The sequence below is a fragment of the Salvelinus fontinalis genome, unplaced genomic scaffold, assembly GCF_029448725.1.
Source record: "Salvelinus fontinalis isolate EN_2023a unplaced genomic scaffold, ASM2944872v1 scaffold_0927, whole genome shotgun sequence".
In the NCBI taxonomy this organism is placed as follows: domain Eukaryota; kingdom Metazoa; phylum Chordata; class Actinopteri; order Salmoniformes; family Salmonidae; genus Salvelinus; species Salvelinus fontinalis.
Genome location: NW_026601136.1, coordinates 9,769 through 74,091, shown reverse-complemented (window position 1 = coordinate 74,091; position 64,323 = coordinate 9,769). Strand labels below are relative to the sequence as shown.

Genomic DNA, 64,323 nt, shown 5'->3' with positions numbered 1-64,323 from the left:
GTTGGAAAAGTAGGAGCCAATAGAGAAAAGTCTGAGCCAATAGAGCCGTCAGTCAGTCAGGAGCCGCTAGAGCCGTCCGTCAGTCAGGAGCTACCAGAGCCGCCAGCCAGCCAGGAGATGCCAGAGCCGCCAGCCAGCCAGGACCTGCCAGAGCCGCCAGTAAGCCAGGACCTGCCAGAGCCGCCAGCCAGCCAGGAGCTGCCGGAGCCAGTCAGCCAGGACCTGCCAGAGCCGTCAGTCAGCCAGGACCTGCCAGAGCCGTCAGTCAGCCAGGACCTGCCAGAGCCGTCAGTCAGCCAGGACCTGCCAGAGCCGCCAGCCAGCCAGGAGCTGCCAGAGCCAGTCAGCCAGGACCTGCCAGAGCCGTCAGCCAGCCAGGACCTGCCAGAGCCGTCAGTCAGCCAGGACCTGCCAGAGCCGTCAGTCAGCCAGGACCTGCCAGAGCCAGTCAGTCAGGAGCTGCCAGAGCCGCCAGCCAGCCAGGAGCTGCCAGAGCCGCCAGCCAGCCAGGACCTGCCAGAGCCAGTCAGCCAGGGCCTGCCAGAGCCACTTAGTCAGTCACTTACCACTCTGCATATTGGTCCTCCGATCCTTCTCGCCTCTCCTCGTCCGAAGAGGAGGAAGAGATAGACTGCCGTTACAGTCGGAAAACCTGCAAAATCGGCAGTGTTTCAAATACTTGTTCTCCCCACTGTAGGTGTTTTAATGTTGGTAATACTAATACAGAGATAACCATTGGACATGCATTTTCCATTACGTCATTGTGTTTACCACTTCAGAACCTTACATCTGTTTGAAGCATATACAGGGCATTATATAAGAGCCCTTGACTTTTTCCACATTTTGGTACGTTACAGCCTTTTTCAAAAATTGATTAAATGCATTTTTTCCCTCGTCAATATAAACACAATAGCCCATAATGATAAACCGAAAACAGGTTTTTAGAAATTTTAGCAAATTTATACCTTATTTGGTAAGTATTCAGACCCTTTGCTATGAGACTCCAAATTGAGCTCAAGTGCATCCTGTTTCCATTGATCATCCTTGAGATGTTTCTACTTGACTGGAGTCCACATGTGGTAAATTCAAATGATTGGACATGTTTGGAAAAGGAACACACCTGTATATATAAGGTCCCACAGTTGACAGTGCATGTCAGAGCAAAATCCAAGCAATGAGGTTGAAGAAATTGTTCGTCGAGCTTCGAGACAGGTTTGTGGCGAGGCACAGATCTGGAGAAGAGAACCAACACATTTCTCAAATCTCTGTTTGCTGTGCTCCCCGCTTGTGTCGTCAAACTCCTACCTACTCCTCCTACTCCTAACTCCTTGGGCGCAAACCTTTTTAGGGCTCCGAGTGGCACAGGGGTCTAAGGCACTGCATCTCAGTGCAAGAGGCATCACTACAGTCCCTGGTTCGGATCCAGGCTAAATCACATCCGACCGTGATTGGGAGTGCCATAGGGAAGCGCACAATTGGCCAAGCATCGTCCGGGTTTGGCCGTCATTGTAAATAATAATTGTTTTTTTAACTGACTTGCCTAATTAAATGATAAAATTAAAAAGTGGGATGCATGCCAGCAAAGCCACTACACAACACATTCCTAAACAATACATTAATTGCACTATAACAGTGAGAAAGGGTGCCGACAAACTGTTACATAAAGCTGACCGAAAAGCATAGTCCAAACAACTTACCACTGCTACACCTGGCTATCAGCGGAGCCTTGTCTGGCAACGAAACAGTTCATTCAGCCTTATTTACTGTCTTCTAAAAAAACATGGCTGACTTGATTAAACAAATGTGGTTTCTACTGACAATTGAGATGTGCAAACTATGGCATAAGGGGACGACAAGCGGATAAGAGGCAAAACATAATTTCGATTAAGACATTAATGAGCGAAATAGGACGGACGTAGTCAATATAACTATTTGTTCAGCCCTTTTGAAATGCACAGCGACAAAATTCAGAACATTGGCCGTTCTTACAGTGTTCTCCCTGTACGCCAAGTCAGAACCGTAGGATAAATAAAGGGGCATATAAGCAGACACTTAAAACCCTTACAATATTCAATGATTACATTTCTCTAAAACAGGTTATAGGCTACATGTGAACCACCAAGTCAGAACAAGAGACAAAATGAAGAGGTGAAAATAGACCAAATGATTAGGGTGAGGCACATGGGCTACTAACATCTTACTACACAACATACACTTAGTATTACTTTCTTAGCTACAGTATACACATCTCCCTGGCATGTTACATCATTTATGCAGCAGCAGACAAGACATTTCTGGACTCACCTTGCTATGCTGTGCTCACTTGAACAGGAAGGTGGCACGGCAGTCCTTCATGGGCATATTTTGTCATCAAACTTTGTCATCAAAGTCTGGCATTCTCTGGATTTATAGTGCTTTCCAAACTGGGAACTCGAAGGGAAAAAAATGGAATCATGATGACGTCAGTGATCTTCAGGTCGTAGCTGTAGAAAGAGGCCCGAGTTCCCAATTTACAATTCCGAGTTGGATGAAAGTTTAAAACGTATTTTCCCAGTCGTGGATTGTTTTCCCCCCCGAGTTCCCAGTTGTCTTGAACTCACTCAAGTCAGATTTTGCAGTACCGAGTTAAGTTGTTTTGAGGGCGGCACAAATCAAGCTTCATTGCCAGCACGGCCAATGTTAAATGTTTACAATTTTAAACTCGGAAAAGAGCCCCTTAATCTTAGACTTGAGACCACAGAGCCACTCCAATGAATAGCAGGCTAATGATTGCTTTGCAAAGCTTGCAGTTAGCCACTGATTCCTTCCAAACCACTCATTGTTGAATTTGCCATTTCCAACTTGATGTGTAATGTTTGTCCAATGGCCGATGAGCACCGATACGTTTTATCTATAATTTCTCATTATTTCTCTTCATATGACAAAGATTAAAAAGGATTTGCCAGTACATTGTCAACTTGATTCATGATGATGACTGCTAGCTCAGATTTTGAAAGTATGATGTTGACATGATCAGTCCAATCAAAGCGACTGTAGATATCACATGATTTGACGTTATTTTATCTGTGGACAATGACCTTGAGCCTTCTTGGATGGGCACTTCTAATGTAACTCTATGGCAGCACCCAAGGGGCTTGAATTTTCAAGTTCTACCCTTAGACTTGGCAGTGATGTATTGTCCCCATGAATGACAGAACACTGAGCAAATCACGGCACAATTCTGTCGAGTATTTTCTGCTAGCTTGCCCCACTTCCACAGAAAGCAATGAGCTCGGCTAAAAGACCTGCATTTTGGAGCTGCCTTACTCAAGAAAACAAAAAAGAGACAATGTTTGTATGTGGCTTTATTAACAACTCAATTACATGTTTTTTACATTGTTTGCAAACAGATCATTTTTTTCTCACTTTTTTATTGCTAAAACTGTGGGGCTCAAAACAGGTGGCCCACCTGCCCTGAATGATGGGTCGCCACTGAACTTATTTTTTATTTATTTCACCTTTACTTAACCAGGTAGGCTAGTTGAGAACAAGTTCTCATTTGCAACTGCGACCTTATCTAGAACACTGCAGTCCATCTGGGTGTTTAACCTTCCCAAGTTCCCCCATGTCACCCTGCTCCTCCGTACATTCCACTGGCTTCCAGCCGAAGCTCACATCCACTACAAGACAATGGTGTTTACTTACGGTGCAGCAAGAGGAACAGCCCCATCTCTACCTTCAGGCTATGCTCAAACCCGGTATCCCAACCCGAGCACTCAGTTCTGCCACCTCTGGTCTCATGGCCGTCCCACTGCTACAGGAGGTCAAGCTCCCTCTCAGCCCAGTCAAAGCACTTCTCTGTCCTGGCACCCCAATGGTGGCACCAGCTTCCCTCTGATGCTAGGACAGCAGAATCCGTGCCCATCTGCCCGAAAAGGTCTGAAACCCTACATCTTTAAAGAGTACCCCCCCAAAATACAAATAATAATGTGACACTGACTAATTGAGGAGAAATGTATTCACTGTGATATGTGGTTGTCTCACCTGGCTATCTTCAGATGAATGTACTTAATGTGCTGGTGACATCACAGGGTCAGAGAGAACTCCTGACTGTAGTCATACAAAAACACTCCAGGCACTCAGCCCATAAGAACCATTCATACTGTCAGATCTAATATGAAGAACTGAATACAACCATAAGAACCATTCATACTGTCAGATCTAATATGAAGAACTGAATACTAAAGAGAAGAAGAGGTTCATGTAACTTTATTTTTCATTGGCAGATCAATAACGTTTTCTTCAATGCAGTTATCCAAACACATTCATGATCAGTAACTAAAATAACTCATCTAGCTTTAAAGACAATTCATAAACACATGTATTAATTTCATAAACTGTGTATCATTAAATAAAGTTGTAAAACAATCCCCCCCAAACTTATGGTGAAAAGTGATCATCACACCATCTCCATCTGATACATGTTAGGGGTGGAAGGTAGCCTAGTGGTTAGAGCGTTGGGCCAGTAACCAAAAGGTTTCTAGATTGAATCCCCGAGCTGACAAGGTACAAATCTGAACCCACTGTTCCTTGGCCACCATTGTTAATAAGAATTTGTTCTTAACTGACTTAACTAGTTAAACAAAGGTTCAATAAAAACAATTAAAAAGTGTATACTAGCTCCTTCCCACAGAATACTGCAGAGGGACAACCTGGTCTCAGAGCAAAACGTTTTATATTATACAAAAAACATCAGTGCCACTCCATTTAGTATGTTTGGACAATCACAGTAAATAAACTAAACATGTAAAGTGTTGGTTTCATGAGCTGAAATAAAAAAATCCAGCAATGTTCCATATGCACAAAAAGCTAATGTCTCTCAAATGTTGTGCACAACTTTGTTTATATCCCTGTTAATGAGCATTTCAGCCTTTGTCAAGATAATCCATCCACCTGAAAGGTGTGGCATATCAAGATGCTGATAAAACAGCATTATCATTACACAGGTGCACCTTGTGCTGGGGGACAATAAAAGGCCACACAACACAATGTCACATTTGTCTCAAGTTTAGAGAATGTGCAATTGTCATGATGAATCCAGGAATGTCCACCAGAGCTGTTGCCAGAGAACTCAATATTTATATCTCTAACATAAGACACCTCTAAAGTCCTTTTAGAGAATTTGGCAGTACATCCAACAGGCCTCACAACTGCAGATCACATGTAACCACGGCAGCCCAGGAACTCTTCACCTGCAGGATTGTCTGGGAGGGGGCTGAGTAGTATTTATGTCTATAATAAAGACCTTTTGTGGGGAAAAACTCATTCTGAATGGCTGGGCCTGGCTCCCAAGTGGGCATATGCCCTCCCAAATCCCACCCAAGCCTGAGCCCCTGCCCAGTCATGTGAAATCCATAGATTAGGGCCTCATTTATTTCAATTGACTGATATCCTTATACGAACTGTAAATCTTTGAAATTGTTGCGTTTAGATTGTTGTTCAGTATAATACGACTTGTAGGACATATCAGACGTTAAGAATTACAATTCATATGTTATGTTACGCATTGCTATTCATACAATATGTTACGAACTTGTAATATGTATGATATGTTACGAATTCCAATTTGTTGTTGCTAACGTTAGCTAGGTTAGGGGTGAGGGGTTTAAGGTAGAGTTTTGGTTTAGGGGAAAGGTTAGCTAACATGCTAAGTAGTTGCATGCTAAGCTAACATGCTAACATAGCTAAAAATGTGTAGGAAGTTGCAAAGTTGCTAATTAGCTAAATTGCTAAAGTCCTCCTTGATGAGATTCAAACACGCAGCCTATGGCTAGACGTCTATAGTCTATACATTGGTGTGTTAAGTTGCTATGGTGAGAGAAACTCACCCAAAAGTCAGAGCAGACGTAAGCAGGCTTCTCTCATGCCTGCGTTCTCTGATTAACCTTTTTTCTCCCCTGTGTGTGTTCTCTTATGACCTTTTAGCTGAGTTGATGTTTTGAAGCATTTTACACAGTCAGAGCAGAAGTAAGGCTTCTCTCCTGTGTGTATACGTTCATGTCTTTTTAAGTGGGAAAGTTGAGAGAAACTAGTTCCACAGTCAGAGCAGAAGTAAGGCTTCTCTCCTGTGTGTGTTCTCTGGTGAAGTTTTAGCTCAGTTGCTGTTTTAAAACATTTTCCACAGTCAGAGCAGGAGTATGCCTTCTCCCCTGTATGTATACGTTCATGTGATTTTAAGTTGGAGAGTTGAGAGAAACTAGTTCCACAGTCAGGGCAGAAGAAAGGCTTCTCTCCTGTGTGTGTTCTCTGATGAACTTTTAGCTCATTTGCTGTTTTGAAGCATTTTCCACAGTCAGAGCAGGAGTAAGGCCTCTCTCCTGTGTGTGTTCTCTGATGAACTTTTAGCTCATTTGCTGTTTTGTAACATTTTCCACAGTCAGAGCAGGAGTAAGGCTTCTCTCCTGTGTGTATACGTTGGTGTGTTTTTAAGCTGCCCAGATGATAGAAACTCGCCCCACAGTCAGAGCAGACGTAAGGCTTCTCTCCTGTATGTATACGTTCATGTGATTTTAAGTAGGAAAGTCGAGAGAAACTAGTCCCACAGTCAGGGCAGAAGAAAGGCTTCTCTCCTGTGTGTGTTCTCTGATGAACTTTTAGCTGAGTTGATGTTTTGAAGCATTTTACACAGTCAGAGCAGAAGTAAGGCTTCTCTCCTGTGTGTATACGTTCATGTATTTTTAAGTGGGAAAGTTGAGAGAAACTAGTTCCACAGTCAGAGCAGAAGTAAGGCTTCTCTCCTGTGTGTGTTCTCTGGTGAAGTTTTAGCTCAATTGCTGTTTTAAAACATTTTCCACAGTCAGAGCAGGAGTATGCCTTCTCCCCTGTATGTATACGTTCATGTGATTTTAAGTAGGAAAGTTGAGAGAAACTAGTTCCACAGTCAGGGCAGAAGAAAGGCTTCTCTCCTGTGTGTGTTCTCTGGTGAACTTTTAGCTCATTTGATGTTTTAAAACATTTTCCACATTCAGAGCAGAAGTAAGGCTTCTCTCCTGTGTGTATACGTTCATGTGATTTTAAGTTGGAAAGTTTAGAGAACCTAGTTCCACAGTAAGGGCAGGAATAAGGCTTCTCTCCTGTGTGTGTTCTCTGATGAACTTTTAGATCAGTTGACGTTGTGAAGCATTTTCCACAGTCAGAGCAGGAGTAAGGCTTCTCTCCTGTGTGTGTTCTCTGATGAACTTTTAGCTGAGTTGATGTTTTGAAGCATTTTACACAGTCAGAGCAAAAGTAAGGCTTCTCTCCTGTGTGTATACGTTCATGTGATTTTAAGGTGGAAAGTTTAGAGAACCTAGTTCCACAGTCAGGGCAAGAATAAGGCTTCTCTCCTGTGTGTGTTCTCTGATGAACTTTTAGTTGAGTTGATGTTTTGAAATATTTTACACAGTCAGAGCAGGAGTATGGCATCTCCCCTGTATGTATACGTTCATGTGATTTTAAGTGGGCAAGTTGAGAAAAACCAGTTCCACAGTCAGAGCAGGAGTAAGGCTTCTCTCCTGTGTGTATTTTTAGGTGTATTTTTAGCTTTGATAGAAATGGGAAAATCTCTTCACAATGTGGGCAGTGATGAGACCTCTTAGCTCTCTGATCTTCCTGCTGTTGCACTCTGGATGTAGAGAATGTCTCAACATGGTATCCTGTGTAAACATCAGAAGAACCAGTCAGTTGGTGCCATATACATGTCAATCAAATGTATTTTATATAGCCCTTTTAATGAAGCCCTTTTTACATCAGTAGTTTTCACAAAGTGCTGAACAGAAACCCAGCCTAAAATCCCCAAAGAGCAAGCAATGCAGATGTAGAAGCACAGTGGCCACAAAAAACTCGCTAGAAAGCAGGAACCTAGGAAGAAACCTAGAGAGGAACCAGGCTCAGAGCGGTGACCATTCCTCTTCTGGCCATCCCGGGTGACAGGTAGCCTAGTGGTTAGAGCAACCGAAAGGTTGCAAGATCGAATACCCAAGCTGACAATGTAAAAATCTGTCGTTCTGCCCCTGAACAAGGCAGTTAACCCACTGTTCCAAGGCCGTCATTGAAAATAAGAATTTGTTCTTAAACTGACTTGCCTAGTTAACCAGTTTGGGCGCATGTCCAAACGCTAGTGGGACACCTACGACAACATCCGGTGAAATTGCAGAGCGTGAAATTCAAATTATAAAAATCGTAATATTAAACATTCATGAAAATACAAGTGTCTTACATCATTTAAAAGCTTCTTGTTAATCCAACTGCGTTGTCAGATTTCAAAAAGGCTTTACGGAGAAAGCATACCATGCCATCTGAGGACAGCGCCCCACGTCAAAATAGTTTTTCAACCAGCACAGGCATCACAAAATCACAGACAGCAATTAAATAAATCACTTACCTTTGAAGATCTTCCTCTGTTTGCAATCCCAAGGGTCCAAGCTACACAATGAATGGTACTTTGTTCGATAAAGTCCTTCATTATATCCCAAAAATGTCAGTTTAGATGGCACGTTTGATTCAGTAATTCACTCATTCAACATGCACACAAACGAATCCAAAAAGTTACAGGTAAAGTTCCTCCAAACAAGTCAAACAATGTTTCTAATTAATCCTCAGGTATTCTAATATCTAAATAAACAATAATATTTAGATGGAGAATAGTGTGTTTAATAGCGAAGATAAATAACGAAAAGTGCACTCTCGTTGATGCACGCAACATGACTACTTTTCTAAATGGGGGACACCTTGGAAAAACTACAAATACCTGAAACCCATTCTAAAGACTGTTGACATCTAGTGGAAGCAATAGGAACTGCAATATGGGTCCTATCTATTGTATATCCCATTGGCAAGCATTGAATAACCTGTGACCTCAAAAAATTTACATTTTCTCCGATGTTTTCGCCTGACATATCAGTTCTGTTATACCCACAGACATTATTCTAACAGTTTTAGAAACTTCCGAGTGTTTTCTATCCAATGCTATCAAGTATATGCCTCTCCTAGCTTCTGGGCATTTTACAGGCAGTTTACTTTGGGCACGTCAGTCATCCGAAATTCAGGACAATAACCAGTACGCTAAGGAAGTTAAATAAAGGTTAAAAAATAAAAAATAAAATAAATACACTACCATTAGTGGTGAAATAAATGAATGAATTCAAAAGATTGGGGTCACTTACAAATGTCCTTGTTCTTGAAAGAAAAGCACATATTTTTGTCCATTCAAATAATGTCAAATTGATCATAAATACAGTGTAGACATTGTTAATGTTGTAAATGACTATTGTAGCTGGAAACAGCTGAAGATCTCGTACAACGCTGTGTACTACTCCCTTCACAGAACAGCGAAAACAGTCTCTAACCAGAATAGTGTCTAGAAGGCCAGCATCCCGGAGTCGCCTCTTCACGGTTGACGTTGAGACTGTTGTATTGCGTGTACTATTTAATGAAGCTGCCAGTTGAGGACTTGTGAGACGTCTGTTTCTCAAACTAGACACTAATGTACTTGTCCTCTTGCCCAGTTGTGCACCGGGGCCTCCCACTCCACTTTCTATTCTGGTTAAAGCCAGGTTGCGATGTTCTGTGAAGGGAGTAGTACACAGCGTTGTACGAGATCTTCAGTTTCGTGGCAATTTCTCACATGGAATAGCCTTCATTTCTCAGAACAAGAATAGACTGACGAGTTTCAGAAGAAAGGTCTTTGTTTCTGGCCATTTTGAGCCTGTAATCGAACCGACAAATGACCCAGATACTCAACTAGTCTAAAGAAGGCCAGTTTTATTGCTTCTTTAATCAGAACCACAGTTTTCAGCTGTGCAAACATAATTGCAAAAGGGTTTTCTAATGATCAATTAGCCTTTTAAAATGATAAACTTGGATTAGCTAACACAACATGCCATTGGATCACAGGAGTGATGGTTGCTGATAATGGGCCTCTGTACACCTATGTAGATATTCCAATAAAAAAAATCACTCGTTTCCAGCTACAATAGTAATTTACAACATTAACAATGTCTACACTGTATTAATGATCAATTTGATGTTATTTTAATGGAGAAAAAAAAGTAATTTTCTTTCAAAAACAAGGACATTTCTAAGTGACCCTAAATATTATATGGCATCACAATACCCCATAATGACATCGCAATACCCCATAATGACATCGCAATACCCCATAATGACAAGGACAAAAACAGGTTTCTAGAAATAACTGAAATATTACATTAATGTAAGTATTCAGACCCTTTACACAATAGTTAGTTGAAGCACCTTTGAGTCTTGTTGGGTATGAAGCTACAAGCTTGAAACACTTGTATTTGGGAAGTTTCTCCCATTCTTCTCCACGGATCCTCTCAAGCTCTGTCAGGTTGGATGGGGAGCGTCTCTGAAAAGCTATTTTCAGGTCTCTCCAGAGATGTTTGATCGGGTTCAAGTCCGGGCTCGGGCTGGGCCACTCAATGACATTCAGAGACTTGTACCGAAGCCACTCCCACGTTGTCTTGGCTGTGTGCTTACGGTCATTGTCCTTTTGGAAGGTGAACCTTCACCCCAGTCTGAGGTCCGGAGCTCTTTCAAGTAGGTTTTCATCAAGGATCTTTCTATACTTTGCTACGTTCATCTGTCCCTTGATCCTGACTAGTCACCCAGTCCCTGCTGCTGAAAAACATCCCCACAGCATGACGCTGTCACCACCATGCTTCACCGTAGGGATGGTGCCAGGTTTGCTCCAGACATGACGCTTGGCATTCAGGCCAAAGAGTTCAATCTTGGTTTCATCAGACCAGAGAATCTTGTTTCTCATGGTCAGAGTCCTTTAGGTGCCTTTTGGCAAACTCCAAGCGGACTGTCATGTGCCTTTTACTGAGGAGTGGCTTCCGTCTGGGCACTCTACAATAAAGGCATGATGAGTGGAGTGCTGCAGAGATAGTTGTCCTGGAAGATTCTTTCATCTCCATAAAGGAACTCTGGACCTCTGTCAGAGTGACCATCGGGTTCTTGGCCACCTCCCTGACCAAGGCCCTTCTCCCCCGATTGCTCAGTTTGGATGGGCGGCCAGCTCTTCCATTGAAGAATTATGGAGGCCTCTGTGTTCTTGGAGACCTTTAATGCTGCAGAAATGTTTTGGTACCGGTCCCCAGATCTGTGCCGACACAATCCTGTCACGGAGCTCGACGGAGAAATCCTTTGACCTCATGACTTGGTTTTTTACTCTGACATGCACTGTCAACTGTGGGACCTTACATAGACAGGTGTGTTCCTGTCCAAATCATGTCGAATCAATTGATTTTACCACAGGTGGACTCCAATCAAGTTGTAGAAACATCTCAAGGATTATCTCACAGCAAAGGGTCTGAAAACGTACCTAAATAAGCAAGAATTATATATATTTTTTTACATTTGCAAGAATTTCTAAAAACCTGTTTTGGCTTTGTCATTATGGGGTATTGTGTGTAGATTGACGAGGAAAAACGTGTAATCAATTTTAGAATAAGGCTGTAACGTACCAAAATGGGAAAAATGGGAAGGGGTCTGACAGTGCCCTCGGAAAGTATTCAAACCCCTTGACTTTTTCCACATTGTTATGTTACAGCCTTATTCTAAAATTAGATAAAATATCCTCCGCAATCTACACACAATACCCCATAATGACAAAGCGAAAACAGGTTTAGACATTTTTGCAAATTTATAAAAATTAAAAAAACAGAAAAACAAGACAGACTCAAAATTGAGTTCAGATGCATCCTGTTTCCATTGATCATCCTTGAGATGTTTCTACAACTTGAAGTATAAAATATTAAATATACACTACCGTTCAAAAGTTTGGGGTCACTTAGAAATATCCTTGTTTTGAAAGAAAATCACATTGATTGTCTATTAAAATAACATCAAATTGATCTGAAATACAGTGTGGACATTGTTATTGTTGTAAATGACTATTGTAGCTGGAAACTGCAGATATTTTATGGAATATCTACATAGGCGTACAGAGGCCCATTATCAGCAACCATCACTCCTGTGATCCAATGGCATGTTGTGTTAGCTAATCCAAGTTTATCATTTGAATTGAGCTCAGGTGCATCCTGTTTCCAGTGATCATCCTTGAGATGTTTCTACAACTTGATATATAAAATATTAAATATATATGTATCAGATATAAATCATCAGGATGTGGTAGTCTACTGGCTATGTTCATCACTTCTCCAATCGTTGTTGAGATCTGATATTCTGTGCAGGCCAAAACGAGACGTAGGCCTCTGTCATATTTCTCAAATCCTTTTCAGGCTAAATTCCAGTCGATCACGGAGAGAACAGTAATGCATAACTACACTGGAAAAAATATATAAACGCAATATGTAAAGCGTTGGTCCCATGTTTCATGAGCTGAAATAAACAAAATCTCAGAAATGTTCCTACACACAAAAAGCTTATTTCTCTCAAATTGTGTGCACAAATATGTTTACATCCCTGTCAGTGAGCATTTCTCCTTTGCCAAGATAATCCATCCACCTGACAGGTGTGGCATATCAAGAAGCCGATTAAACGGCATAATCAATACACAGTCGCACCTTGTGCTGGGTACAATAACAGGACACTTTAAAATGTACAGTTTTGTGACACAACACAACGCCACAGATATCTCAAGTTTTGAGGGAGCGTGCAATTGGCATGCTGACTGCAGGAATGTCGACCAGAGCTGTTTCCAGGGAATTGAATGTTAACTTATATAGGATACGGGGCAGCATTCGGAATTTTGGATGAAAAGCGTGCCCAAATTAAACTGCCTGCTACTCAGGCCCAGAAGCTAAGATATGCATATCATTAGTAGATTTGGACAGGAAACACTCTGAAGTTTCTAAAACTGTTTGAATCATGTCTGTGAGTATAACAGAACTGATTTGGCAAACAAAACTCCAAAGACAAACCATTCAGAATTTTCATTTTTGAGGTCACTCTCTTTTTAATGATTTTCATTGGGAATCCAGATTTCTAAGCAACTTTCTTGCAGTTCCTATCGCTTCCACTGGATGTCAACAGTCTTTAGAAATTGGTTGAGGTTTTTCCTTTGAGAAATGAAGAAGTAGCACTGTTCAGAATGAGGCTAGAGGGAAGTGTAATCTTTGTTAGAGGAGCTTAACCTGAAAGCTCGCTACACATTGTTTTCCTCCGGTATTGAACACAGTATATCCCGTCTTAAATTGTATCGATTATTTACGTAAAAAAATACCTAAAGTTGTATTAGGAAAATAGTTTGAAATGTTTGGACAAAGCTTACAGGTAACTTTTGTAGTCATGTTGCGCGAGTTGGAACCGGTGTTTTTCTGGATCAAACGCGCCAAATAAATGGACATTTTGGATATATATCGACGCAATTAATCGAACAAAAGGACCATTTGTGATGTTTATGGGACATATTGGAGTGCCAACAGAAGACGCTCATCAAAGGTAAGGCATGAATTATATCTTTATTTCTGTGTTTTGTGTCGCGCCTGGAGGGCTGAAATATGATGGTCTGTGTTTGTTTGCTGGGGTGCTATCCTCATATAATAGCATTGTTTGCTTTCGCCGTAAAGCCTTTTTGAAATCTGACACGTTGGCTGGATTCACAACAAGTGTAGCTTTAATTTGGTGTATTGCATGTGTGATTTCATGAAAGTTTAATTTTTATTGTAATTTATTTGAATTTGGCGCTCTGCATTTTCACTAGATGTTGGCCAGTTGGGACGCTAGCGTCCCACATATCCTAGAGAGGTTAATTCCTCGACCATGAGCTGCCTCCAACGTCGTATTAGAGTATTTGGCAGTACGTCCAACCGGCCTCACAATTGTAGACCACGTGTAATAACGTCAGCCCAGGACCTGAGGTGGGTCTGGCTGCCAAGTGGGTGGGCCTATGCCTTCCAAGGCCCACCCATGGCTGCACCCCTGCCCAGTCATGTGAAACCTACAGGTTAGGGCCTAATTCATTTCAATATATATATATTTTTTTATTACATTTAACCTTTATTTAACTAGGCAAGTCAGTTAAGAACAATTCTTACTAACAATGATGGCCTTCCGGGGAACAGTGGGTTAACTGCATTGTTCAGGGGCAGAACGACAGATTTTTACCTTGTCAGCTCAGGGATTCGATCCAGCAACATTTCGGTTACTGGCCCAACGCTCTAACCACCAGGCTACCTGCCGTCCCTTATATGAACTGTAACTCAGAAAAATCTTTGAAATTGTTGCATGTTGTGTTTATATTTATGTACAATAAACATACAAGAAGCTGGTGAATAGCTACAAAAGGAAGTAAATAGCCCTATTAGACTGAAAGTTAATGGAATTTCATCAAACTTATGAGCTCCCGAGTGGCGCAGCGGTCTAAGGCACTGCATCTCAGTGCTAGAGGCGTCACTACAGACACCCTGGTTAGATTCCAGGCTGTATCACAACTGGCCGTGATTGGGAGTCCCATAGGGCGGCGCACAATTGGCCAAGTGTCGTCCGGGTTTGGCCGGTGTAGGCCGTCATTGTAAATAATCATTTGTTCTTAACTGACTTGCCTAGTTAAATAAAGGTTAATAATAATAATTGTGAGGCTCTCCATGAGCATTAGCTGCTACTTCACTCAATCCTGTTTTAAAAAGTCTCCCTGTGTGACATTCCTTGAGACCAACCAGAAATGTTTCCTTGGCCAAATATTCCCAGATTTCCATAAAATCAGCCAAACATGTTCTCTCGTTTCTGCATCACCAAATGTTGCCCGAGACAAAAGAGTAGGCTAGGTGAGTATCAATCACTAGTTCGGTGCAGCAGACTGCAGGGGTGTAGTGCTGCAAGAGCGATGAGCCGCCACAATGGTGTTTGTTGAGTAAAGGTAGATCAATGTCTTGGACGATCACCTACTGATCACCTACTGATTAATTAGTAGTCCACATAACCAAATATTATAGCATAACATTACTGTTAAAACAAAAACAACACCTAATTTCTTACGAGATTTTAGAATGGTTTGCTGAATCGTCTCAAACTCAACAGCGCGCCATTAGACAGAATGTGCTTTGATTAAAACAAAATACAGGAAGTCTATATAATTTAACACCATCTGCTCTAATTTGCTAACCAAACAGTAATTCGAGAAGATTTAAATGCATATTCCCATGAAATTGATTGAGATCAAACGATTGGCATGCAGACACAGCTTGGTCATTTCACTGGTCATTTCACTGGTAAAACGCAAAGAATTATAATTCAATATTGACAGTGATGATGTCATGGCCTATTTTGAAATGAGGTATGCCTAACTTGGTGATTGAGGGTATTAAACATTTTCAACGTTCTTGAGACAATGTGTGGGCAAAGGCAGGCGTACAAGTTTTACAAAGTTTTGCCTCGCAGTGAAGTCTTGAGGTTTTCGGGGATGTGTGATGTCAGAATTATAGAATTCAACCTAGCAATAGACTGGGTCATAACTTATGGAGGTCTAATTTATGAAGATAACTTATAGAGAGAACCTGCTCTTACCATGACTAACAGTTGTTCTAATCTTCTCCTCCTCTTCTTCTTCATCTTTAATGTTGACATTCAGCTCCAGTGTTTGACTGCAGTCTTCCAGCTTCACTGATGCCATCTCTGAATCCTGCAGTGCAAAATGAGCTCCACTGTCACAATCAGGACCCAGTGACTGTAGGTTTCTACTCAGTGTGGAAGGAGAGAGGCAGGCTGGGTTTGTCCTCACTGTTGATGTTACCGGCCTCAGACTTAATCTGAGTCGGCCTGTAGTAATAAAGACAAACGGACACAAAAGTTATTTTCTTGACAGTTCTGGCACTTTATTCTGTAAAAATAGTTTCTATTTTTTCTTGTTCAATTATCTAATTTCAGTAGATCACGTAGCTAATCCTTGACAAAACGTTCATTCACATTAGACACAAAGTACACATTTTAAATTGCACAACATAAATGCACTTAATCTATAGTAGATTTCCTAAATTCACATAAATGACTCAAAAGCCATTTAGTACAAGATTTCAGTATGTTGTAGGCAGACCTACGTAAACATTCTCCTGAATAACCTTGTCTTCACTGTATTATTTCACTCACAAAAACCAATTGTATTTCCCGTTCACACCATAGTAACAATTATCAGGGATCGTACAGTGGCAAGTCAAATTCAAGGACTTAAGTACTTTTTCAAGCACTAATATTTATTTACTTGAAGCCCCGTGTGAAAACCCTGAAATATAGATAAATATAGAAACAACTGAATGTGTCTGAATATTAGTACACATGTAAAGGACTGATAATCATTACATTCAGCTTCAAAACTGTAGAGCAACTGAAATGTTCTCTCTCTGATGAGGCACTACCTGCACTGAAGTCCGTTGATGAAGACCTCCTATGGTATCATGGCGGTCCGCAAACAAATGTTTAAGGTCCATGTCTGTCTAATTCTGTACTAAGAAAATAAACCAAGAAATCCTTATTAACTTCTACCACACCCTCCCCTTCCCCAAAAACCCTCCCACACCCCCAATAAACTTGATCAATAGATCAATTTCTGTGTTTGCAAACATTGGGGTCTATATCATGCTGAAACAATCCACCCCCATGTTATCCAGCTTATCAAAAACCATACCGACAGTAACATCTGTTACCCCCAACAACTCTGCTGCAGTTTACAAGATAACTTTCAACCTGGTATTTCTGCTTTACACAATCCAAGTTGTTGATAACCTTACCAATGAAAGCTATGAAGTATATTTTATTCAATATTAAAGTATCCTTCGTCACAGCGCATTTATGGGCGCAAGATTTCTGAACAGCCCTCGAAACCATGTCAGGACTAGTAGAAAGACCAGTTCTGACAGTAGGTCCTCTTACTACGGGACCAGCCATGGAAGCTCCATCAGTCTGACAGTAGGTCCTCTTACTACAGGACCAGCCATGGAAGCACCATCAGTCTGACAGTAGGTCCTCTTACTACAGGACCAGCCATGGAAGCTCTATCAGTCTGACAGTAGGTCCTCTTACTACGGGACCAGCCATGGAAGCTCCATCAGTCTGACAGTAGGTCCTCTTACTACGGGACCAGCCATGGAAGCTCAATCAGTCTGACAGTAGGTCCTCTTACTACAGGACCAGCCACTTGGCACATATTTTCACTCAACAGCTACATGTTCCATTCTTTGGCATTTAAAAACACTGTGATGATTCTCCGTTGCTGCTCCAGTTTCAACTGTTCTGCCTGCGACTATGGAAGCCTGACCTGTTCACCAGACGTGCTGTTTTCAACTCTCTAGAGACAGCAGGAGCGGTAGAGATACTCTCAATGATCGGCTATGAAAAGCCAACTGACATTTACTTCTGAGGTGCTGACCTGTTGCACCCTCGACAACCACTGTGATTATTATTATTTGACACTGCTTGTCATCTATGAACATTTGAACATCTTGGCCATTTTCTGTTATAATCTCCAGCCAGAAGAGGTCTGGCCACCCCTCATAGCCTGGTTCCTCTCAAGGTTTCTTCCTAGGTTCTGGCCTTTTTAGGGAGGTTTCCCTAGCCACTGTGCTTCTACACTTTGCTGTTTGGGGTTTTAGGCTGGGTTTCTGTAAAGCACTTTGTGACATCCGCTGATGTAAGAAGGGCTTTATAAATACATTTGATTGGTTGATTGATGAGGCTGGGTCAAATTCTCTGACATGGAAGCTAAGGAATCCTATTCTGTACTTTTCCAGACAAAACCTTCTCAAACCTCAACAGCACTGATAAGCTTTCACTTCTTTAACCCTCTTTCCTACTGATCAACCTTTAGGCTTCAACCATTGTCTCCTTCACATGTTCTTTAACAATATCATCCATGGACATAGATATTGGGACCTCAGAGATTACTCCCTTCAATTTAGCATAAGCTCCAGGGTCATGGCTTCTCAGCTTCGTCCCATTATGATTTTCCAATTGAATAATCTTCCCTTGCTGAACCTGACTAGCACATGATATTAACAATCTGCCATTTTAAATGTTTTATTTCACCTTTATTTAATCAGGTAGGCTAGTTCAGAACAAGTTCTCATTTACACAGATGCAGCCCAGTTTAACTTCACCTCTCTTTTTATGGCCTTGGTTAATCAGATAGGGTGTAAATGAGGCCCTGTGGTCTCCTCAAACACCATCCCAACTTTCCACTGTGACACATTATTACTCTAGCTCCCTACCTTGGGCCTCTTTAGAGTTTCTATACTACATGCACCACTGCTTCCAGTATCATTATCTCTGTTCTTCCACTACTACATATACTCGTGTCGCCATTTCACCACGAGCAAACTCCTAGAGACGACCGAAACCGTTAAAGCCGCCATTTGACTTCCGAACCATCCTGATTTCGCGAGCTTACACTAACGAAACAGTGTATGTAAACTCGCGAGATCAGGATAGTTCGGACGAGGCTATTTACCAGCTCATAAACAACATGTTACACAAAACCAATAACGTGTTAAAACGAACTCAAATAAGTGGAATCTTTATGAAATTACGTTGACGAAATTATGTACATACACTCAGGCGAACCCAGTCTACCTAAGTGACTTGTAAAATCGTTTTTAATCACGTTCTTCACTCACACTTGACCCCAAAATAACACACACAATTAAAACCTTTCCCAAACGTGATAATACCTTGACGAATTTGTTACATATCATATATTCTTTTGACATTAGAAACTTTAAACGTGCTATTACATACCTACAATAATACAGTTGAAACGGACACAACCACTATCGACATAACAACACAGTTCTGTCGTTTTCCACCCGGAACTTCCTGTTCCCCTCTACGACGGTTCAACAGCGTCATCTTCTTCTCTGGTATACTGACATTTACACAAATATAACGTGTCTACCGCCACCTACTGTACGGTTAGTAAACTGTAGAAAGAAATACATGTCCATTGCGGAAGCAACGACATCAAAACAAAATACAAAAATAAAAACATCCCACTCCTTCAGTTACAGTTCTCTTCAAATCACATCCCTACACAGTCTCATGGGCCTCGTAGGGAGGAACATCTTCGGTCAGTATTCCCTGCAATCAGTGATGTAAAGTACTTAAGTACAAATATTTTAAGTACTACGTAAGTAGTTTTGGGGGGTATCTGTACTTTCCTTTTGATATTTTTGACAACTTCTACTCCACTACATTCCTAAAGAAAATAATGTACTTTCTACTCCATACATTTTCCCTGACACCCAAAAGCACTCGTTAGATTTTGAATGATTAGCAGGACAGGAAAATTGTTCAATTCGCGCATCCCTACTGCATCTGATCTGGCGGACTCACTAAACACAAATGCTTTGTTTGTAAATTATGGGTGTGATCTTAAATTTAATCTGGAGTGCCAGAGTGCGCTTGGGCGTTCGTAAATTCAGAGCGTTGTCAGATTGTCAGTTCGTATCGCTCTCGGAGCGTTCAGAGCCACACTGGACGCTCTGGCGGAGGAGTAGGGTTGATTCAAGCGTTCTGACCTCACAACAGCAGTCAAGCATCCAAGATAACTGGTTAACATTGGCTAGCTTGCTAGCTACTTCCACTACAAATGAGAGAACTTTGACCATTTTACTTGCCTTAGCAGAGCTGGTTAGGCTGTGTTCATGTTATCCAAAGCATTGGTGACTTTAACTGTGCTACAGGCAACAATTTCATTACGCTTTTTTTGCCGAAGTTTACTGACACCGGCCGTAGTCAAGGGGTGTTGAGCGTTCGTTTGTCATCAATTATTCTTCCCTCTGGCAGCCTCAGACCAGTGCTCTGAAATCGGAGAAAATGGCCAGAGCGAATTTAGAAACGCACCCTGAGTGTTGGAGTGTGCCCCTTACATTTAAACTACAATAAAATCGTGCTGTCTGGTTGCTTAATATAATGAATTTGAAATGATATGTACTTTTACTTTTATACTTAAGTATATTTAAGCAATTACATTTACTTTTGATAATTATGTATATGTTTGACTAAATATTTTTAGACTTTTACTCAAGTAGTATTTTACTGGGTGGCTTTTACTTTTACCTTGATAGGAAAGGACTCAAGTATCTTTACTTTTACTCAAATAATACAATTGGGTATTTTTTCCACCACTGCCTGCAATGCTTCCAATGTTAATTCCTGAACTCCCAAAAACCTTTCAGCCGCATGTACAATTCATCTACAATCGGTATCCTTCAACCGGTAAACGACATTATGAATCTCAACAGGTTGCTGGCCATCCACTGCCATAGCTTCCTCAGCACCAATCGCTCTTTCAACTATTTCCCGGGCCTCCAAGTAGGAGAACTACTGTACAGTTTTTTGATGTGGATGTTCCCTGATATAAGAAAAATTGATAAATGCCATTAGTCAGATCCGGTGTTATGAAACTGATGGAGTTTATTTTGTATTGAAGTAGGCACATAGCATACATAACAGGTTAGGATAATTAAAGTGGCAGTTAGGTGAATTAGCTTGGCAGGTTGGAGTTTGAGGTTAAGCTTAGGAAAAGGGTGAGGGTTAGGGATTTGTTTACCATGCAGGTTTGGATAACTAACATGGCGGTTAGGAGACTGAGATTAAGGTTAGGAAAAGGGTTAGGCTTAGCTACAATGCTACATCTGTCAACAAGTGTTGTTCCAACGCAAACGAAACGGCCACGGACCAATGGGGAGCATCAATTGGTATAAACTAGATATCATGAAACACCCGATATCAGAGAACGCCCCTAATTGCGGTCTGCAATTACACCCTTCTCGGATCAAGGGGGCAGGCTTCCAGTCTATAAGCATGCTTTCCACTGTGCTCAGAGGGCATTTTCCGTACTGCAGTTCAGCTGAAGCACGGCCAAATTCCCATTGAAGGCCCCATAGCGAAGTCAATTAAAAAAAAGACAATTTAGTCATCAAGTTTGTAAATAAAACATCCTTTGAATTATTCAAGTAATTGCCTTAGAGTCTGATTTTTTCCCATCACTCACAGCCAAAGTTATTAACTATTTTAGATTCATGCTGTGAGGTGGGTGAGCTTATGCCACATGCAGATGCTGAAGGGAAAACACACCTCTTGATCTGCGTGTTTATAATGTAGGTTAAGGTGCAGCCTCGTCTCATAGACTAGATGTAACATAGTAAATATAAATCAGGGACTCTCAAAATAGTGTGATATGTAACCAGAAAAAACTTACCTAAGACAGATGTTTACTTAAGAAATTTAATTTTATTAAGCATGGAGGTGGAAATGCAAATTAATTACTTAAAAAACATACAATGTGATTTTCTGGATTTTTGTCTCTCACAGTTGAAGTGTACCTATAATAAAAATGACAGACCTCTACATGCTTTGTAAGTAGGTGTCACGTTCCTGACCTTATCTCCCTTGTTTTGTATTTATTTAGTATGGTCAGGGCGTGAGTTGGGGTGGGTTGTCTATGTGTGTTTTTCTATGTTGGGGTTTTGTGTTCGGCCTGGTATGATTCTCAATCAGAGGCAGCTGTCAATCGTTGTCCCTGATTGAGAATCATACTTAGGCAGCCTGGGTTTCACGTTTGGTTTGTGGGTGTTTGTTTCCTGTGTCAGTGTTTGTGCCACACGGGACTGTTACTTTTAGTTCTTTTGTTATTTTGTATTGTATCTTGTTTTCGTGGATATTAAAATCATGGAAACTTACCACTCTGCATATTGGTCCTCCGATCCTTCTCGCCTCTCCTCGTCCGAAGAGGAGGAAGAGATAGACTGCCGTTACAGAAACACCCACCACCCAAGGATCAAGCAGAGTGGTAAAGGACAGCAGCAGCAGCGGCAGAAGACACAGGACTCATGGACTTGGGAGGAGATTCTGGACGGCAAGGGACCCTGGGCTCAGCCAGGGGAATATCGCCGTCCCAAAGCAGAGTTGGAGGCATCGAAGGCAGAGAGGCGCTGGTATGAGGAGGCAGCGCGGCGACGCGGTTGGAAGCCCGAGAGTCAGACCCAAACATTTCTTGGAGGGGGGCACACGCGGAGTGTGGCTAAGCCAGGTAGGAGACCTGAGCCAACTCTCCGTGCTTACCGTGGAGTGAGAGGGCGTCGTACTGGTAAGACACCGTGTTATGCGGTGGAGCGCACAGTGTTCCTAGTACGCGTGCTTAGCCCAGTGCGGGCTATTCCACCTCGCCGCACTGGCCGGGCTAGGTTGGGCATCGAGCCGGGTGCCATGAAGCCGGCTCAACGCATCTGGTCTCCAGTGCGTCTCCTCGGGCTGGCGTACATGGCACCAGCCTTACGTATGGTGTCCCCGGTTCGCCAGCATAGCCCAGTGCGGGCTATTCCACCTCGCCGCACTGGCAGGGCAACGGGGAACATTCAAACAGGTAAGGTTGGGCAGGCTTGGTGCTCAAGAGCTCTTGTACTCCTTCACGGTCCGGTTAATTCGGTGCCACCTCTATGTACCAGTCCTCCGGTGGCAGCCCCCCGCACCAGGCTGTCTCTCCGGTTTATCTCTACAGTTGCTCCCGCCTGTCCAGCGCTGCCAGAGCCTTCCTCTTCTCCAGCGCAGCCAGCGTCTCTCATCTTCCCAGCGCCGTCTGAGCTGCCTGCCTGCCCAGCGCCATCTGAGCTGCCTGCCTGTCCAGCGCCGTCTGAGCTGCCTCCCGTCTGTCCCGAGCCATTAGAGCCGCCCGTCTGTCCTGAGCCAATAGAGCCATCCGTCAGTCAGGAGCCGCTAGAGCCGTCCGTCAGTCAGGAGCTACCAGAGCCGCCAGCCAGCCAGGAGATGCCAGAGCCGCCAGCCAGCCAGGACCTGCCAGAGCCGCCAGTCAGCCAGGACCTGCCAGAGCCGCCAGCCAGCCAGGAGCTGCCAGAGCCAGTCAGCCAGGGCCTGCCAGAGCCGTCAGTCAGCCAGGACCTGCCAGAGCCGTCAGTCAGCCAGGACCTGCCAGAGCCGTCAGTCAGCCAGGACCTGCCAGAGCCAGTCAGTCAGGAGCTGCCAGAGCCGCCAGCCAGCCAGGAGCTGCCAGAGCCGCCAGCCAGCCAGGAGCTGCCAGAGCCGCCAGCCAGCCAGGAGCTGCCAGAGCCGCCAGCCAGCCAGGAGCTGCCAGAGCCGCCAGCCAGCCAGGACCTGCCAGAGCCAGTCAGCCAGGACCTGCCAGAGCCGCCAGCCAGCCAGGAGCTGCCAGAGCCAGTCAGCCAGGACCTGCCAGAGCCGTCAGTCAGCCAGGACCTGCCAGAGCCGTCAGTCAGCCAGGACCTGCCAGAGCCAGTCAGTCAGGAGCTGCCAGAGCCGCCAGCCAGCCAGGAGCTGCCAGAGCCGCCAGCCAGCCAGGACCTGCCAGAGCCAGCCAGCCAGGACCTGCCAGAGCCAGTCAGCCAGGACCTGCCAGAGCCGCCAGCCAGCCAGGAGCTGCCAGAGCCGTCAGTCAGCCAGTACCTGCCAGAGCCGCCAGCCAGCCAGGACCTGCCAGAGCCGTCAGTCAGCCAGTACCTGCCAGAGCCGTCAGTCAGCCAGTACCTGCCAGAGCCGTCAGTCAGCCAGGACCTGCCAGAGCCGTCAGTCAGCCAGGACCTGCCAGAGCCGTCAGTCAGCCAGGACCTGCCAGAGCCGTCAGTCAGCCAGGACCTACCAGAGCCGTCAGTCAGCCAGGACCTGCCAGAGCCGTCAGTCAGCCAGGACCTGCCAGAGCCGTCAGTCAGCCAGGACCTGCCAGAGCCAGTCAGTCAGCCAGGAGCTGCCAGAGCCGCCAGCCAGCCAAGAGATGCCAGAGCCAGTCAGCCAGGACCTGCCAGAGCCAGTCAGTCAGCCAGGACCTGCCAGAGCCAGTCAGTCAGGAGCTGCCAGAGCCGCCAGCCAGCCAGGAGCTGCCAGAGCCGCCAGCCAGCAAGGACCTGCCAGAGCCAGCCAGCCAGGACCTGCCAGAGCCAGTCAGCCAGGACCTGCCAGAGCCGCCAGCCAGCCAGGAGCTGCCAGAGCCGTCAGTCAGCCAGTACCTGCCAGAGCCGTCAGTCAGCCAGTACCTGCCAGAGCCGTCAGTCAGCCAGTACCTGCCAGAGCCGTCAGTCAGCCAGTACCTGCCAGAGCCGTCAGTCAGCCAGTACCTGCCAGAGCCGTCAGTCAGCCAGGACCTGCCAGAGCCGTCAGTCAGCCAGGACCTGCCAGAGCCGTCAGTCAGCCAGGACCTGCCAGAGCCGTCAGTCAGCCAGGACCTACCAGAGCCGTCAGTCAGCCAGGACCTGCCAGAGCCGTCAGTCAGCCAGGACCTGCCAGAGCCGTCAGTCAGCCAGGACCTGCCAGAGCCAGTCAGTCAGCCAGGAGCTGCCAGAGCCGCCAGCCAGCCAAGAGATGCCAGAGCCAGTCAGCCAGGACCTGCCAGAGCCAGTCAGTCAGCCAGGACCTGCCAGAGCCAGTCAGTCAGGAGCTGCCAGAGCCGCCAGCCAGCCAGGACCTGCCAGAGCCAGCCAGCCAGGAGCTGCCAGAGCCGCCAGCCAGCCAGGAGCTGCCAGAGCCAGTCAGCCAGGAGCTGCCAGAGCCAGTCAGCCAGGACCTGCCAGAGCCGTCAGTCAGCCAGGACCTGCCAGAGCCGTCAGTCAGCCAGGACCTGCCAGAGCCAGTCAGTCAGCCAGGAGCTGCCAGAGCCGCCAGCCAGCCAAGAGATGCCAGAGCCAGTCAGCCAGGACCTGCCAGAGCCAGTCAGTCAGCCAGGACCTGCCAGAGCCAGTCAGTCAGGAGCTGCCAGAGCCGCCAGCCAGCCAGGAGCTGCCAGAGCCGCCAGCCAGCCAGGAGCTGCCAGAGCCGCCAGCCAGCCAGGAGCTGCCAGAGCCAGTCAGCCAGGAGCTGCCAGAGCCAGTCAGCCAGGACCTGCCAGAGCCGTCAGTCAGCCAGGACCTGCCAGAGCCGTCAGTCAGCCAGGACCTGCCAGAGCCGTCAGTCAGCCAGTACCCGCCAGAGCCGTCAGTCAGCCAGTACCCGCCAGAGCCGTCAGTCAGCCAGGACCCGCCAGAGCCGTCAGTCAGCCAGGACCTGCCAGAGACAGTCAGTCAGGAGCTGCCAGAGCCGCCAGCCAGCCAGGAGCTGCCAGAGCCGCCAGCTAGCCAGGACCTGCCAGAGCCAGTCAGCCAGGACCTGCCAGAGCCAGTCAGCCAGGACCTGCCAGAGCCGTCAGTCAGCAAGGACCTGCCAGAGCCAGTCAGCCAGGACCTGCCAGAGCCGTCAGTCAGCAAGGACCTGCCAGAGCCAGTCAGCCAGGACCTGCCAGAGCCGTCAGTCAGCCACGACCTGCCAGAGCCAGCCAGCCAGGACCTGCCAGAGCCGTCAGTCAGCCAGTACCTGCCAGAGCCGTCAGTCAGCCAGTACCTGCCAGAGCCGTCAGTCAGCCAGGACCTGCCAGAGCCGTCAGTCAGCCAGGACCTGCCAGAGCCGTCAGTCAGCCAGGACCTGCCAGAGCCGTCAGTCAGCCAGGACCTACCAGAGCCGTCAGTCAGCCAGGACCTGCCAGAGCCGTCAGTCAGCCAGGACCTGCCAGAGCCGTCAGTCAGCCAGGACCTGCCAGAGCCAGTCAGTCAGCCAGGAGCTGCCAGAGCCGCCAGCCAGCCAAGAGATGCCAGAGCCAGTCAGCCAGGACCTGCCAGAGCCAGTCAGTCAGCCAGGACCTGCCAGAGCCAGTCAGTCAGGAGCTGCCAGAGCCGCCAGCCAGCCAGGAGCTGCCAGAGCCGCCAGCCAGCAAGGACCTGCCAGAGCCAGCCAGCCAGGACCTGCCAGAGCCAGTCAGCCAGGACCTGCCAGAGCCGCCAGCCAGCCAGGAGCTGCCAGAGCCGTCAGTCAGCCAGTACCTGCCAGAGCCGTCAGTCAGCCAGTACCTGCCAGAGCCGTCAGTCAGCCAGTACCTGCCAGAGCCGTCAGTCAGCCAGTACCTGCCAGAGCCGTCAGTCAGCCAGGACCTGCCAGAGCCGTCAGTCAGCCAGGACCTGCCAGAGCCGTCAGTCAGCCAGGACCTGCCAGAGCCGTCAGTCAGCCAGGACCTACCAGAGCCGTCAGTCAGCCAGGACCTGCCAGAGCCGTCAGTCAGCCAGGACCTGCCAGAGCCGTCAGTCAGCCAGGACCTGCCAGAGCCAGTCAGTCAGCCAGGAGCTGCCAGAGCCGCCAGCCAGCCAAGAGATGCCAGAGCCAGTCAGCCAGGACCTGCCAGAGCCAGTCAGTCAGCCAGGACCTGCCAGAGCCAGTCAGTCAGGAGCTGCCAGAGCCGCCAGCCAGCCAGGACCTGCCAGAGCCAGCCAGCCAGGAGCTGCCAGAGCCGCCAGCCAGCCAGGAGCTGCCAGAGCCAGTCAGCCAGGAGCTGCCAGAGCCAGTCAGCCAGGACCTGCCAGAGCCGTCAGTCAGCCAGGACCTGCCAGAGCCGTCAGTCAGCCAGGACCTGCCAGAGCCAGTCAGTCAGCCAGGAGCTGCCAGAGCCGCCAGCCAGCCAAGAGATGCCAGAGCCAGTCAGCCAGGACCTGCCAGAGCCAGTCAGTCAGCCAGGACCTGCCAGAGCCAGTCAGTCAGGAGCTGCCAGAGCCGCCAGCCAGCCAGGAGCTGCCAGAGCCGCCAGCCAGCCAGGAGCTGCCAGAGCCGCCAGCCAGCCAGGAGCTGCCAGAGCCAGTCAGCCAGGAGCTGCCAGAGCCAGTCAGCCAGGACCTGCCAGAGCCGTCAGTCAGCCAGGACCTGCCAGAGCCGTCAGTCAGCCAGGACCTGCCAGAGCCGTCAGTCAGCCAGTACCCGCCAGAGCCGTCAGTCAGCCAGTACCCGCCAGAGCCGTCAGTCAGCCAGGACCCGCCAGAGCCGTCAGTCAGCCAGGACCTGCCAGAGACAGTCAGTCAGGAGCTGCCAGAGCCGCCAGCCAGCCAGGAGCTGCCAGAGCCGCCAGCTAGCCAGGACCTGCCAGAGCCAGTCAGCCAGGACCTGCCAGAGCCAGTCAGCCAGGACCTGCCAGAGCCGTCAGTCAGCAAGGACCTGCCAGAGCCAGTCAGCCAGGACCTGCCAGAGCCGTCAGTCAGCAAGGACCTGCCAGAGCCAGTCAGCCAGGACCTGCCAGAGCCGTCAGTCAGCCACGACCTGCCAGAGCCAGTCAGCCAGGACCTGCCAGAGCCGTCAGTCAGCCAGGACCTGCCAGAGCCGTCAGTCAGCCAGGACCTGCCAGAGCCAGTCAGTCAGGAGCTGCCAGAGCCGCCAGCCAGCCAGGAGCTGCCAGAGCCGCCAGCCAGCAAGGACCTGCCAGAGCCAGCCAGCCAGGACCTGCCAGAGCCAGTCAGCCAGGACCTGCCAGAGCCGCCAGCCAGCCAGGACCTGCCAGAGCCAGTCAGCCAGGACCTGCCAGAGCCGCCAGCCAGCCAGGACCTGCCAGAGCCAGTCAGCCAGGACCTGCCAGAGCCGCCAGCCAGCCAGGAGCTGCCAGAGCCGTCAGTCAGCCAGTACCTGCCAGAGCCGTCAGTCAGCCAGTACCTGCCAGAGCCGTCAGTCAGCCAGTACCTGCCAGAGCCGTCAGTCAGCCAGTACCTGCCAGAGCCGTCAGTCAGCCAGTACCTGCCAGAGCCGTCAGTCAGCCAGGACCTGCCAGAGCCGTCAGTCAGCCAGGACCTGCCAGAGCCGTCAGTCAGCCAGGACCTACCAGAGCCGTCAGTCAGCCAGGACCTGCCAGAGCCGTCAGTCAGCCAGGACCTGCCAGAGCCGTCAGTCAGCCAGGACCTGCCAGAGCCGTCAGTCAGCCAGGACCTGCCAGAGCCAGTCAGTCAGCCAGGAGCTGCCAGAGCCGCCAGCCAGCCAAGAGATGCCAGAGCCAGTCAGCCAGGACCTGCCAGAGCCAGTCAGTCAGCCAGGACCTGCCAGAGCCAGTCAGTCAGGAGCTGCCAGAGCCGCCAGCCAGCCAGGACCTGCCAGAGCCAGCCAGCCAGGAGCTGCCAGAGCCGCCAGCCAGCCAGGAGCTGCCAGAGCCAGTCAGCCAGGAGCTGCCAGAGCCAGTCAGCCAGGACCTGCCAGAGCCGTCAGTCAGCCAGGACCTGCCAGAGCCGTCAGTCAGCCAGGACCTGCCAGAGCCAGTCAGTCAGCCAGGAGCTGCCAGAGCCGCCAGCCAGCCAAGAGATGCCAGAGCCAGTCAGCCAGGACCTGCCAGAGCCAGTCAGTCAGCCAGGACCTGCCAGAGCCAGTCAGCCAGGACCTGCCAGAGCCGCCAGCCAGCCAGGACCTGCCAGAGCCAGTCAGCCAGGACCTGCCAGAGCCGCCAGCCAGCCAGGACCTGCCAGAGCCAGTCAGCCAGGACCTGCCAGAGCCGCCAGCCAGCCAGGAGCTGCCAGAGCCGTCAGTCAGCCAGTACCTGCCAGAGCCGTCAGTCAGCCAGTACCTGCCAGAGCCGTCAGTCAGCCAGTACCTGCCAGAGCCGTCAGTCAGCCAGTACCTGCCAGAGCCGTCAGTCAGCCAGTACCTGCCAGAGCCGTCAGTCAGCCAGGACCTGCCAGAGCCGTCAGTCAGCCAGGACCTGCCAGAGCCGTCAGTCAGCCAGGACCTACCAGAGCCGTCAGTCAGCCAGGACCTGCCGGAGCCGTCAGTCAGCCAGGACCTGCCAGAGCCGTCAGTCAGCCAGGACCTGCCAGAGCCGTCAGTCAGCCAGGACCTGCCAGAGCCAGTCAGTCAGCCAGGAGCTGCCAGAGCCGCCAGCCAGCCAAGAGATGCCAGAGCCAGTCAGCCAGGACCTGCCAGAGCCAGTCAGTCAGCCAGGACCTGCCAGAGCCAGTCAGTCAGGAGCTGCCAGAGCCGCCAGCCAGCCAGGACCTGCCAGAGCCAGCCAGCCAGGAGCTGCCAGAGCCGCCAGCCAGCCAGGAGCTGCCAGAGCCAGTCAGCCAGGAGCTGCCAGAGCCAGTCAGCCAGGACCTGCCAGAGCCGTCAGTCAGCCAGGACCTGCCAGAGCCGTCAGTCAGCCAGGACCTGCCAGAGCCAGTCAGTCAGCCAGGAGCTGCCAGAGCCGCCAGCCAGCCAAGAGATGCCAGAGCCAGTCAGCCAGGACCTGCCAGAGCCAGTCAGTCAGCCAGGACCTGCCAGAGCCAGTCAGCCAGGACCTGCCAGAGCCGCCAGCCAGCCAGGACCTGCCAGAGCCAGTCAGCCAGGACCTGCCAGAGCCGCCAGCCAGCCAGGACCTGCCAGAGCCAGTCAGCCAGGACCTGCCAGAGCCGCCAGCCAGCCAGGAGCTGCCAGAGCCGTCAGTCAGCCAGTACCTGCCAGAGCCGTCAGTCAGCCAGTACCTGCCAGAGCCGTCAGTCAGCCAGTACCTGCCAGAGCCGTCAGTCAGCCAGTACCTGCCAGAGCCGTCAGTCAGCCAGTACCTGCCAGAGCCGTCAGTCAGCCAGGACCTGCCAGAGCCGTCAGTCAGCCAGGACCTGCCAGAGCCGTCAGTCAGCCAGGACCTACCAGAGCCGTCAGTCAGCCAGGACCTGCCGGAGCCGTCAGTCAGCCAGGACCTGCCAGAGCCGTCAGTCAGCCAGGACCTGCCAGAGCCGTCAGTCAGCCAGGACCTGCCAGAGCCAGTCAGTCAGCCAGGAGCTGCCAGAGCCGCCAGCCAGCCAAGAGATGCCAGAGCCAGTCAGCCAGGACCTGCCAGAGCCAGTCAGTCAGCCAGGACCTGCCAGAGCCAGTCAGTCAGGAGCTGCCAGAGCCGCCAGCCAGCCAGGACCTGCCAGAGCCAGCCAGCCAGGAGCTGCCAGAGCCGCCAGCCAGCCAGGAGCTGCCAGAGCCAGTCAGCCAGGAGCTGCCAGAGCCAGTCAGCCAGGACCTGCCAGAGCCGTCAGTCAGCCAGGACCTGCCAGAGCCGTCAGTCAGCCAGGACCTGCCAGAGCCAGTCAGTCAGCCAGGAGCTGCCAGAGCCGCCAGCCAGCCAAGAGATGCCAGAGCCAGTCAGCCAGGACCTGCCAGAGCCAGTCAGTCAGCCAGGACCTGCCAGAGCCAGTCAGTCAGGAGCTGCCAGAGCCGCCAGCCAGCCAGGAGCTGCCAGAGCCGCCAGCCAGCCAGGAGCTGCCAGAGCCGCCAGCCAGCCAGGAGCTGCCAGAGCCAGTCAGCCAGGAGCTGCCAGAGCCAGTCAGCCAGGACCTGCCAGAGCCGTCAGTCAGCCAGGACCTGCCAGAGCCGTCAGTCAGCCAGGACCTGCCAGAGCCGTCAGTCAGCCAGTACCCGCCAGAGCCGTCAGTCAGCCAGTACCCGCCAGAGCCGTCAGTCAGCCAGGACCCGCCAGAGCCGTCAGTCAGCCAGGACCTGCCAGAGACAGTCAGTCAGGAGCTGCCAGAGCCGCCAGCCAGCCAGGAGCTGCCAGAGCCGCCAGCTAGCCAGGACCTGCCAGAGCCAGTCAGCCAGGACCTGCCAGAGCCAGTCAGCCAGGACCTGCCAGAGCCGTCAGTCAGCAAGGACCTGCCAGAGCCAGTCAGCCAGGACCTGCCAGAGCCGTCAGTCAGCAAGGACCTGCCAGAGCCAGTCAGCCAGGACCTGCCAGAGCCGTCAGTCAGCCACGACCTGCCAGAGCCAGTCAGTCAGCCACGACCTGCCAGAGCCGTCAGTCAGCCACGACCTGCCAGAGCCGTCAGTCAGCCAGGACCTGCCAGAGCCGTCAGTCAGCCAGGACCTGCGAGAGCCGTCAGTCAGCCAGGACCTGCCGGAGCCGTCAGTCAGCCAGGACCTGCCGGAGCCGTCAGTCAGCCAGGAGCTGCCAGAGCTGGCGATGCCGGAATTGCCTTATACTTCGGCGCTGCCGGAGTATCCTGTCCATTCGGGACCCATGGCTAGGGTCCCCAGGCCAAGGTCGGCGGCGAGGATCGCCGCTCATAAGAGGCCACGGGGGCGGTTAAAGAAGTGGACAAAAACAATGGTGAAGTGGGGTCCACGTCCCGCGCCAGAGGACAGACGCCCACCCAGACCCTCCCCTAGAGTTTTAGGTGGTGCGTCCGGAGTCCGCACCTTGAGGGGGGGGTTCTGTCACGTTCCTGACCTTATTTCCCTTGTTTTGTATTTATTTAGTATGGTTAGGGCGTGAGTTGGGGTGGGTTGTCTATGTGTGTTTTTCTATGTTGGGGTTTTGTGTTCGGCCTGGTATGATTCTCAATCAGAGGCAGCTGCCAATCGTTGTCCCTGATTGAGAATCATACTTAGTCAGCCTGGGTTTCACGTTTGGTTTGTGGGTGTTTGTTTCCTGTGTCAGTGTTTGTGCCACACGGGACTGTTACGTTTAGTTCTTTGTTATTTTGTATTGTATCTTGTTTTCGTGGATATTAAAATCATGGAAACTTACCACTCTGCATATTGGTCCTCCGATCCTTCTCGCCTCTCCTCGTCCGAAGAGGAGGAAGAGATAGACTGCCGTTACAGTCGGAAAACCTGCAAAATCGTCAGTGTTTCAAATACTTGTTCTCCCCACTGTAGGTGTTTTAATGTTGGTAATACTAATACAGAGGTAACCATTGGACATCCATTTTCCATTACGTCATTGTGTTTACCACTTCAGAACCTTACATCTGTTTGAAGCATATACAGGGCATTATATAAGAGCCCTTGACTTTTTCCACATTTTGTTACGTTACAGCCTTATTCGAAAATTGATTAAATGCATTTTTTCCCTCGTCAATATAAACACAATAGCCCATAATGATAAACCGAAAACAGGTTTTTAGAAATTTTAGCAAATTTATACCTTATTTGGTAAGTATTCAGACCCTTTGCTATGAGACTCCAAATTGAGCTCAAGTGCATCCTGTTTCCATTGATCATCCTTGAGATGTTTCTACTTGACTGGAGTCCACATGTGGTAAATTCAAATGATTGGACATGTTTGGAAAAGGAACACACCTGTATATATAAGGTCCCACAGTTGACAGTGCATGTCAGAGCAAAATCCAAGCAATGAGGTTGAAGAAATTGTTCGTCGAGCTTCGAGACAGGTTTGTGGCGAGGCACAGATCTGGAGAAGAGAACCAACACATTTCTCAAATCTCTGTTGGCTGTGCTCCCCGCTTGTGTCGTCAAACTTGTGTCGTCAAACCTTTTAAGGGCTCCGAGTGGCACAGGCGTCTAAGGCACTGCATCTCAGTGCAAGAGGCATCACTACAGTCCCTGGTTCGGATCCAGGCTAAATCACATCCGACCGTGATTGGGAGTGCCATAGGGAAGCGCACAATTGGCCCAGCATCGTCCGGGTTTGGCAGTCATTGTAAATAGTAATTGTTTTTTTAACTGACTTGCCTAATTAAATAATGAATAAATTAAAAAGTGGGATGCATGCCAGCAAAGCCACTACACAACACATTACTAAACTATACATGAATTGCACTATAACGGTGAGAAAGGGTGCCCACAAACTGTTACATAAAGCTGACCGAAAAGCATAGTCCAAACAACTTACCACTGCTACACCTGGCTATCAGCGGAGCCTTGTCTGGCAACGAAACAGTTCATTCAGCCTTATTTACTGTCTTCTAAAAAAACATGGCTGACTTGATTAAACAAATGTGGTTTCTACTGACAATTGAGATGTACAAACTATGGCATAAGGGGACGACAAGCGGATAGGAGGCAAAACATAATTTCGATTAAGACATTAATGAGCGAAATAGGACGGACGTAGTCAATATAACTATTTGCTCAGCACTTTTGAAATGCACAGCGACAAAATTCAGAACATGGGCCGTTCTTACAGTGTCCTCCCTGTACGCCAAGTCAGAACCGTAGGATAAATAAAAGGCATACACGCAGACAATGAAAATTCTTGCAATATTCAATGATTACATTTCTCTAAAACAGGTTATAGGCTACATGTGAACCACCAAGTCAGAACAGGAGACAAAATTAAGAGGTGAAAATAGACCAAATTATTAGAGTGAGGCACATGGGCTACTAACATCTTACTACACAACATACACTTAGTATTACTTTCTTAGCTACAGTATACACATTTCCCTGGAATATTACATCATTTATGCAGGAGCAGACAAGACATTTTTGGACTCACCTTGTTATGCTGTGCTCAAATGAACAGGAAGGTGGCGCAGCAGTCCTTCGTGGGCATATTTTGTCATCAAAGTCTGGCATTCTCTGGATTTATGGTGCTTTCAAGACAACTGGGAACTCGGGGGGAAAAAATGTAATCATGATGACGTCAGTGATCTTCAGGTCGTAGCTGTAGAAAGAGGCCCGAGTTCCCAATTTACAATTCCGAGTTGGATGAAAGTTTAAAACCTATTTTCTCAGTCGTAGCTTGTTTTTCCCCTCGAGTTCCCAGTTGTCTTGAACTCACTCAAGTCAGATTTTGCAGTACCGAGTTAAGTTGTTTTGAGCGCGGCACAAATCAAGCTTCATTGACAGCACGGCCAATGTTGAACGTTTACAATTTTAAACTAGGAAAAGAGCCCCTTAATCTTAGACTTGAGACCACAGAGCCACTCCACTGAATAGCAGGCTAATGATTGCTTTGCAATGCTTGCAGTTAGCCACTGATTCCCTGACAAACCACTCATTGTTGAATTTGCAATTTCCAACTTGTTGTGTACTGTTAATGTCCAACGGCCGATGAGCACTGATACTTTATCTATAATTTGTCATTATTTCTCTTCATATGACAAAGATTAAAAAGGATTTGCCAGTAGATTGTCGACTTAATTCATGATGATGACTGCTAGCTCAGATTTTGAAAGTATGATGTTGACATGATCAGTCCAATCAAAGCGACTGTAGATATCACATGATTTGACGTTATTTTCTCTGTGGACAATGACCTTGAGCCTTCTTGGATGGGCACTTCTAATGTAACTCTATGGCAGCACCCAAGGGGCTTGAATTTTCAAGTTCTACACTTAGACTTGGCAGTGATGTATTGTCCCCATGAATGACAGAACACTTAGCCAATCACGGCACAAAGCTCCGTATTTTCTGTGGGCTTGCCCCACCTCCACAGAAAGCACTGAGCGAGGCTGAAAGACCTGCATTTTGGAGCTGCCTTACTCAAGAAAACAAAAAAAGAGACCATGTCTGTGTGCGGCTTTAATAACAACTCAATTACAGGGACAGAGAGAAATCCTGACTGTAGTCATACAAAAACACTCCAGGCACTCAGCCAATAAGAACCATTCATACTGTCGGATCTAATATGAAGAACTGAATACAACCATAAGAACCATTCATACTGTCAGATCTAATATGAAGAACTGAATACTAAAGAGAAGAAGAGGTTGACCAGTACATATTCATGTAACTTTATTTTTCATTGGCAGATCAATAAAGTTTTCTTCAATGCAGTTATCCAAACACATTCATGATCAGTAACTAAAATAACTCATCTAGTTTTAAAGACAATTAATAAACACATGTATTCATTTCATAAACTGTGTATCATTAAATAAAGTTGTAAAATAATCCCCCCAAACTAATGGTGAAAAGTGATCATCACACCATCTCTATCTGATACATGTTAGGGGCGGAAGGTAGCCTAGTGGTTAGAGCATTAGGCCAGTAACCAAAAGGTTGCTAGATCAAATCCCCGAGGTGACAATGTAAAAATCTGTTGTTCTGCTTCTGAACAAGGCAGTTATCCCACTGTATCTAGGCCATCATTGTAAATGAGAATTTGTTCTTAACTGACTTGCCTAGTTAAATAAAGGTTCAATAAATAAAAAAAGTGTATACTAGCTCCTTCCCACAGAATACTGCAGGGGGACAACCTGGTCTCAGAGCAAAACGTATTATATTATCCATGCCACTCCATTTAATATGTTTGGTTACATTACATTGGACTACCAATATAAACTAAACATGTAAAGTGTTGGTTTCATGAGCTGAAATAAAAAAAAACAGCAATGTTCCATATGCACAAAAAGCTAATGTCTCTCAAATGTTGTGCACAACTTTGTTTATATCCCTGTTAGTGAGCATTTCAGCCTTTGCCAAGATATTCCATATTAACATCCATCCATATCAAGATGCTGATAAAACAGCATGATCATTACACAGCTTCACCTTGTGCTGGGGGACAATAAAAGGCCACACAATGTCACAGACGTCTCAAGTTTAGGGAATGTGCAATTCTCATGATGACTGCAGGAATGTCCACCAGAGCTGTTGCCAGAGAACTCAATATTTATATCTCTACCATAAGACACCTCTAACGTCCTTTTAGAGAATTTTGCAGTACATCCAACCGGCCTCACAAGTGCAGATCACATGTAACCACGTTGCTAATTAGCTAAAATGCTAAAGTCCTCTGTGATGAGATTCAAAAACGCAACCTTTGGCTAGACGTTTGAGTTACACGCCCATCCTACCACAGAGCAGGAGTAAGGCTTCTCTCCTACGTGTAAATGTTGGTGTGTTTTTAAGCTGCCCAGTTGAAACTCTCCGCACAGACAGAGTCAGACCAGGCTGAGAGGGAAGCAGTACCACCTAGTCAATTGTCAGACTAGTGTCTGACAAATCTCAAATCAAAATGAGAAGCCTCACACAGGGTCAACACTAAGTGCACATCTTTACAGTAGAAGCTAACAAAACAAAGCACACTAAAACTGACAAGGTGCACACTGATCAGTAAAGTAAAGCGAGGCTAACATTATGTAATGCTCCCTTTCCTCTGGACAGTTCTTTCACAGTGAGAAACAATAGGATTACAATAGTGTTCTATACTTTCTTCATTTGATCCAATTCAACGTTACAACTTCTTTTATGAGATGAATTAAGTGATGGAGTGACTTTATTCTTAGCTGGTCAGAGAACTGATGAGGCTTTTCTCCTTAATGTACACGTTGGTGTGTTTTTAAGTTGCTCTGGTGAGAGAAACTCTTGCCACAGCCAGAGCAGACGTAAGGCTTCTCTCTTGTGTGTGTTCTCTGGTGAACTTTTAGCTCATTTGATGTTTTAAAACATTTTCCACAGACAAAGCAGTAATAAGGCTTCTCTCCTGTGTGTGTTCTCTGATGAACTTTTAGCTCAGTTGATGTTTTGAAGCATTTTACAAAGTCAGAGCAGGAGTATGGCTTCTCTCCTGTATGTATACGTTCATGTGATTTCAAGTTATCCAATCGGGAGAAACGTTTTCCACAGTCAGAGCAGGAGTAAGGCTTCTCTCCTGTATGTATACGTTCATGTGATTTCAAGGTATCCGATCGGGAGAACCTCTTCCCACAATCAGAGCAGGAGTAAGGCTTCTCTCCTGTATGTATTTGTTGGTGTGCTTTTAAGCTGCTCATTTGAGAGAAACTATCCCCACAGTCAGGGCAGTAGTAAGGCTTCTCTCCCGTATGTATACGTTGGTGTGTTTTTAAGGTATCCAGTCGAGCGAAACTCACCCCACAGTCAGAGCAGGAGTAAGGCTTCTCTCCTGTGTGTATTTGTAGATGTATTTTTAGCTTTGATAGAAATGGGAAAATCTCCACACAATGTGGGCAGTGGTGAGACCTCTTAGCTCTGTGATCTTCCTGCTGTTGCTCTCTGGATGTAGAGAATGTCTCAACATGGTCTCCTGTGTGAACAACATCAGAAGAACCAGTCAGTTGGTGTGATATACATGTCAAGCAAATGTATTTTATGAAGCCCTTTTCACATCAGTAGTTGTCACAAAGTGCTTTACAGAAACCCAGCCTAAAATCCCCAAAGAGCAAGCAATGCAGTTGTAGAAGCACAGTGGCCACGAAAAACTCGCTAGAAAGCAGGAACCTCGGAACAAACCTAAAGAGGAACCAGACTCTGAGGGGTGGCCAGTCCTCTTCTGGCTGTTCCGGGTGACATATAAATTCATGTAAGTCGGCTGTACAATTACAGAACGGGAATAAAACTATTTTAAAACTGGGTAGGAGTCAAAAACTAAAAAGGGGCGAAAGTCAAACACTATGAGCCATATCATCCTCCATTCACTATCACAAGAGTTAGAAACTACACAGCCGTATCACAGAACTTAACTACTTCACATCTTTAGTCTCCTCTCTGATCACTCCAGACAGCCCAGTGAATAAAACACATGCTGACAATACTGGTGTCAAACCATGCAAGTCTCAGTAGCATGAAATAACATCTACCTTCTCATTGAAACAGTTCATCATGAAACAGTTCTACTGTAACTTTTCATACACAGTGGCAAGTTGGAACGAACAACAAACTTAGTTAGATAGAACCTGCTCTTACCATGAGAAACAGATTTCCCAATATTCTCCTCCTCTTCTTCATCTTTAATGTTGACATTCAGCTCTAGTGTTTGACTGCAGTCATCCAGCTTCACTGATGCCATCTCTGGATCCTGCAGTGCAAACTGGGCTCCACTGTCACAATCAGGACCCAGTGACTGTAGGTTTCTACTCAGTGTGGAAGGAAAGAGGCAGGATGGGTTTGTCCTCACTGTTGATGTTACCGGCTTCAGACTTAATTCAAGTCGTCCTGTAGATAAAATGAGAAACGGACACAAAAAGTTATTGTCTTGACAGTTCTGCCACTTTCTTTATTATAACATAATAAAAAATGTATTTTGTTAATTTCTCTCATTTCCATATATCAGGTAATTAATCATTGACAACAAAACGCTCTGGATAAGAGCGTCTGCTAAATGACTTAAATGTAAATGTAAAACATTAATTCACATTAGACAAAGTACACACTTTAAATTGCAGAGGACAGAGAGAGGGAGAGATGACAGAGAGAGGGAGAGATGACAGAGAGAGGGAGAGATGACAGAGAGAGGGAGAGAGGACAGAGAGAGGGAGAGAGGACAGAGAGAGGGAGAGAGGACAGAGAGAGGACAGAGAAAGAGGACAGAAAAAGAGAAAGAGGACAGAGAGAGGGAGAGAGGACAGAGAGAGGGAGAGAGGACAGAGAGAGGACAGAGAAAGTGAGAGAAAGAGAGAGTAATGGACTGACCTGCTGGGAGAGGTAGATATAGGGGGGAGTGTGTGTATGTGTGTGTGTGTGTGGAGAAAGAGTGTGTGATATGAACAATTAATCAAACAGTACCGACCACTCCCCCTCTTTTGTATTGAGTAAGGCAGCTCCAAAATGAAGGTGTTTCAGCCTAGAGAAATAATGAGAAATTATAGATAAAACGTATCGGTGCTCATCGGCCATTGGACATAAACATTACACACCTAGGAAGAGCAGTGGTTCTCTCTATTAATATTATCTCTGTATTCATATTATCCACATTAAAACACCTAGGTAGAGCAGTGGTTATCTCGGTATTAGTATTATCTCTGTACTAGTATTATCCACATTAAAACACCTAGGTAGAGCAGTGGTTCTCTCTATTAGTATTATCTCTGTATTCGTATTATCCACATTAAAACACCTAGGTAGAGCAGTGGTTATCTCTGTACAAGTATTATTCACATTAAAACACCTAGGTAGAGCAGTGGTTATCTCGGTATTAGTATTATCTCTGTACTAGTATTATCCACATTAAAACACCTAGGTAGAGCAGTGGTTATCTCTGTACAAGTATTATTCACATTAAAACACCTAGGTAGAGCAGTGGTTATCTCGGTATTAGTATTATCTCTGTATTACCCACATTAAAACACCTGGGTAGATAAGTGGTTGCAGTAGCGTGCCGTGGGCCTGGCGCCTGGGCCTTCAGTGAGGTCCTACACAGTCCCACCCGAATTAATCCACCTGTTATTACCATCATTTAGATGCCATGGCTCTAGACACTATACATTTAGACAGAAACGCAGTATAACCAGGCGTTGCGTCACCTTGAAATTGACATTTTTTTCAGAGAATTGCAGGGGAAGAGTACAATACAGTACAGTTCAACTAATAGGCAAGAACATAGTCGAGTGCAACAGAGTTATATTAATATTCTTCTTCTATCCATTTCTGGTCCACAAACTTTGAGCTTTAAGTCCCCCAAAAAATAAATACAGTGTGTTCACTAAACAGCGCATTGTCGCACCCAAAGCAGTTTCACCGTGATGATAAAGACACATAACTATTCACTGAAAATAAAAAACAAAATTTGCAACATAGGCTATTTGCCATTTTATTTTGTTAATATATAGGCTATTTAATATTAACGAAATAAAATGCGAAACATACATACACATTTAATAAAAAATAACATGCATTGTATGCCTACTCACCAAAGACTGATTATTAGACAGTTGCGTGCGCTTAGGGGATCGTGAGAAAAATGCTGCAAGGCCATTGAGGTTGGCAAAGAAGACCTTGCATTCTTTAAGCTTTGAGGCTCCTTGAGTCAGTACTAAATTTAGTCGATGTGCATAGCAGTGAATGAATAAGGCCATCGGTGCCCTCTCCTTAACTTTAGCCTGCACCCCATTGAGTCCAGATGCCATGACTTCTGCGCCATCAAAACACTGTGCCACAACTTTATCCAGACTACATTCATTTTCCTCCAAGAAACGGGAAATAAGAGCGGCAATGTCATCAGCTCGCTTGCCGCTTGTCACATCTTCAAACCGGATAAATCGCTCCTTGACTCCTGTGTCCGTCACATAACGCAGGACGAGTGAGAGCTGTAGCTCCACTCTGGTGTCCCCAAACGTTTTCAAAAGCACCATTGCTTGTAAGTGTGAGCCATTGACAGCGCTCATAGTTGAAACTTTGAAAGTGGCGAACGAACGAACCCCTTTCCGCCTGTGACAGGCAATGTCTAACTTTTCTTGAAAAGTTCGTCTTGAGAATGGCGTTATAATTATATCCTCGACCAAATCGATATCTTCTCCTCCTTCCGCCATTGTGGGTTCAAAAAACATTAGAACGCGAATTAATTCGTTTATCAAATTTAGTTTCCTAGATCTGCATAGACCTGCCCATAGGACCTGCCTCTCAATATTGGTAATCCAATCAAAAGACGTGGACGCCCTAGGCCTGCTAGCTGGCTCCTGTGTAACACTGGAGCCAGCCAGCAGGCGTACAATAGCCAACTCTAAAGCTGATTGGTTGACACAAAATTTTAATTTCCATTCACTTTAAGCTACAAGCGCCCGCACTGTTGATTCTGAAGGCCTGAGGGCAGATTTTAGACCCCTGGCAACACATGATGGCTGAATATGATTGGATAAAAGATCTAACGTAAAGACCAGCCCTCCAAATCTCAACCTGGGGCTGGAAGCAGTGCAACCAAGAGGAAAGCTATGAAATGAAGAGTATAACTCTTACTCTGGGGAATAATTTAATACATATTTGTGGGAAAATATATTTAAAAAAAATATATATTCTGATGATGTTTAGGCCAGCAGAGAAGGCCTTGCAGGCCCTGACGGCCCACCACTGAGTGGTTGTCTCTGTATTAGTATTATCTCTGTATTAGTATTATCCACATTAAAACACCTAGGTAGAGCAGTGGTTATCTCTGTATTAGTATTATCCACATTAAAACACCTAGGTAGAGCAGTGGTTATCTCTGTATTAGTATTATCCACATTAAAACACCTAGGTAGAGCAGTGGTTCTCTCGGTATTAGTATTATCTCTGTATTACCCACATTAAAACACCTAGGTAGAGCAGTGGTTCTCTCGGTATTAGTATTATCTCTGTATTACCCACATTAAAACACCTAGGTAGATCAGAGAGGACAGAGCATGTGGCTTTGTAACACACAGGTGTTTCATCTCCACACTGGGATGATTTTAACAGTGCAACGCCACACAGGCCTCATGCCTCTCAGGTAGGAGAGTACCAGAAATAAATGAATAAAAAAAGAGTATGATATGTTACGTTTTTATGGTTACATAAGACAGATGGTTACTTAATAAATGGAATTTGGTGGTGCTGTACTGTAACAGCGAGCTGAGCCAGTTGAAAGTATTGACGCCAGGGATATATTGTTGGTGACTGTGTGTTCCTTTATTAGTTTTGTGTTTTTTTATTCATTTATTTCTTTTTTTATTTTACCTATCACACTATTTTAAGAGTCCCAGATTTATATTTACTATGTTACATCTAGTCTATGAGACGAGGCTGCTCCTTGACCTACATTATAAACACGCAGATCAAGAGGTGTGTTTTTATTTGTCAAACGGCAGTCAAGCGTCGATCACAATGTCACCAGAATAAGACCCTGGAAATGTATTGGAAAGGAGTATCAAGATAACCTTGCACTTTCACCAAGCTGTGAAGGTAATCCTGTTGTTTAATCTGTAATAAACTGCATGGTTTCCCGAGCGGTAGTGGGAGGACCACACACCGTATCATCGCGTGACTCCAAGTTTACTTCAAGTTTACTCAGCAAACTGGATGCAGTTTATCACAGTGCCATCCGTTTTGTTACTAAAGCACCTTATACGACCCACCACTGCGACCTGTATGCCCTAGTCGGCTGGCCCTCGCTACATGTTCGTCGTCAGACCCACTGGCTCCAGATCATCTACAAGGCTATGCTAGGCAAAGTGCCGCATTATCTCAGTTCACTGGTCACAATGGCTACACCCACCCGTAGCACGCGCTCCAGCAGGTGTATCTCACTGATCATCCCTAAAGCCAAAACCTCATTTGGACGCCTTTCCTTCCAGTTCTCTGCTGTCTGCGACTGGAACGAATTGCAAAAATCTCTGAAGTTGGAGACTTTTATCTCCCTCAACAACTTTAAAAATCTGCTATCCGAGCAGCTAACCGATCGCTGCAGCTGTACATAGTCCATCTGTAAACTACCCACCCAATTTACCTACCTCATCCCCATACTGCTTTTATTTATTTACTTTTCTGCACTTTTGCACACCAGTATCTCTTCTTGCACATGATCATCTGATGATTTATCACTCCAGTGTTAATCTGCTAAATTGTAATTATTCGATTTATTGCCTACCTCATGCCTTTTGCACACATTGTATATAGATTCTCTTTTTTCTACCATGTTATTGACTTGTCTATTGTTTACTCCATGTGTAACTCTGTGTTGTTGTCTGTTCACACTGCTATGCTTTATCTTGGCCAGGTCGCAGTTGCAAATGAGAACTTGTTCTCAACTAGCCTACCTGGTTAAATAAAGGTGAAATAAAAAATAAATAAAAAATAAAACTTCCATATCGTGGTTATTATAGCAAGATTTGTACATAAAGCCGTTTACATCGCCATTTCTCGCATAATACATTTAAACGCCTACGGTGGTAAGCTTGATCACCGACGACGACGAGACAGCCTATAGGGAGTAGGTCAGAGACCTGGCAGTGTGGTGCTAGGACAACAACCTCTCCCTCAACATGAGCAAAACTAAGGAGCTTATCAAGGACTAAAGGAAACAGAGGGCCAAACACGCCCCCCATTCACCTTGACGGGGATGTAGTGGAGCGGGTCGAGAGCGTCGAGTTCCTCAGTATTACCACAATTAACCCTGCAGATTCATCCTGTATTACCTCAATTAACCCTGCAGATTCATCCTGTATTACCACAATTAACCCTGCAGATTCATCCTGTATTACCACAATTAACCCTGCAGATTCATCCTGTATTACCTCAATTAACCCTGCAGATTCATCCTGTATTACCTCAATTAACCCTGCAGATTCATCCTGTATTACCACAATTAACCCTGCAGATTCATCCTGTATTACCACAATTAACCCTGCAGATTCATCCTGTATTACCTCAATTAACCCTGCAGATTCATCCTTAATTACCACAATTAACCCTGCAGATTCATCCTGTATTACCTCAATTAACCCTGCAGATTCGTCCTGTATTACCACAATTAACCCTGCAGATTCATCCTGTATTACCTCAATTAACCCTGCAGATTCATCCTGTATTACCACAATTAACCCTGCAGATTGATCCTGTATTACCTCAATTAACCCTGCAGATTCATCCTGTATTACCTCAATTAACCCTGCAGATTCATCCTGTATTACCTCAATTAACCCTGCAGATTCATCCTGTATTACCTCAATTAACCCTGCAGATTCATCCTGTATTACCTCAATTAACCCTGCAGATTCATCCTGTATTACCTCAATTAACCCTGCAGATTCATCCTGTATTACCTCAATTAACCCTGCAGATTCATCCTGTATTACCACAATTAACCCTGCAGATTGATCCTGTATTACCTCAATTAACCCTGCAGATTCATCCTGTATTACCTCAATTAACCCTGCAGATTCATCCTGTATTACCTCAATTAACCCTGCAGATTCATCCTGTATTACCTCAATTAACCCTGCAGATTCATCCTGTATTATCTCAATTAACCCTGCAGATTCATCCTGTATTACCACAATTAACCCTGCAGATTCATCCTGTATTACCTCAATTAACCCTGCAGATTCATCCTGTATTACCACAATTAACCCTGCAGATTCATCCTGTATTACCTCAATTAACCCTGCAGATTCATCCTGTATTACATCAATTAACCCTGCAGATTCATCCTGTATTACCACCCTGCACATTGATGCTGTATTACCTCAATTAACCCTGCAGATTCATCCTGTATTACCTCAATTAACCCTGCAGATTCATCCTGTATTACCTCAATTAACCCTGCAGATTCATACTGTATTACCACCCTGCACATTGATCCTGTATTACCACCCTGCACATTGATCCTGTATTACCACCCTGCACATTGATCCTGTATTACCACCCTGCACATTGATCCTGTATTACCACCCTGCACATTGATCCTGTATTACCACCCTGCACATTGATCCTGTATTACCACCCTGCACATTGATCCTGTATTACCACCCTGCACATTGATCCTGTATTACCACCCTGCACATTGATCCTGTATTACCACCCTGCACATTGATCCTGTATTACCACCCTGCACATTGATCCTGTATTACCACCCTGCACATTGATCCTGTATTACCACCCTGCACATTGATCCTGTATTACCACCCTGCACATTGATCCTGTATTACCACCCTGCACATTGATCCTGTATTACCACCCTGCACATTGATCCTGTATTACCACCCTGCACATTGACTCGGTACTGGTACTCCTTGTGCTACTATTACTTTCTTTAGAAAATATTTCCCTTTATTTATTAACTATGTATTATTGGAAGCAAGAGTTTCACTGTAAAGTCTACCAGTTGTTATATTTATTAACTATGTACTATTGGAAGGAAGTTTCACTGTAAAGTCTACCAGTTGTTATATTTATTAACTATGTATTATTGGAAGGAAGTTTCACTGTAAAGTCTACCAGTTGTTATATTTATTAACTATGTATTATTGGAAGCAAGAGTTTCACTGTAAAGTCTACCAGTTGTTATATTTATTAACTATGTATTATTGGAAGGAAGTTTCACTGTAAAGTCTACCAGTTGTTATATTTATTAACTATGTATTATTGGAAGGAAGAGTTTCAGTGTAAAGTCTACACATTGTATTTGGCGCATGTGACCAATAAAATGTGATTCAACTCGCAAAAACAAAAACCATTTGTATTTACCATTCACACCATAGTAACAAAAATAGATAACATAGAAACAACTGAATGTGTCTGAATATTAGTACACATGTAGAAAACTGATTATCATTACATTCAGCTTCAAAACAGTAGAGCAACCGTGAAATTGTCTCTCTGATGCAACCTGAAGTCCATCGACTCAGACAGAGTTGCCGCCGCCATTTTATCAGCTCGTAAAAAAACATTACACAACAAAACAATAACATGTAAAACGAACTCAGAAATCTCAAATACATGGATTCTTTATGAATTTATCTGGACGAAATAATGTATTTTCATTCACTCAGACAAACCCAGTCTCTAACGATGTGACTTATCACGATCTTCACTCACTCGGTTTGACACAACAAAAACGTCATAAAACCTTTACCAAACGTGACAATACCTTGACGGATTTGCTACCTAACATGTTATGACATGTTCTTTCGATATTATAAAGTGTAAACGTGCTATTACATACCTGTAGTAATACATTTGAAACGGACACAAAAGCTATCGTCTTCATAGCACAGTTCTAGTGCTCCTTCTTCTTCTGAGGTTTTAACGGCAGTTGGCATCCAATGCATGTTGCATTACCCCCACCTACTAGACTGGAGTACAACTCGTTAATACTTCGCTTGGAAAAATAAACAAATACGCGACTATCTACACTCACAAATATACCACCCTACTCCACTATTTAAATCTATTTAGTGCTATCTCAGGCCAACAACCTGAAAGGATGGGACACCACCACTTAACACACCCTGTAACTCTTTTGATGTCAAGTCTCGCACACACAAATACTTCTCTGCAGCTGCCACTAGAACCTCAGTTTTCAGCTACCTCCATTCCATTCCTATAGTACAGTTGGTAACCATTGCTATAAATGACAAAAATCCAATCTTACCGAAAAATATATCACTTGTTGGTTTAACACCTCTGTACTGGTACAAATCTACTACTCACACCGCTCCTCCCAGAATTCGTCCCCCTTGACCCGTCTTACTCTACTTTCTTCACTGCCTCAGCATATGACAACTTCTGCACTACCCTAACCCTGGAAACCTCAACCTGCCTCTCTCGCACGGGACATTTCTGATCCCCAGCCCCATGGGAACCCCTACAATTAACACATACCACTACTTTCCCCAATGCTACACATTCCTTTGTCTCATGCCCTTCTGCACACTTCTCACACCCAGGAACCTCCCTCCAAAACACTGCTGCCACATGCCCATAACCTTGACACCTGTAACAACGTAATGTATTCAGCACAAAAGCTTGTACAGGATAACTTTTATATCCTAACGTCACTTTTAGTGCTAGTTCTTCTTCAATGTTTTATTTCAGGCTTCACCTATTGGTGTATCTCTACCATCTAGAGTACCGGTAGTGAATAAAACATTTAAATATCAGGCCTCCCGAGTGGCACAGTGGTCTAATGCACTGCTGTTAGCTGTGCAACTAGAGATCCTGGTTCGAGTCCAGGCTCTGTCACAGCCGGCCACGACTGGGAGACCCATGGGGCGGAGCACAATTGGCCCAGTGTAATCCAGGAGAGGGTTTGGCCGGCAGGGATGTTCTTGTCCCATGTGGGTAGTTGTTTTGTGTGTCTTCACCTTACAGAACTGTTTCGTTTCGTTCACTCTCTTGGTTGTTTTATTTGTTATTGCAGTGTTTAGTTTATTTATTAAAATTAACATGGACACTTACCACACTGCGTTTTGGTCCGATCCTTCCTATTCCTCATCCGACGATCGTTACAGGTATGCCATCAAGCCCTGGGTTTTTTCCAGACTGAAAGGATTTAATTGCTTCAAAAAGTTCTTCCTCTGTAATTTGGCCTTTGCACTGATCTTTCTGTACATTTGTTAATTTTCCATTTTTTTTATATTATTTGGAAAGAATTCCTTACCATAATCTTCATTCAGCGGGAAAGGATGAGATGGAAAAGAGAACATCTGCCTAAAATAAGTAGCTTCCTCTTTTAAAATATAATTCGGAGAATCATAGATGACTCCGTCTTCAGTAACGAGTTTCTGCAAATTATTTTTGTTAGCGTTCCTGTATTGGAGATTCAGGAAGAATTTTGTGCATTTTTCTCCATATTCCATCCAGTTTGCTTTATTTTTGTAATAGATTACATTAGATCGTTCTTGAATAAGTTCCTCAAGTTCTTTTTGTTTTTCCTCTAACTTATTTTGTATCTCTGTAGTATCCTTTTTATTGCGATCTACCTGTACTATTAGTTCATGGATTTCCCTTGTTAGTCTTGGCTCTTTAGCCAGAAACTGCTTTTTTATTATTGATGAATATTGAATTGAATGACCCCTGAAGGTACATTTAAAGGTATACCAAACAGCAAACGGATTTGCTGAACCTATATTATACTGGAAAAAAATCAGTTATAAATTATTTTGTCTTAGTTAAAAATAAGTTGTCCTCCAGTAAACTTTGATTAAATTTCCAAAATCCACGTCCACGTGGAAAACATATAAGAGTTATGTGATTGCCAATTAGATGATGATCCGATCGCATTCTGTCTCCTATTAAAACTTTTTAAACCTTTGATGCAAGAGAGAAAAAGACAAGAAAGTATTCAAGACGACTAGCTTGATTAAGTCTCCTCCATGTATATCTCACTAGGTCGGGGTTTTTTAGTCTCCAAATATCCACTATTTCTAATGTGTCCATAATATTTCTGATTTCCTTAAGGGGACGGTGATGATAGTTTGTAGAGTGATTAGCTTTAGGGTCCATTGAGGTACTTAACATTTACATTTAAGTAATTTAGCAGACGCTCTTATCCAGAGCGACTTACAAATTGGTGCATTCACCTTATGATATCCAGTGGAACAACCACTTTACAATAGTGCATCTAACTCTTTTAAGGGGGGGGGGGGGGGGTTAGAAGGATTACTTTATCCTATCCTAGGTATTCCTTAAAGAGGTGGGGTTTCAGGTGTCTCCGGAAGGTGGTGATTGACTCCGCTGACCTGGCGTCGTGAGGGAGTTTGTTCCACCATTGGGGTGCCAGAGCAGCGAACAGTTTTGACTGGGCTGAGCGGGAACTGTACTTCCTCAGAGGTAGGGAGGCGAGCAGGCCAGAGGTGGATGAACGCAGTGCCCTTGTTTGGGTGTAGGGCCTGATCAGAGCCTGAAGGTACGGAGGTGCCGTTCCCCTCACAGCTCCGTAGGCAAGCACCATGGTCTTGTAGCGGATGCGAGCTTCAACTGGAAGCCAGTGGAGAGAGCGGACTTAACACTGTGTTATAGTCTCCTACCATAATGATTAGATCATCTGTTGCCTGTAAGTTCAATAAATTGGTATAAATGTTCTCGAAGAAATGTGGATCATCCTGATTTGGACCATATAAATTAATGAGCCAAATCTCTTTTTCGTCCACTTTCATATTCAAAAGGATCCACCTTCCTTGCAAATCATTCCTGATTATTTGCACATTCAGATCGAAATGATTGTTAATTAATGTCATCACACCCTTTCCCCATTCCTTTTCCCACGCAACTTCATCTAAGGATGTAGAGTGAGTTTCCTGTAAACAGTATACGTTATATTCCTTTTTCCACACAACTTCATCTAAGGATGTAGAGTGAGTTTCCTGTTAACAGTATATGTTATATTCCTTTTCTTTTAGCCATGTAAAGACGGATCTTTTTTTATAAACTGCTAAACCATTACAATTATAACTGGCTACACTTATTTCACCCCTTACTGTAACTAGATACTATTCTCAGTCAAAATTGACCATAATTTGTCTTTGTAAAGTTACTGCCATCAGAGGTATTATGAAGGTCAAAACTAGAGCTTTCAAATGTCTGATATTTACAATTCAAGAAATAGGTTCCAGCAATATTTGTTTTATTCCCTTGCCTGTTTGCCTGTGAGCCAATGCCACAGATGTTAGAAAATTGAGACAAGATATTATGTGTGTGGCAAATCTGAGTGGGTTGATGTGTATGATATTGGATGGGATATAGTGAGAGTGTGTACAATGTCTGTATAAGAGTAAGACTATAATCTGTGATGTCCAAATAAATAATAACTCTGCCAATGTGCATGGTTGAGTGTCTGTGTGTGTAACAAGTAGTGCGTATAGCCTTGATATTCATGATGATAATTGTAATCCATATCGTATCACCATCATAGTTGCATCATAATTACCTTTAACATAATTGAAAATATAACCCAGCATTTCCATAGCAGTTGATGTTTCACATGATCATGAAAGAGACCTTGCGTTACTCTAGAGACGACTTCACTACAGTACAAATGTTTTCCGTACAATATGTTATTATTCCCCAATGCCCCTATTCTGATATCTTCCCCTTGCTTGTTATAAACATATATAAACTTGTAGACAAATACATAAAAAAGATAGACAAACAATAAACACATTAAATTATAAAACAGTTCTCAACAAGAGAGAGAAAGGGAGAGAAGAGATGAGAAAAGAGAGCGAGAGCGAGAGAGAGAGAGAGAGAGAGATCAGGTGTGTGTGTGTGTATGTATAAGTCCGTATGTGTAAGCAAGCATGTAATTGAGTATGTGTGTGTTCATATCCACTTCATAATGTTCAGATAATTTTACAGTTCCCATACCTTCTATTTTTTTCTCGTAACCTGAAGTCCCTGTAGAATTTAGTACAGCCACGGTGTTATGGAGCTCTCTCAGAATAGCTGTCCATCTATAAAGAGTTGGTCCACAATGATAAAGGCACGCCTACCACCCTTCCTTTGTTGTCTTTGTACCGGATACAGTCTCTTACGTCGTTCGTTTATCTCCCTTAGAAATTGGTCATTGAGACCGAATTTGGTCCCTTTAAACTCCCTTCCTCTGCTTTTGATCAGCTCCTTTTCTTTGGTAGTGTTCAAATTTTGCGATGATCGGTCGGGGACCCTTGGTCTTGTCGCTCCGAGCTCCAAGTCCGTGTACTCAGTGGAAAGCCACCTTGTTTACAGACTCTATAGGAAGTTTCAAGGTGGATTGCATGAATTCTCTGATCACGCCCTCTGGATTATTGGATGCATCCTCAGGAATCCCAGAGAAAAATAGATTTTCCCACATGTCTAGTAGCAACTCCTTCACCCTGTTTTCCCTGAGTAGACAATCCATGTTGGAATCGTGGATTTTTACCTTGGCTGTGAGTGTCTTGTTTTTCTCTTTGGAGCGTGAGAATTACACTCTGGCTGATCTCCAAACTCCCCCTCAGCCCTGCTAAGTAAATCGTCCGTGTCTGTAGATGAATCTGTTTTTCTTTTTTTTGTCGGGTTAAAGTAATTTTGTGAGGTGGTCGGATCTTTCCATGAAGGAGTATGTTGTTCCTCCATAGCGTAAAGCTGTTGATACTCGTCGATTTCCCTCAGGATCTCCTGCAACCAGGTGTTTTACCAAAAGATAACAATGAGTCTTTCCCACGACGACGACAGGTGCCTGTAGTACAGCCAGCTAGCACTCACTGAATCCACGCAAAACAAAGGAACACAAACTTGCAGTCCCAGCCGTAAAGGCTAACCGCGTCGTGGAATCCTTAGCAACAAAACGTTTGTTCGGATTAAAATTGATTTAATGAAAATGTTTTAATGTAAACAACAAACTGAGTGTAGTCAGTACAATGTCCTGTTGCGCGTTCTGATGACGTTTTGACGCTGCATCACCACTTGGTATAGCAACTGTTCGGCATCTGACCGCCTAAACCAAATACTTTTAGACTTTTACTCAAGTAGTATTTTACTGAGTGGCTTTCACTTTTACCTTGATAGGAAAGGACTCAAGTATCTTTACTTTTACTCACATATGACAATTAGGTACTTTTTCAACCACTGCCTGCAATGCTTCCAATGTTAATTCCTGAACTCCCAAAAACCTTTCAGCCGCACATACAATTCATCTTTACAATCGGTATCCTTCAACTGGTGAACGACGTCAGGAATCTCAACAGGTTGCGGGGCATCCACTGTCATAGCTTCCTCAGCACCAATTGCTCTTTCAACTATTCCCCGCGCCACCCAGTAGGAGAACTACTGTACAGTCGTGGCCAAAAGTTTTGAGAATGACACAAATATAAATTTTCACAGTCTGCTGCCTCAGTTTGTATGATGGCAATTTGCATATACTCCAGAATGCTATGAAGAGTGATCAGATTAATTGCAATTAATTGCAGACTCTCTTTGCCATGCAAATTAACTGAATCCCCAAAAAACATTTTCACCGCATTTCAGCCCTGACACAAAAGGACCAGGTGACATGTCAGTGATTCTCTCGTTAACACAGGTGTGAGTGTTGACGAGGACAAGGCTGGAGATCACTCTGTCATGCTGATCGAGTTCGAATAACAGACTGGAAGCTTTAAAAGGAGGGTGGTGCTTGGAATCCTTGTTCTTCCTCTGTCAATCATGGTTACCTGCAAGGAAACATGTGCTGTCATCATTGCTTTGCACAAAAAGGGCATCACAGGCAAGGATATCGCTGCCAGTAAGATTGCACCTAAATCAACCATGTATCGGATCATAAGAACTTCAAGGAGAGCGGTTCAATTGTTGTGAAGAAGGCTTCAGGGCACCCAAGAAAGTCCAGCAAGCGCCAGGACCGTCTCCTAAAGTTGATTCAGCTGCGGGATCGGGGCACCACCAGTACAGAGCTTGCTCAGGAATGGCAGCAGGCAGGTGTGAGTGCATCTGCACGCACAGTGAGACAAAGACTTTTGGAGGATGGCCTGGTGTCAAGGGCAGCAAAGAAGCCACTTCTCTCCAGGAAAAACATCAGGGACAGACTGATATTGTGCAAATGGTACAGGGAATGGACTGCTGATGACTGGGGTAAAGTCATTTTCTCTGATGAATCCCCTTTCCGATTGTTTGGGGCATCCGGAAAAAGCTTGTCCAGAGAAGACAAGGTGAGCGCTACCATCAGTCCTGTGGCATGCCAACAGTAAAGCATCCTGAGACCATTCATGTGTGGGGTTGCTTCTCAGCCAAGGGATTAGCTCACTCACAATTGTGCCTAAGAACACAGCCATGAATAAAGAATGGTACCAACACATCCTCTGAGAGCAACTTCTCCCAACCATCCAGGAACAGTTTGGTGACGAACAATACCTTTTCCAGCATGATGGAGCACCTTGCCATAAGGCAAAAGAGATAACTAAGTGGCTCGGGGAACAAAACATCAATATTTTGGGTCTATGGCTAGGAAACTCCCCAGACCTTAATCCCATTGAGAACTTGTGGTCAAGCCACAAGAGGCGGGTGGACAAACAAAAACCCACACATTCTGACACACTCCAAGCATAGAATGGGCTGCCATCAGTCAGGATATGGCCGAGAAGTTAATTGACAGCATGCCAAGGCAGATTGCAAAAGTCTTAGAAAAAGAAGGGCCAAAACTGCAAATATTGACTCTTTGCATCAACTTCATGTAATTGTCAATAAAAGCCTTTGACACATATGAAATGCTTGTAATTATACTTCAGTATTCCATAGTAACATCTGACAAAAATATCTAAAGACACTGAAGCAGCAAACTTTGTGGAAATTAATATTTGTGTCATTCTCAAAACTTTTGACCACGACTGTACAGTTTCTTGATGTGGATGTTCCCTGTTATAAAAACAATTGATACACGCCATTGGTCAGTTCCGGTGTTATGAAACTGATGGACACAATTTGTTTAAAAAAATAAGTATTTATTTAACTAGGAACATAGCATACATAACAGGTTAGGATAATTAAAGTGGCAGGTTAGGATAATTAAAGTGGCAGGTTAGGAGAATTAGCTTGGCAGGTTAGGAGTCTGAGGTTAAGGTTAGGAAAAGGGTGAGGGTTAGGGATTTGTTTACCATGCAGGTTTGGATAACTAACGTGGCGGTTAGGAGACTGAGATTAAGGTGAGGAAAAGGGTTAGTTTTAGCTACAATGCTACATTTGTCAACAACTGTTGTCCCAACGCAAAAGAAACGGACACAAACCAATGGGGAGCATCAATTGGTGTAAACTAGATATCATGAAACACCCGATATCAGAGAACTCCCCTAATTGCGGTCTGCAATTACACCCTTCTCGGATCAAGGGGGCAGGCTTCCAGTCTATCAGCATGCTTTCCACTGTGCTCAGAGGGCATTTTCGGTACTGCAGTTCAGTTCATAGCGAAGTCAATAAAAAAAATGACAATTTGGTTATCAAGTTTGTAAATAAAACATCCTTTGAATTATTCAAGTAATTGCCTTAGTCTGATTTTTTCCCGTCACTCACAGCCAAAGTTATTAACTATTTTAGATTCATGCTGTGAGGTGGGTGAGCTTATGCCACATGCAGATGCTGAAGGGAAAACACACCTCTTGAGCTGCGTGTTTATAATGTAGGTCAAGGTGCAGCCTCATCTCATAGACTAGATGTAACATAGTAAATATAAATCCGGGACTCTCAAAATAGTGTGATATGTAACCATAAAAACTTACCTAAGACAGATGGTTACTTACTAAATGGAATTTTATTCAGCATGGAGATGGAAATGCAAATTAATTACTTAAAAAACATACAATGTGATTTTCTGGATTTTTGTTTTAGATTCCGTCTCTTTGTTTTAGATTCAGTGTACCTATGATAAAAATTACAGACCTCTACATGCTTTGTAATTAGGAAAACCTGCAAAATCAGCAGTGTATCAAATTCTTGTCCTCCCCACTGTTGGTGTTTTAATGTTGGTAATACTAATACAGAGATAACCACTGATCTACCTAGGTGTTTTAATGTGGGTAATACTAATACAGAGATAACCATTGGACATGCATTTTCCATTATGTCATTGTGTTTACCATTTCAGAACCTTACATCTGTTTGAAGCATATACAGGGCATTATATAAGAGCCCGTGACTTTTTCCACATTTTGTTACGTTACAGCCTTATTCGAAAATTGATTAAATGCATTTTTCCCCTTGTCAATATAAACACAATAGCCCATAATGATAAACCGAAAACAGGTTTTTAGAAATTTTAGCAAATTTATACCTTATTTGGTAAGTATTCAGACCCTTTGCTCTGAGACGCCAAATTGAGCTCAAGTGCATCCGGTTTCCATTGATCATCCTTGAGATGTTTCTACTTGACTGGAGTCCACATGTGGTAAATTCAAATGATTGGACATGTTTGGAAAAGGAACACACCTGTATATATAAGGTCCCACAGTTGACAGTGCATGTCAGAGCAAAAACCAAGCAATGAAATCAAAGAAATTGTCCGTCGAGCTTCGAGACAGGTTTGTGGCGAGGCACAGATCTGGAGAAGAGTACCAACACATTTCTCAAGTCTCTGTTGGCTGGGCTCCCCGCTTGTGACGTCAAACTCCTGCCCCACGTTGGGCGCAAACCTTTTAAAGGCTCCCGAGTGGCGCAGGGGTCTAAGGCACTGCATCTCAGTGCAAGAGGCATCACTACAGTCCCTGGTTCGAATCCAGGCTAAATCACATCCGACCGTGTTTGGGAGTGCCATAGGGAAGCGCACAATTGGCCAAGCATCGTCCGGGTTTGGCCGTCATTGTAAATAAGAATTTCTGCTTAACTCTTAAATAAAGATTAAATAAAAAAGTGGGATGCATGCCAGCAAAGCCACTACACAACACATTACTAAACAATACATTAATTGCACTATAACGGTGAGAAAGGGTGCCCACAAACTGTTACATAAAGCTGACCGAGAAGCATAGTCCAAACAACTTACCACTGCTACACCTGGCTATCAGCGGAGCCTTGTCTGGCAACGAAACAGTTAATTCAGCCTCATTTAAAAAAAAAACATGGCTGACTTGCTTTAACAAATGTGGTTTCTACTTACAATCGATATGTACAAACTATGGCATAAGGGGACGACAAGCGGATAGGAGGCAAACCGTAATTTCGATTAAGACATTAATGAGCGAGCTAGGACGGACGTAGTCAATATAACTATTTGTTCACCACTTTTGAAATGCACAGCGACAAAATTCAGAACATGGGCCGTTCTTACAGTGTTCTCCCTGTACACCAAGTCAGAACCGTAGGATAAATTAACTTCTTGAGAATACAGGGGGTGCTATTTTCCCATTAGCATAATTTGCTCTACAGATTAAACTGCCTCTTATTCAATTATTGCTCTTACTATATGCATATAAATAATACCATTGGAAAGAAAACAATCTCTAGTTTCTAAAACCGTTTCAATTTTGTCTCTGAGTGATACAGAAGTCATTTGACAGCACTTTCCATGACCAAGAAGAAAAAAGCAAGATGTGTATGCCAGCTTCAACGCTCTGCCTATATATGGTCGTGCCCCCTATGACCCGAAACACACCTCATTGGCCTTCCTCTGGGTGTCAAGAGGACGTCAGAGGAAAAATATCTTGTTTATCTGGGACTGACGTGAAATGAGAGCTAATTCTTTGGCGTGACCGACAACTTCCGGTTCTCTAAATCGTGTGACTTGTAGCTGCGATTGTCTTCTGTTGTGCGGCCATTATGGATGAAAACTATCTCCGTCTCGAAGTTTGTTTGATACATGTGACCAGATCATCGTAATGTATGTTTTTTCAATATAGTTTAATCAGATTATTTGAATTTTTTCGGGAGTTTTGTGGTGTTCCGTTGTCTGATTTTATTTACGTTTGAGAGATCCGTGCCACTCGACCAGTACCTGTGCTAAATGGAGTGGGAAAGGAACAATTCTGAACGGAACCAACGACTCATCTTGACAAAGGACACTTTGATCAACATTCTGATGAAAGATCAGCCATAGTAAGACCCAATTTACGATGTTATATCATATCTGTTGTGCATGTGAACTGGCCGTGGGCGCCTAGCCGAATCTGCCTGGTATAGCTATGCTAATTTAGCGCTACATTTTGTTTTCGTTATAAAACATTTAATAAATCTGAAATATTGTTTGGATTCACCAGATGTTGGGCTTTCAATATCTGTACGCTGTGTATTTTTCTGAAATGTTTTAAGATGAGTAATTCGTTATATGACGTTGGTCTCTGTAATTGTTCTGGCTGGGTCAGCACTATTTCAGATTGCAGCTGCAATGTAGAACTGTGATTTATACCTGAAAAATGCACATTTTTTTTTGAACTTATCTAGAACACTGCAGTCCGTCTGGGTGTTTAACCTTCCCAAGTTCCCCCATGTCACCCTGCTCCTCCGTACATTCCACTGGCTTCCAGTCGAAGCTCACATCCACTACAAGACAATGGTGTTACTTACGGTGCAGCAAGAGGAACTGCCCCATCTCTACCTTCAGGCTATGCTCAAACCCTGTATCCCAACCTGAGCACTCAGTTCTGCCACCTCTGGTCTCATGGCCGTCCCACTGCTACAGGAGGTCAAGCTCCCTCTCAGCCCAGTCAAAGCACATCTCTGTCCTGGCACCCCAATGGAGGCACCAGCTTCCCTCTGATGCTAGGACAGCAGAGTCCCTGCCCATCTGCCCGAAAAGGTCTGAAACCCTACATCTTTAAAGAGTACCCCCCCCCCAAAAAATACAAATAATAACAATAATAATAATAATGTGACACTGACTAATTGAGGAGAAATGTATTTACTGTGATATGTGGTTGTCTCACCTGGCTATCTTAAGATGAATGTACTTAATGTGCTGGTGACATCACAGGGTCAGAGAGAACTCCTGACTGTAGTCATACAAAAACACTCCAGGCACTCAGCCCATAAGAACCATTCATACTGTCAGATCTAATATGAAGAACTGAATACAACCATAAGAACCATTCATACTGTCAGATCTAATATGAAGAACTGAATACTAAAGAGAAGAGGTTGACCAGTACATATTCCTGTAACTTTATTTTTCATTGGCAGATCAATAACGTTTTCTTCAATGCAGTTATCCAAACACATTCATGATCAGTAACTAAAATAACTCATCTAGCTTTAAAGACAATTAATAAACACATGTATTCATTTCATAAACTGTGTATCATTAAATAAAGTTGTAAAACAATCCCCCCCAAACTAATGGTGAAAAGTGATCATCACACCATCTCTATCTGATACATGTTAGGGGTGGAAGGTAGCCTAGTGGTTAGAGTGTTGGGCCAATAACCAAAAGGTTTCTAGATTGAATCCCCGAGCTGACAAGGTAAAAATCTGAACCCACTGTTCCTAGGCCACCATTGTAAATAAGAATTGGTTCTTAACTGACTTGCCTAGTTTATCAAAGGTTCAATAAAAACAAATAAAAAGGGTATACTAGCTCCTTCCCACAGAATACTGCAGAGGGACAACCTGGTCTCAGAGCAAAACGTTTTATAATATACAAAAACTTCAGTGCCACTCCATTTAGTATGTTTGGACTATCACAGTAAATAAACTAAAATATAAACTAAACATGTAAAGTGTTGGTTTCATGAGCTGAAATAAAATCCAGCAATGTCCCATATGCACAAAAAGCTAATGTCTCTCAAATGTTGTGCACAACTTTGTTTATATCCCTGTTAATGAGCATTTCAGCCTTTGTCAAGATAATCCATCCACCTGATAGGTGTGGCATATCAAGATGCTGATAAAACAGCATTATCATTACACAGGTGCACCTTGTGCTGGGAGACAAAAAAAGGCCACACAACACAATGTCACATTTGTCTCAAGTTTAGGGAATGTGCAATTGTCATGATGAATGCAGGAATGTCCACCAGAGCTGTTGCCAGAGAACTCAATATTTATATCTCTACCATAAGACACCTCTAACGTCCTTTTAGAGAATTTGGCAGTACATCCAACCGGCCTCACAACTGCAGATCACATGTATCCACGGCAGCCCAGGACCTCTTCACCTGCAGGATTGTCTGGGAGGGGGGTGAGTCGTATTTATGTCTGTAATAAAGACCTTTTGTGGGGAAAAACTCATGCTGATTTGCTGGGCCTGGCTCCCAAGTGGGCCTATGCCCTCCAAAGTCCCACCCAAGCCTGAGCCCCTGCCCAGTCATGTGAAATCCATTGATTAGGGCCTCATTTATTTCAATTGATTGATATCCTTATACAAACTGTTAATCTTTGAAATTGTTGCGTTTAGATTGTTGTTCAGTATAATACGACTTGTAGGACGTATCAGATGTTAAGAATTACAATTCATATGTTATGTTACGCATTGCTATTCATACAATATGTTACGAACTTGTAATATGTATGATTTCTTACGAATTCCAATTTGTTGTTCCTAACGTTAGCTAGGTTAGGGGTGAGGGGTTTAAGGTAGAGTTAAATGGGTTTAGGGGAAAGGTTAGCTAACATGCTAAGTAGTTGCATGCTAAGCTAACATGCTAACATAGCTAAAAAATAGTAAGAAGTTGCAAAGTTGCTAATTAGCTAAATTGCTAAAGTCCTCCTTGATGAGATTCAAACACGCAGCCTTTGGCTAGACGTTTGACTTACACGCTCACCCCTCCACAGAGCAGGAGTAAGGCTTCTCCCGTGTCTAAACATTGGTGTGTTAAGTTGCTATGGTGAGAGAAACTCACCCAAAAGTCAGAGCAGACGTAAGCAGGCTTCTCTCATGCCTGTGTTCTCTGATGAACTTTTTTTCTCCCCTGTGTGTGTTCTCTTATGAACTTTTAGCTGAGTTGATGTTTTGAAGCATTTTACACAGTCAGAGCAGAAGTAAGGCTTCTCTCCTGTGTGTATACGTTCATGTGTTTTTAAGTTGGAAAGTTGAGAGAAACTAGTTCCACAGTCAGAGCAGAAGTAAGGCTTCTCTCCTGTGTGTGTTCTCTGGTGAAGTTTTAGCTCAGTTGCTGTTTTATAACATTTTCCACAGTCAGGGCAGGAGTATGCCTTCTCCCCTGTATGTATACGTTCATGTGATTTTAAGTAGGAAAGGTGAGAGAAACTAGTTCCACAGTCAGGGCAGAAGAAAGGCTTCTCTCCTGTGTGTGTTCTCTGATGAACTTTTAGCTGAGTTGATGTATTGAAGCATTTTACACAGTCAGAGCAAAAGTAAGGCTTCTCTCCTGTGTGTATACGTTCATGTCTATTTAAGTTGGAAAGATGAGAGAAACTAGTTCCACAGTCAGAGCAGAAGTAAGGCTTCTCTCCTGTGTGTGTTCTCTGGTGAAGTTTTAGCTCAGTTGCTGTTTTATAACATTTTCCACAGTCAGAGCAGGAGTATGCCTTCTCCCCTGTATGTATACGTTCATGTGATTTTAAGTAGGAAACTTGAGAGAAACTAGTTCCACAGTCAGGGCAGAAGAAAGGCTTCTCTCCTGTGTGTGTTCTCTGATGAACTTTTAGCTGAGTTGATGTTTTGAAGCATTTTACACAGTCAGAGCAGAAGTAAGGCTTCTCTCCTGTGTGTATACGTTCATGTGATTTTAAGATGGAAAGTTTAGAGAACCTAGTTCCACAGTCAGGGCAAGAAAAAGGCTTCTGTCCTGTGTGTGTTCTCTGATGAACTTTTAGTTGAGTTGATGTTCTGAAATATTTTACACAGTCAGAGCAGGAGTATGGCTTCTCCCCTGTATGTATACGTTCATGTGATTGTAAGTGGTTAAGTTTAGAGAACCGAGTTCCACAGTCAGGGCAGGAAAAAGGCTTCTCTCCTGTGTGTGTTCTCTTATGAACTTTTAGCTCATTTGATGTTTTGAAGCATTTTCCACAGCCAGAGCAGGAGTAGGGCTTCTCTCCTGTGTGTATTTTTAGGTGTATTTTTAGCTTTGATAGAAATGGGAAAATCTCTTCACAATGTGGGCAGTGATGAGACCTCTTAGCTCTCTGATCTTCCTGCTGTTGCTCTCTGGATGTAGAGAATGTCTCTACATGGTATCCTGTGTAAACATCAGAAGAACCAGTCAGTTGGTGTGATATACATGTCAATCAAATGTATTTTATGAAGCCCTTTTACATCAGTAGTTGTCACAAAGTCCTTTACAGAAACCCAGCCTAAAATCCCCAAAGAGCAAGCAATGCAGATGTAGAAGCACAGTGGCCACAAAAAACTCGCTAGAAAGCAGGAACCTAGGAAGAAACGTAGAGAGGAACCAGGCTCAGAGCGGTGACCATTCCTCTTCTGGTCATATCGTGTGACAGGTAGCCTAGTGGCTAGAGCAACCGAAAGGTGGCAAGATCAAATCCCCGAGCTGACAAGGTAAAAATCTGTCGTTCTGCCCCTGAATAAGGCAGTTAACCCACTGTTCCTAGGCCGTCATTGAAAATAAGAATTTGTTCCTAACTGACTTGCCTAGTTAACCTGTTTGGGCGCATGTCCAAACGATAGCGGGACACCTACGACAACATCCGGTGAAATTGCAGAGCGCAAAATTCAAAATACAAAAATCGTAATATTAAACATTCATGAAAATACAAGTGTCTTACATCATTTAAAAGCTTCTTGTTAATCCAACTGCGTTGTCAGATTTCAAAAAACTACAAAATACCTGAAACCCATTCTAAAGACTGTTGACATCTAGTGGAAGCCATAGGAACTGCAATCTGGGTCCTATCTATTTGTATATCCCATAGGCAAGCACTGAAAAAACCTGTGACCTCAAAAAATAAACATTCCGGATGGATTTTCGTGCCATATCAGTTCTGTTATAGTCACAGACATTATTTTAACAGTTTTAGAAACTTCAGAGTGTTTTCTATCCAATGCTATCTAGTATATGCATATCATAGCTTCTGGCCAGTTTACAGGCAGTTTACTTTGGGCACGTCAGTCATCTGAAATTCAGGACAATAACCAGTATGCTAAGGAAGTTAAATAAAGGTAATTTTTTTTATAATAATAGAAATAAATACACTACCACTAGTGGTGAAATAAATGAATAAATTCTAAAGATTGGAGTCATTTACAAATGTCCTTGTTTTTGAAAGAAAAGCACATTTCTGTCCATTCAAATTATGTCAAATTGATCAGAAATACAGTGTAGACATTGTTAATGTTGTAAATGACTCTTGTAGCTGGAAACGGCTGAAGATCTCATACAACGCTGTGTACTACTCCCTTCACAGAACAGCGCAAACTGGCTCTAACCAGAATAGTGTCTAGAAGGCCAGCATCCCGGAGTCACCTCTTCACAGTTGACGTTGAGACTGTTGTTTTGCGTGTACTATTTAATTAAGCTGCCAGTTGAGGACTTGTGAGACGTCTGTTTCTCAAACTAGACACTAATGTACTTGTCCTCTTGCCCAGTTGTGCACCGGGGCCTCCCACTGCTCTTTCTATTCTGGTTAAAGCTAGTTTGCGCTGTTCTGTGAAGGGAGTAGAACACAGCGTCCCTCTACCATAAGCTGCCTCCAACGTCGTTTTAGAGTATTTGGCAATGCGTCCAACCGGCCTCACAATCGTAGACCATGTGTAATAACGTCAGCCCAGGACCTGAGGTGGGTCTGGCTGCCAAGTGGGTGGGCCTATGCCTTCCAAGGCCCACCCATGGCTGCACCCCTGCCCAGTCACGTGAAATCTACAGGTTAGGGCCTAATTCATTTCAATTGACTGATGTCCTTATTATATATATATATATATATATATATTATTTTTTTTTAATTAGATTTAACCTTTATTTAACTAGGCAAGTCAGTTAAGAACAATTCTTACTAACAATGATGGCCTCCCGGGGAACAGTGGGTTAACTGCATTGTTCAGGGGCAGAACGACAGATTTTTACCTTGTCAGCTCAGGGATTCGATCCAGCAACTTTTCGGTTACTGGCCCAACGCTCTAACCACCAGGCTACCTGCCGCCCCTTATATGAACTGTAACTCGGTAAAATCATTGAAATTGTTGCATGTTGTGTTTATATTTATGTACAATAAACATTCAAGAAACTGGTGAAGAGCTACAAAAGGAAGTAAATATCTCAAATAGACTGAAAGATGATGAAATTTCATTCAACTTATGAGCTCCCGAGTGGCACAGCAGTTTAAGGCACTGAAAGCGTCACTACAGACACCCTGGTTAGATTCCAGGCTGTATCACAACCGGCCGTGATTGGGAGTCCCATAGGGCGGCGCACAGTTGACCAAGTGTCGTCCGGGTTTGGCCGGTGTAGGCCGTCATTGTACATAATAATTTGTTATTAACTGACTTGCCTAGTTAAATAAAGGTTAATAATAATAATTGTGAGGCTCTCCATGAGCATTAGCTGCTACTTCACTCAATCCTGTTTTAAGTCTCCCTGTGTGACATTCCTTGAGACCAACCAGAAATGTTTCCTTGGCCAAATATTCCCAGATTTTCATAAAAACATGTTCTCTCATTTCTGCATCACCAAATGTTGTGTAAGGCAAAAGAGTAGGCTAGGTGAGCATCAATCACTAGTTCGGTGCAGCAGACTGCAGGGGTGTAGTACTGATAGAGCAATGAGCCGCCACAATGGTTGTCACGTCCTGACCATAGTTCTTATGCGTTTTGCTTGTTTAGTGTTGGTCAGGACGTGAGCTGGGTGGGAATTCTATGTTGTGTGTCTAGTTTGTCTGTTTCTATGTTCAGCCTAATATGGTTCTCAATCAGAGGCAGCTGTCTATCGTTGTCCCTGATTGAGAATCATATATAGGTGGCTTGTTTTGTGTTGGGGTTTTGTGGGTGATTGTTTCCTGTCTCTGTGTTTTGTCTGCACCAGATAGGGCTGTCTCGGTTTTCACATTTGTTATTTGTATAGTGTTACCGTTTATTTCGTCTAAATAAACTTGTTGAACACTAGCCGCACTGCAGTTTGGTCCTCTCCTTCACCTATGGAAGAAAACCGTTACAATGGTGTTTGTTTAGTAAAGGTAGATCAATGTCTTGGACGATCACCTAATGATTAATTAGTAGTCCACATAACCAAATATTATAGCATAACATTACTGTTAAAACAAAAACAACACCTAATTTCTTACGAGATTTTAGAATGGTTTGCCGAATCGTCCCAAACTCAACAGCGCGCCATTAGGCAGAATGTGCTTTGATTAAAACAAAATACAGGAAGTCTATATAATTTAACACCATCTGCTCTAATTTGCTAACCAAACAGTAATTCAATAAGATTTAAATGCATATTCCCATGAAATTGATTGAGATCGAACGATTGGCATGCAGAAACAGCTTGGTAATTTCACTGGTAAAACGCAAAGAATTATAATTCAATATTGACAGTGATGATGCCATGGCCTATTTTGAAATGAGGTATGCCTAACTTGGTGATTGGGTATTAAACATTTTCAACGTTCTTGAGACAATGTGTGGGCAAAGGCAGGCATTACAAGTTTTACAAAGTTTTGCCTCGCTGTGAAGTCTTGAGGTTTTCAGGGTTGTGTGATGTCAGAATTACAGAATTCAACCTAGCAATAGACTGGGTCATAACTTATGGAGGTCTAATTTATGAAGATAACTTATAGAGAGAACCTGCTCTTACCATGACTAACAGTTGTTCTAATCTTCTCCTCCTCTTCTTCTTCATCTGTAATGTTGACATTCAGCTCCAGTGTTTGACTGCAGTCCTCCAGCTTCACTGATGCCATCTCTGGATCCTGCAGTGCAAACTGGGCTCCACTGTCACAATCAGGACCCAGTGACTGTAGGTTTCTACTCAGTGTGGAAGGAGAGTGGCAGGCTGGGTTTGTCCTCACTGTTGATGTTACCGGCCTCAGACTTAATCTGAGTCAGCCTGTAGTAATAAAGACAAACGGACACAAAAGTTATTTCCTTGACAGTTCTGGCACTTTACTCTGTAAAAAAAAAATCTATTTTTTCTTGTTCAATTATCTCATTTCAGTAGATCAGGTAGCTAATCCTTGATAAAACATTCATTCACATTAGACAAAAAGTACACATTTTAAATTGCATAACATAAGAGCACTTAATGTATAGTAGATTTCCTAAATTCACATAAATGCATAAATGACTCAAAAACCTTTTAGCACAAGGTTGCAGAATGTTGTAGGCAGTACTACGTAAACATTTTATGAATAACCTTGTCTTCACTGTATTATTTCACTCACAAAAAAATAATTGTATTTCCCATTCACACCATAGTAAGAATTATCAGGGATCGTACAGTGGCAAGTCAAATTCAAGGACTTAAGTACTAATATTCATTTACTTTAAGCCCGTGTGAAAACCCTGAATTATAGATAAATATAGAAACAACTGAATGTGTCTGAATATTAGTACACATGTAAAGAACTGATAATCATTACATTCAGCTTCAAAACTGTAGAGCAACTGAAATCTTCTCTCTCTGATGAGGAACTACCTGCACTGAAGTCCGTTGATGCAGACCTCCTATGGCAGGGGTGTCAAACTCATTCCACGGAGGGCCTAGTGTCTGCAGGTTTTTGGTTTTTCCTTTCAATAAAGCCCTAGACAACCAGGTGTGGGGAGTTCCTAACTAATTAGTGATGTTAATTCATCAATCAAGTACAAGGGAGGAGCGAAAACCCGCAGACACTCGGCCCTCCGTGGAATGAGTTCGACACCTGTGTCCTATGGTATCATGGTGGTCCGCAAACAAATGTTTAAGGTCCATGTCTGTCTAATTCTGTACTAAGAAAATAAACCAAGAAATCCTTATTAACTTCTACCACACCCTCCCCTTCCCCAAAAACCCTCCCACACCCCCAATAAACTTTATCAATAGATCAATTTCTGTGTTTGCAAACATTGGGGTCTATATCATGCTGAGACAATCCACCCCCAGGTTATCCAGCTTATCAAAAACCATACTGACAGTAACATCTGTTACCCCCAACAACTCTGCTGCAGTTTACAAGATAACTTTCAACCTGGTATTTCTGCTTTACACAATCCAAGTTGTTGATAACTTTACCAATGAAAGCTATGAAGTACATATTATTCAATATTAAAGTATCATTTGTCACAGCGCATTTATGGGCGCAAGATTTCTGAACAGCCCTCGAAACCATGTCAGGACTAGTAGAAAGACCAGTTCTGACAGTAGGTCCTCTTACTACGGGACC

General features: G+C 44.6%; 2 protein-coding genes across 9 annotated transcripts in view; both read right to left on the bottom strand.

Moving 5' to 3' along the window:
• Positions 1 to 4,226: 4,226 nt before the first annotated feature.
• Positions 4,227 to 44,934, bottom strand: LOC129847690 (oocyte zinc finger protein XlCOF6-like). Of its 4 annotated transcripts, none has more exons than XM_055915443.1 (3): positions 44,846 to 44,934; positions 15,511 to 15,762; positions 4,227 to 7,673 (listed from the first exon to the last, which is right to left on the bottom strand). In XM_055915443.1, exons 2-3 carry the CDS (start codon positions 15,614 to 15,616, stop codon positions 5,920 to 5,922), a joined length of 1,860 nt encoding a protein of 619 aa, XP_055771418.1. In that variant the 5' UTR covers positions 15,617 to 15,762; positions 44,846 to 44,934; the 3' UTR covers positions 4,227 to 5,919. The 4 variants fall into 4 exon arrangements, 3 of the variants coding, with proteins under 3 accessions (XP_055771418.1, XP_055771416.1, XP_055771417.1); XM_055915441.1 differs by lacking the exon at positions 44,846 to 44,934 and adding an exon at positions 18,730 to 18,833; XM_055915442.1 differs by lacking the exon at positions 44,846 to 44,934 and adding an exon at positions 16,356 to 16,478.
• Positions 44,935 to 56,197: 11,263 nt separating this feature from the next.
• The window catches only part of LOC129847692 (zinc finger protein 883-like), a 10,550-nt gene continuing 2,424 nt past the window's right edge, over positions 56,198 to 64,323 (bottom strand). Inside the window, exons 2-4 of one of the 5 annotated variants that reach the window (XR_008758459.1) lie at positions 62,760 to 63,011; positions 62,031 to 62,095; positions 56,198 to 59,189 (exon numbers count right to left, since the gene is read on the bottom strand). Coding sequence is in view for 3 of the 5 variants with exons in the window: in XM_055915445.1 (XP_055771420.1) it covers positions 57,895 to 59,189; positions 62,760 to 62,865 (1,401 nt within the window). In the remaining 2 variants the exon portion in view is untranslated. Of the gene's footprint in view, positions 62,096 to 62,759; positions 63,012 to 63,599; positions 63,920 to 64,323 lie in introns of those variants that run through there. The other 4 variants (XM_055915446.1, XM_055915445.1, XR_008758458.1 and 1 more) reach the window with 4 other exon arrangements.

Excerpts from the sequence above, each read along its gene's own strand:
- LOC129847690 (XM_055915443.1), bottom strand. The coding sequence starts at position 15,616 with ATGGCATCAGTGAAGCTGGAAGACTGCAGTCAAACACTGGAGCTGAAT. Across the intron at positions 7,674-15,510 it reads TAGAACAACTGTTAGTCATG|GATACCATGTTGAGACATTC; the intron begins GTAAGAGCAGGT and ends ATGTTTACACAG.